Genomic DNA, 69,472 nt, shown 5'->3' with positions numbered 1-69,472 from the left:
CATGCCTCGTGGCCAAAAAAACAAAACAAAACAAAACATAAAAAAAGAAGCAATATTGTAACAACCTCAATAAGGACTTTAAAAATAGTCCACAGTAAAAAAAAAATTTTTTTTTTTAATAAATTTATTTTATTATTTATTTATTTATTTATTTTTGGCTGCGTTGGGTCTTTGTTGCTGTGCGTGGGCTTTCTCTAGTTGTGGCGAGCGGGGGCTACTCTTTGTTGTGGTGCGCGGGCTTCTCGATGCAGTGGTTTCACTTGTTGCAGAGCACGGGCTCTAGGCGCACGGGCTTCAGTAGTTGTGGCACGTGGGCTCAGTAGTTGTGGCTCGCGGGCTCTAGAGCGCAGGCTCAGTAATTGTGGCACACAGGCTTAGTTGCTCAGCCGCATGTGGGATCTTCCCGGACCAGGGCTCAAACCCGTGTCCCCTGCATTGGCAGGCGGATTCTTAACCACTGCGCCACCAGGGAAGTCCCCCCAAAAAAAATCTTAAAAAAAAAAGGCGGCCAGAATCTGTGTCATCGTGTGATCTGGTCCTGGCACTACCACTGACACGGCTAGCCAAACTGGATGAGCCTCTTACCCTTTCTGGCCTCCCTATTTCTCACTATAAAATGGGAGAAGAAAAGGAAACCATGTCAAGTCTCCTTCTAGCTTTAAATGTCTTGAATTTCTTTCCGTTCTCCTGTGCGTGTGTGTGTGTGTGCGTGTGTGTGGTGTACGTCTGAGGTGTGTGTGGCGTATGTATTGATATATGGTGTGTGTCGGGGGGAGACTGTATGTCTCTGCACAGCTCCCTGTCCCGCTCCCCACCCCACCACGTTGGTCCCTATGAGGTCAAGATGGGTGATTTTAATTTTAAAAAAATATATTATTTTTTTTTTTAGAGGGGATTGGGAAGTTAGCTTTTTTTTTTTTAATTTTATTTATTTTTATTTATTTATTTTTGGCTGTGTTGGGTCTTCGTTTCTGTGCGAGGGCTTTCTCTAATTGCGGCAAGTGGGGGCCACTCTTCATTGCGGTGCGCGGGCCTCTCACTATCGTGGCCTCTCTTGCTGCGGAGCACAGGCTCCAGACGCGCAGGCTCAGTAACTGCGGCTCACGGGCTTAGTTACTCCGCGGCATGTGGGATCTTCCCAGACCAGGGCTTGAACCCATGTCCCCTGCATTGGCAGGCACATTCTCAACCACTGCACCACCAGGGAAGCCCCCCAAAATTATTTTTTTTACCATAGAAAACAGCGAGCACACAAAAGTAAAGAAAATGCTATGACCGGGCCCATCTGCCCACTGCCCATGATTTATCAGCTCCTGTCCAATCTTGTTTTATCTCCACCCCTTCCCATGTCTCCTGACCCCGGGTTATTCTGAAGTAAAACCCATCAGTACATATTTCATTTAGTATCGATAAAAGACAAGGACGGAGCAGGTTTCTATGGTGATGCAACTGCTGGTCAGATGAAGCATCCTGCATCCCAAAGCTGTCTTTGAATTTGGGTCATCTCTTCCCTGTTTGGAAAAGTACCCTCATCAAAAACATGCTCCAGATGCCTCACAGACACGAAAACGCAAATAAGAACATCCACGGATGCACTCATTTTTTTTAGAAAGCAATTTTTAAAACTTCACGCGTGATTCTAGGGTGGTCCGAATACAAACGTGTTCAGAATCCTATGAACACGATGTGGAAAGTAGGCCATTGATTTTAATACCCACCCACGCGAGGCCTCAAACTCCTGCACCACCACCTACAGCTCCTCACCCTGTGTCCCGGGCTCAGTGTCGGTGGTGATGAGTGGACAACCAGGACCCCTGGGGGCTGAGGCTCTGGAGCTGGACGCTGCCTTGGCCCCTGGCTCTACCACTCAGAACTGTGTGGCCGGACAAGCCAGGCCTTCTCTGGGCCTCCATGACCCCATCTGCAGGATGGGAACAATGATCTCAAAGTCTCTCTCACAAGGCTGTTTGGGGATTAAATGAGATAATAGAACACTCTGCATGGTGCCTGATGCACAGGAAGTGCTCCATAAACACCGCTGTCCTGGGACCATAGTCCTGGTTTCCTAACTGAGATGAAGGCTCCCTGTGGCCGGTGTCGGTCTCCCTACACGTCAGCTGTTGAAACCAGTGCTAACCCGAGAGAACACACCAAAATATGATCCCGAAGGGAAAATGTTGTCTCCTTAGCCTAATCCTTCTGGATCTTCTGCTATCTCCTCCACCGCTTGAGCGAGCCTGACACAAGGCAGGCATTCAATCTCACTCTCACAGGGGAAGAAAGCATAGAAACACCCTTTTTGAACAGAAAGAACTTACTTTGTGCAAGAACTGCCATTTCAAAGGCCTGGAGAGCACAACTGGAGGATTGTATATTGTAGGTCGGGCTCCTCACCGGAGCAGCCAGCTCGCCGGACAGTAAACACGCTTCTAATGAAATAAAAGCTGTCGGGCAGCAGAGTCTCCGCTGTGAGTGGCAGGCAGGCGCTGTGCTTCCAAGAGCGTGTCAGGCTGAGTGCATTTGTCATCTCGGAGGGAGACCCTCCCAACAACACAACCTGAATGGCAGCACGGAGCCCAGCCCTGGTGAGCCTGTCTCCAAGGCAACCGCAGCCTGTCTAAGCCACTGCCTCAGGACCCACCTGAGGCCAATGACCATGGGCAGACACATCCGGGGATGCATTTATGCCCTTACCACCCGCATCATTCTTTGTCGTCTCTGCCCTGTGGAGTTCCTGGGTAATACAGTGTGCAGCCCAAAGACACTCAAGATTTTAATGCACATTTTCCCTTAGCAATAAACACATACATATGTATATTAATTGACCAACAAGAATTACATCTTGTGACGTCATTTAATCAGAACTCCGTGTGATTAAGTACTGAATTTCTCCCTGTGCCCCTTCCCAGCCACCGGGCCATCAGAACAGCCTGGATCCCCGTCACCTCGGGGTTAAATGCCCATGAAGTACCTGGTGTGTGCCTCCTGAAAGTGATGGGGTGATGCCTTAGAGAGAGAGAGTGCTCAAACTGAGAAGGAAGGTCTGACATCGAATGCCAGAGGTGGAAGGCCTGGCCTCCTGAGGCTCCTCATTGCCCAGAAGAAGGAACAGAGGCTCAGAGGCGGCTGGGACCTGGCCACGATCGCAGAGCTGAGGGACAGCACGGCACCAGCACTGCCATCCAGCACTTCCCTCTCAGAACTGCAAACACCTCTGGAATCGGCCAGGATTCGTAAAGACGGAGAGTGTTGGTGCCCCTCCCCTTTCCAGGACGGAAGTCCAGGAGGACCCCCAGGATTCCCTGCAGTCTCATGTCAGATGGGCCGCCTGGGAGAAGGCGGGTGGTTGAGCTGACAGGACAGCACCCAGGACGGTGAGGGTCTGCCCTAAGGAGGCAGAGTAGGGGATCTGGTTGTTGTATGTGTGTGTGTTCATCAGGAAGGTCTGGGGGATCTGCTCTTGCCCCAACACAACCCACATCTAATATCTGGCAGGTGCTCTCAGAATCTCTGGGCAGGACGTCCATGGGGAAGGGATGGGGATTTTGGTGTGCTGCCCAGCCTGGAGGCCAGGGAAGCTGGGCCTTGGCCAGCAGGGGTGAGGGGCCACGGCCACTTTCCTCTAGGCCACACCTGCCCGGCCTGGGAAGGGGGCCCAGCAGCCTCACAATTAATCTGCCTCCTTGGAAGCCTCGGGCAAACATTTAGACTGGGGACTCCCTTGTCTCATCTGTCCAAATATTTGTAGCCTGTGGGTCACTTGGTCATTTCCTGAGAGGCTAAATGTGGGGTGGTTTTGACCCACACAATCTCCATCTCCCTTGCACTGCAGGGGCCAACCTGAGCATCTCCAGCGTATACAGAAGCTTGTGGTTCCAACCAGGGCCACCCTGACATCCCAGATTGGGGGTGGGGGGGGCAGGAAGTGAGATAATGTTTGAGCATCTTCCCTCCTGTAAAGCTCTGCACTGGATACAGCAGCATCTCAGCTACTGTTGGCAACTCTGGTCAGGCAGTGTTCACAGATGAGGACCCCAGGGCCTGGACATGGAAAATAAGCTACTCAAGCCAGTGGGCACAGCTGGTGATGGTCTGGGCTTCATTCAAACTGGGCTCCGTCCAACCCTGGACTCCAAGTCTCCCCGAGCCTTACATAAGTGCTTTCATTCATAATTCATTCCAGCAGCCTATAAAGTTGCTTTTTATCAGCATCCTCATGATTTTTCTTTCGGCCATCACTTGCTAAACTTCCCCCTGGGTCAGACTTAATTCTCCTGAGCCGCTAGAGAGAAGGTATGACTTCTCCCCCATTTTACAGATGAGGCTACTGAGGCGCAGAGAAGTTACGTAAGCCACCTAAGGCTGCACAGGAGAAACAGAATCACTCTAGAAGCCAAATGTTCTGACCCCACCAAGCTCCAGACCATTCCATGGGCACTTTCGATGTTGCTACTCGGCAGTGCGGCTCAGTGCGCCCTGAGGCAGTGCCTTCTTGGCCCCAGGCCTGCAGCAGGGGCGCGCAGGTGAAGGCAGAAAGGGCCTGCAAGCACAGCTTGTCCTGCCTGGGGTCGCCTAGAAGCCGGAGCCTGTACTTAGTTCTCTCTGGTAAATAACAGCTCCGGTTTCTGCTAAAAGGATTCATTCCCAGAACACAATAATTTTCATCTCCCCCTCACTACAACCCGTAGTTTATGGCTAAACATACGCCATAATGAGCCACTGGCCTGATAGCGTCGTTAAGGAGATATTTGACCTCGGGTTTAATTGCAGGATGGAATAAATGGCCGGGACGTGCAGAAGGGGCCCCGCCAGCTCGCAGGCAAGTTCAGGGCTCTGCATCTGGCATCCGCCAGACCCGGAGAAATCGGTGTGTCGGAGAAAGGGGCTCCCGCGGCGCCTGGGACGCAAAGCAGGGTGAAGGGTGAAGGCTCAGGAGCCGAGTGCGCCGTGCGGTCCATGGCCAGGGCTGCCCTGGAACCCTTGGGTGTGGGTGGATTCCGGCGGCTGCTGACCCTGGACAGTGGCCCTCTTGCGACTAACTCCCTCTTTCTGCCTGCACCCTGCTTTCCAAAGTCCCCCAGAAAAAAGCCACTCCTACCCTCCCACCGCCCCCCGCCCCCTTGGCAGAATGCAAGGCTGGTTAGCTGGGCGTTAGTTAGGCTTGGGACAAGAGTCGCCACCAATCGCCACAGACTAAACACTGGTTTCAAGTGTTCCCGGCACATGCCTCTGTATCTGTCCTGGCTGGTGAGGGAGAGGGGAGAGAGGGGACCCGGGAACGAAGGCGCCCTGGCACCTGCTGAAGGCTATCGAGAGAAAGAAACTCGAGCAGGCAGATGACTTGGTGATGCGACCCGGAGCTGGGCTGCAAGTCGGGAGGGGCTCCGCGAAGCAACCTGCCTCTGGGCCGGCGACGCCGGCACTTCTGCATGAAAAACGTGGCCTGTGACCTCCGCGCCCCAGAGGAGAGGGGGTGGATTCCAGCCTGTGGCAGTGCAGGGTGCACCCAGTCGTGCCTCTTGGATTTTTCTCTCCGCTGCTCAATGTCAAGGCTACAAAAGCCATCAAGGGAGTGTCAGCTGAACGGAGGGCTTTGACAAATGACAACTGTTTGAAAGAAGGGAGTGTCAATAACTGTGACTTGGGCCCAATTTATTCGATCTTGGTGGTTCTTATTTGGGAGGGAGTGTGTAAGGGACACTGCACGGCGCTGAAAGCTATGGGCTGCTTTTCCCCAACATGCACTCACACACCTAGTTTTGCACCTCCCACCCCAAGATCCTTTGGTCTTGAGTTAAGAACCGCACCCCCACCAGCTCGACCTAAGACCCGAGAAGTACGCCAGGGTCTGCTCCTTCCCTTGTGGAAGGCTCTACCTGCACAACTCTAAGGGCCAAGTAATCATCTCCCTATTTTTCTCTTCCTGAAAGAGTTTTGTTTGTTTGGTTCCCACGACTTCTTTACTGCTGGGGTGCCAGGCGGATTGCTGAGTCGGGGTGAGCCTGGCCTCCAAAGCCTATTTGAGTATTGTCTGTGGACTTTGTAGTACCCGGGAAGCAGAGATTCAGAACCAGGGAATGTGGTTCCTGGATGCTGGAAGCCCAGGCGGGGTGTTCTCTAGGCCACTGCCTGCCATCTGCAGTGGCCCAGCACCCTGCACACAGGATTGGGAGCGGGCTGAACTGATCCCAAAAGGTGGGAGCACAGCATCTACACAAGCAGAGCGTGGTGAAGAGCTGCGGGGATCTATTGGGAAACCAGAATCTCCCAGCCCAATGTCCTCTAGGAGATTAGACAAGGCCCTGAGTTCTCCATTTGGCTACACAGCTGCCAGTCTCCCGGTGCACGGTGTTTGGAGAGGGACTGGGGGTGTGTTTCCAAGAGGAAGCGCTCGGCTGTGATCCCCAAGGGATGCAGAGCCCACATCAGCCCCGCTGCTCTGGTCCAACCCACCTGGCCTCGGCCACGGCCGCTGCTGCCCCTGAGCAGTGGAATCCCTCCCGATGGCTGTGGGTCGGGGGATCTCTCCAGCGGGGTCCTGCTTTTCCTACTCCAGTTTTCATTCAGCTAAAGAAAAGGAGGCGAGGGCTTCCCTGGTGGCGCAGTGGTTGAGAATCTGCCTGCCAGTGCAGGGGACACGGGTTCGAGCCCTGGTTGGGAAGATCCCACATGCCGCGGAGCAACTAGGCCTGTGAGCCACAACTACTGAGCCCGCGCGTCTGGAGCCTGTGCTCCGCAGCAAGAGAGGCCACGATAGTGAGAGGCCCGCGCACCGCAATGAAGAGTGGCCCCCACTTGCCGCAATTAGAGAAAGCCCTCGCACAGAAACGAAGACCCAACACAGCCAAAATAAATAAATAAATAAATAAAAATAAAGTACAGAATGTTAAAAAAAAAAAAAAAAAAGGAGGCGAAAGCCAGCACATGCCGTCCTCTGAGCCAGCGGAAGAGAAGAGGGCAGTGGGTGTTGAGAAAAAGAGAGGAGAAAAACTCTCTTGGGATGGGGGAACTGGGGTGGCCTTTGGAAAGCCAACTGCTTCTCCCCAGAAAAAAAAGTCATCCGGGCCAGGAAACAAACGTCAAAGCCTGGGGTAATTCTCTTATTTGAAAAGAAAAGAGACAAGGGAAAGGCTGGTGGCAGAGGGAGGCCGGAGGCTGCGTTTACCCCAGCTGACTGTCCCAGAGGAACCGTCCGGGTGCTCTTAGAAAGGGGCGCTGAAAAACCCTTAAATTAGGGTTTTTCTTACCCAGAAACCTGATTGTGCTACTGCGGACGGCGGCGGGGGGGGGGTGATAACAAACAGAGTCCCGATTTTGCACCGTGGGGGGAGGAGACATGACAATTTCACCCAGTTAGAAGAAGGAGGATGGGGTCCTGCTAAGAGTCCGAGCGGCGCAGGGCGCACGTCCTTTGATTGGACCTGGGATGCGAGCACCGCGAGGCCCCGGCGGCTGAAGCTCCATCGGCGGGCTGTTTGTAATTCCATCCTTTTTTTCATTAACATAAACACCACTTGAACAAAAATATACACGGCCACCTACTTTGCCGGGAAAGACGGCCCAGCGCCCACCGGCCCGCGCTCGCCCGCCGACCGGGACCCCTGCCCTCGCGGCGCGCCGGGGGCGCCCGGGTCCGCGCCATCCACGCGGCGCGCGGGGCCCAGGCGGCGGCCGCCTTTGGGTGGCTTTGAAGCTTGAGGCCTCCCGGATCTCGGGCCGGCCCCCCACAGTTCAGCCTGTCATCCCGGCCGGCCGCCACCAGAGTCCCGACGGAGGTGCTGAGTTGTCAAAGTAAATTCCTAGTTAAGCCACTTGTTGATAAAGCCTCGGGGCAAATTGGTTCCTCTTTACCTGCCCAGCCCCCGCCCTCGCCCTCGCCCTCGCCCTCGCCCTCGCCCTCGCCCTCGCCCTCGCCCTCACCGGCGCGGCCCTAGTTTCAGGAGGAGGTGGTCGCCGGCGGCGGCGGCCTCGCAGGGAGCTAATTGAATTGGAACTCGCATGGCCTCCGTTCAGCTGGACGCCTGGAGGGGTGGAGGAAGGAGCCGGGGGCAGGGGTGGAGGTGGGCCTGCCGCCTGGGACCTCTGGCCTGGGGTGGGCTCTTGGTGAAGGAAGAGCAATAACATGGGGTGGTCTCTGCCGTCGGCGTAAACGGGCGCGGTGACCATCTGGCGGCTCTCCTGGTGCGCCGGCCTCCCGCGTCCGCGTCCACGCAGTCCTGGCTCCTCCACCCCCCACGTCCACGTGTGCAAGCGGTCCTTGCGCCAGCGGGGATCTCCTCCCGCGCGCCCCGCCCCAAATCAGAGCTCACCGAGAGTCAGCCCGGAGTCGTGGGTCTGAGCTTCGCTCTCTTCCACCCCGCTCTGTACCCCCATTTCGGGCCCCGTACCCGCACAAATTAAAAATCGACAGGGTCTTGGAGACCGCAAGGGGAAATCACCCCGACTGGTCCAAGCCCCAGCTCCAGTCTCCGTCTCTGCGGGCACAGGCAGGTCAAGAACAGAGCCAGTTCCCCGTATAATTCAGGCCCCAAACAACGTAGCTGGAATTGTCCGAGGAGTAGACCTTTGATGTTCTGTTTTCCTCCTAACGTTACTACATAATTTTTGGTCTCCGCTATTTCCCATTACCCGTATAGACACGTCCCAAGCAATTATGCACTTTAAGTGCATTTCCCGGTTTTGCAAGAAAAAAAGAAAAAGAAAAAAAAAAAAAAACACTTCGAGGTACCCCAGTTTCATGAGCCTTAGAGTCTGACCTGGGCGTCTCACTCTGTAGCGGTACCCTAGGTTGCATCCGGAGTCCAGCGCGGAGACCCTTCTTATCCGCCCCTCTCCCTTCGTGCGCCCAGTGCCCGCGGTATCCGAAACTGGCCAGTCCCCACCACGGTCAAAGGGAAGCGACGGGGCCCGGAGACGCGCGCGTGCTTGGCTTCCAGAAGGCGCCTCTCCACCAGCGCGAGTCCCGGGCGCGCCCCGGTGCCCCAGCCCCCGGCCTCTCCGCTTAGACGCCCGCAGGAGAAGGCTGAATCCTCCCCCTCGGCTCCCACCCAGGCAGGGCCAAGCGAGCGAGAAAAGGGAGCTCACTGACCCCACCTCCCAAGACCCTACCCCAGCCCGAGAGTTTTCGGATTTGCAACTCCAGCGTCCCGCGCTCGGGCGCACGCCCCCTCCCCGGGGGTGGTCGAGGTAAAATAAACACCGCGTTCAAGCAAGCAAAACCCATCATTAGCCCAAACCACGGTTAAAATAATTGCTTCGTCGCAGGACGAGAGCGGCAGTAACCAGCCGGGACTGCCTGGGACCCTCCCGCCGCCGCCGCTGGGGCCTCGGTGGACGCGGAGCCACGTCGCAGCCGCGGCGGCCCCGACCCCGAGGGGTGGCGTGCGCGACGCGGAGCCCCGTGGGCCCGGGTCCGCGCGGAGAGAAACGCGTTCTCGGCTTCCTGCGCGAGTGAGAGCGCCGTCTCGGCCGAACGCCAGCCCTCCACAGTTATTTTCTGGGAGGCGACTAGACAGTGCTCGAATCAGACTCGCAAAGCCAGAGTGAGTCTCGGCTGCTTAAAAAGGAGAGAGAGAGAGAAAGAAGTTAGGGCAGGTAGGCGGCTGTGAAGGGCAGGCAGCCAGCCTGAAGCTACGTTCTTCAGAAAATGCTGCTTTGCAAGAAACGCGGAGAAAACGTGGAGGCGATGGCGAAGGGGGTGTTAGGATACTCATTACCGGTCTCTTAAAAAGGGCAAATCTGACTCCTAATTGAGTTAGTTTTCATGGCGAATTAAATGGGTCTTAGCCCAGCTTAGGGGTGGGGTGGGAATGACCTCGTGGAAGCTTTGCCTGCAGCTGCCACGTGAACCTAACTCATTCTCAAACTTTAACAGGAAAAAGGGAGGTGGGAGGAGAACGGAGATAAAAAGATCGATTTTGACCTTGGGAATATAACAAAATGTTTAAAATATTTTGAGGTTTACACTTTTTAAAATAGCGGGTCTTCCCATGTCAGGGCTATATAGATTTTTTGTATGTAATTGATTTCTAATTATTAAGAAAAGTACCCAGGATAAAAATTAACTGGTGCTGGAGTACAGAAATGAAGTACTTAAATGCAAACCAAGTGCCCCAAGGAAATTAGTTTTAAAAACGAACCCATGGTAGGACCTGTATGTGATCAAATTGTTCCCAGATTTGGTGTATATCAAGCATTGAGAAAACATGTTTCAAAATAAAAGAACCAGAAAGTGTGAGTGACTACTTTATCTTTGCACCTCTGTTTGATTTTTAAATTCTACGGGGTAGGAAGCTGCCGGTACGAAGGTGAGCATTGACTGAGATGCAAAAATAAGTACAGCCTAAAGGGACACAGCGCACTTTAAAAGGCAAGGAGCGGCGCTGGGGCAGCTCTGCAGTTGCCCCAGGTTGAGACCTACTGCCTGGGCTGGTCAGGACCGCCTCCGCCAAGGGATCCCACTGGAGGTCTCCTCCTGGGGGGACAGGGACCCCATCGGTCCCCAAGGAGCTCAGCCGGGGCTCTCCAATGTCTGCCTTTCCCCAAGTCCTCCTGCCCCAATTTAACTCCACAAAAAGAGTGGCCATGAAGACTTTCCCTGAACACCCTGCGGGAGGGCAGTCGAGGGTCTCAATGAGCCCCCACTCCCAGCAAGGCACATGCCCTGGAGGAGTGCAGATGTCCAGGCCAGGCCCCGCCGCTCTCCGTCCCTGGCGTTTCTCAGAAACCGGGCTGCTGGGGAGCAGTGCCAGGAAGCGGGTGGGGTCGGGTCGGGTCGGGTCGGGGCGGGTGGGATGGAAGTGATTCGGAGCCCCCTTACCCCACGCGGGGGTTACAGGGCAGGGTCCAGAAGGCTGGAGACTACTGTTTTGTTATTACGCAGGGTGGAAAGCTGGGGCAGGGGGATGTGAAGCGGAGCCTCCGAGTCAGGAGCTAACAGTCTCCCCTCTTCTTCCTGGAGTTGCCAATGGCAGCCCAGAGTTGGGACCCCACAGGTGCCCTCGGGAGGAGGAGAGAAGTGTCTTAAACCGAGCCACGTTTATGGAGCCGTCGCCGTTTGCCTCTTGCTCTCCCATCTGCGAAATGGGCTCAGCACAGCAGCTCCTTAGCCCAGTGCTGGTACACAGCAGGCGCTCAATGGTTCTCTAAAGATAATGCTGTTCTCATTTAGTCTTCACAGCAGCCCGAGGGTGGGGATATCTTTATTTTCACCATCATGCAAATGAGAAGAGGGGCTCAGAGAGGTCACTAAGCTGCGCAGAGGCCGCACAGCAGCCGGGGCAGAAAGGTGGGATTCTAACCCAGGCCTTTGGCTGCCGGGCCCCTGCTCCAGAGGCCACCCCAAGCGGGATGGGAGCCCTCAGTGGGCTCTGTTGTCTGCAGAGGGTGACCAGGGACCAAGCCTGGCGGGTGGGGGGGCGGGGTGCGCACCTGAGACTTCATCACCCTTTCGTGTGGCAGCAAGTTGGCTCTGAGTTGTCAGAGGGCCAGAGGAGGCTCCCCTCCAACCCAACCCGACGCTCTGCTCTGTGAAGTAGGTGCCAGGATTTTGAGCTACGTTCTCTTCCACGCTGCCTAGGGGTGAGGGCAAACCAGAGTGCCCAGGGGAGGGGACTTGCCCCAAGTCTCAGGTGAGCTGATTCCCCTATTTGAGTTCACTCCACCAAAGCTTGGTCCTGTCAAGCTGAGCCCCACAGGATCTCACCCCCAGCACCCCAAACACCAGGGATGAGGGAACACCCCCAATAATAACAACCAGGCTAAGAATTATTCACAATTTGCTAACTACCCAGAAGGAGCTACTGTCACTGTTCTGGTTCTGCAGATGAGGAGACCAAGGCACAGAGAGGTAAGGCCACCAGCCCTGGGTCACACAGCAATGGAAGCCAAGTCTCAATACAGTCTTATTTATTTGTTTAAGAAGTTTGCCCTGGTTCGCATTTATATCCCCCTGCCTTAGCCCCCTCCCAGACCGTGCTCAGAGCGCTTCTGCATTTCTCCTCTGGCTCTCAGACTGCTCCATGGATGGGTACTGACTTTATCCCCATTTTAAGATAAGGAAAAACAGAGGCACCCAGAGGTTAAATCATTTGCAAAGGCTCTCCTTGTTCCTTGCTGCGCCTGGCCTCCTCCTCTGGCTTTCCTCCCACATGGCCTCAGGGACACTGACAAGGGCCTCACAGAGACCCTTCCCAACTCTCTTGGGAAAGCCCCACCCCAGGGCTAAGTGGGCTGAGGTCTGGGACCTGCTCCTCAGAAAAATGGACACAGAGAAACTTCCATGTCAGAGTAGCCACTGCCCGCCCAACGCTGGAGCCCCGGAGAGAGGTGTCCAGTCACCTGGGGCTGTGCCTTCAGACACACACACACACACACACAGACCTCTGTCTTTCTCTGTCTCTCTCTGTCTCTCCTTCCCTCTTACACACACTCCTTTCCACTCTAGAGCTCCCTGCCCACCTCCTCCCCAAGCAAACTGAGGGGATCCCTCCCTGCGTCCCTCTGGGTGAGTTGTTTTTCTCTCTCTCACCCTAGGCTTTGTGGGAGTCCCTGCTTCTCTCACAATCCGAGTGAGTCTCCTGGGGCTTCGCCCTGTCTGTTTGACCCAGGCATCTCTGGGTTCTGGTGACCAGATACCTTGGGGTCTCTCTGGGGTGGAGGAGGGTCTCTGTGTCTCCTGGCCACCTGTGCCTCTGTTCTTTGTCCACAGGGCACTCTACTCAGCTCTGACTGCCCGGGAGCTGTATCGCCTTCCCCATGTCACACATACAGCTGGCTCTCCCATCGATCGTGCAGAAGACAGACCGGCGAGGCTGTGCAAGTCGGCACGCCCACGTGCAAATCCTCCCAGGGGGTCCCCGGGGCAGCCCGGACACGACCCGGCTGGGACAAAAGGACCCAAACCCAACCTGGGGTGGGGGGGGAGGCGTGGGAAGAGCGCGTCACCTCCGTTTCCTCAGCAAACCTGGGGCTGTGGGCCAGGCTCAGGCAGGTGAAGTCCCTTCTTCCCCCAGGCACGCTGGGCTGCGCAGATTATGTTTTCTCCCTAGAGATAACACTTGTTTTCATATTTTCCACACCCTCTAAGTGGAAATAGAGCATTACAAGCTATCAGTGGAGACCAATAGGCACATTTTGAGTGCGCACGCTGGCAGGTTTCTGGGAGCAAATTGCTGTTTTTGATTAAGAACCCGATCTGAGCACACCCCCGCCCCCGTCCCTGCTTGGCCTGGCCCTCATTTCCTCATCTCGCCCTCTTCTAAACCCCTGTTCCCCGAAGGTGGTGTGTGTTGTTTTATCTCCCCCTTGAACCTGAGAAATAGAAAATATCTGACGTTTGAAATTTAATTTATATTTTCCTTTTGGTTTTTTTTTTTTTGGAAACTCACTCATTTTCATCTTCTCTCTCTACACTGTCCGCTCCCTCTGCCCCCAGAGGACTTATTTCCACGGGGCGCCCCGCACCCCCCGAGTAAGTGTTGAGGACCAGTCGCTTTCTCTCAGCCGCACCTCTTGGGAGATGCCTCTCTTTCTCTCCCTCCATGTGGGTCCTTTGCTCAGAAACAAGACCTGGGAGACACTCCCTCCCTCACACCTCCCCATGATGGAGCGAACGTCTTCTCGCCATCTTTTTGAGAGCAGCTGTCCAGGTAGCAGGGATAAGGATACATCGGATGCTTTGGAGCGTGCCCCTGTGGGAAGGAGAGCTGCAGCCAGGCCAGGCACTGGGGTGGGAGCCCCAGGACACGCAGTGTCCCCGGAGTGTTCTCTGTTCCTTAGAGCAGTATGCACTGCTAATGCCAGAAAACTCCCAAAAATCTCGAGGGGAAGAGGGCTGTAAATTCCTGGGCTGCAATGTTGTCAAATATTTCATTGAAGAACGTCATGGAAAATGCGTGCTTTTGGGTAAAAGGCCAAGTGGAGGGGCAATCGCAGGGCTGCAGCAGCGCAAATACGAGCCTCTTTTTTTTTTTTTTTTGACCAAAATATGAACTGCTCTCTAATGTACAGCTGACAGGGGAGATGAACTGCCAGGACCTGGGTCAGGGATAACCCTTGCCTCAGCTGCTCCCCAAACATGGCCCTAGTGGTCCCCACAGGTGCCGTTTCTGAGCCCCATCTGTGCCGAGGTGGGTGTGGCCGGGCCAGTGAAGCCAGAAGGTATGGCTCTTTCTCCTGCTCACTTTGGGGTACCCCCAGGAACACTCTAAGGGGCCCCGGAATCTGACTTGCCATTGACGAGAGGAGAAAACGGGACTGTGTTGGTTTTGAGTTTGGCTGGCAGCAGCGGGCACAAGCAGGGACACCATCCCGAGGTGTGGGTGTGCAGCACAGAGCAGAAGCCTCCCCAGTGGCCTTCTGAGGGCACTGGGGCTCCCCAGGACTTGGGGTCCCTTCTAGTGCTCATTCTGCCCACGTTCCTTGTCTCTGCGTCTTTTCTGTGCTGGCAGCAGACAGAGGCTTACATGGTCCTGAGCTCACAGCCTCTCAAAGCCCCGCACAGAAGGTAAATCGTCCCCACATCTCCATGCCACGCCGAGGACAGCCCTCCCTTCCCGGCACGACAAAGGGCAGGAAAGTTGCTCTGTCACTACAAAAACAGAGCAGGGGAATCACTCACTTCCCCGGGACCTGAGATCAGAACAGAACCCTGAGATCAGAACAGAACCTGCCTGCCAGGGTTATGGTGGGGGTTACTGAGCGAGTGGTGGCCTTGAGGTGCCTCGCGAGGGCACAAAGTCAGGCCTCCATAACTGTCGGATGTGTGAGCTCTGTATTTGTATTACTGCATGCCTGGCTGCGTGCAGATCTCCTGACCGTCTTCTACTCACGCCACCATGCTCCACTGCAAACGCACTGCCTGACGCTTGGGTAGACACAGCGGCACAGCGCAGACCCCTCTCCTTGCGAAACGCTGCCCGGGGTGCTCCGTGCGCACAGGCACCGCGCGTACTTTATGATGTGCGTGTGAAACCACTGTATCATGTCCAGTACAACCCATTATATCACGCACACACCTTACAACAGTCCACGTACTTCTATATCATATGGTCCGCAGAGCCTACAATATTCTGTCCAGAATACGTGATGCTGTACACGCCCCAGACTATTCTGCGTGCGTAACCTGCTACGTACTATACACACTTTATAATATTTGGTGTACAGGACACCTCTTATTGCACTCAAATATTCTGCACACACAATGTGCCATATTATTCACATCTTAAAATATTCATTATGCATGAAGCCACTGTGCTGTACCCACATCCTAATAATGTTCAGCACACAGGAAATAGTTACATTTGCACACCTTGTGCTATTCTGTGCACACAGGCCTTACATTGTACACCCACCTGACACGATCACACTTACGGGGCACTACTCGATGCCTCTCTAGTTCTATAGTTCTTGCCCTCTGGACAATATTCTGCACATTGGCACACGTGATACGTGTGTACCTCTAGAGTTTGCAAAGAAATACCCCACTTATTTTGTGCACAGATCATCCTATAATTGGGGAGAGGGTGCCCTCTCCTCCTGACTCTGACGCTTCTCCCCACGGTCTCCTGTCCCCAGGGCCGCATTTTCACCACAAACCTCCCACCCCTAACCCCCCACCGAAGTCCGCAAGCCAAGGGGTTTCCTTTACTGCCAAACGCCCACCTTGGTCTGGGGCCCGGCCCGAGCTACCTTCTGTCGCCTTTGGACTTCGCCCGGGAAGGGGTTCGAGGGAGCGGGGACGAGGGAGGCGCGGGCCGGCGCTAATGCAGAGCAGGGCGGCTGCCCTCGCGGTGGGTGGTCGGCGGCCGCCCCTGCCCCCGCCCGAGCCCGCGCCCGCGCCCGCGCTGCCGGCCTGGGCACAATCCGAGCTGGATCTGGTTCCCTGCTCGGGTTACGGCGCGCTCTCGGCCCGGGCGGCTTCACTTAAGCAATTAGCCAGTAAAAATACCTTGGGCTTGGGGAGTGGGAGACATGGCAGGCGTGTCTGTTTTTACACCCCCCTCCCCATTTTGGGGTTCCTGGGGCCGGCGCTGGAGCACAGATTGGATTTGGGATGGGTGGGTGTTCTTGATAGATCTTTGCGCTAAGAGCAGAAAGCTGCCCCAATCCCTGTCTGCGTTTTCTCCGACAGTCCCTGGAGCTGGGCCCCTGGGGGTTTTGTTTGTTTCTGTTTGGATAGCCTGTCTTTCTCTGCACAGTCTTGTCCAAACCTCCCAACAGCCCTAACAAATAGACACCATTATTCGTCCCATTTTTTAGATGAAGACACTAAGTTACAGCATGGGGATTATAGCTAACAACACTGTATCATATACCTAAACGTTGCTAAGAGAGATCTTAAAACGTTCTCACCACAAAAAGAAAAGGAAAGAAAAGAAAGAAATGGTAACTATGTGATGGGATGGTGTCATTTTGCAACATATACATGTATCAAATCAACACTCTGCACACCTGAAAGTTACCCAGTGAGTTAATTGTATCTCAATAAAGCTGAGGAAAAATAAACCAATAAATCCCACCCTCCCACTCCCTGCCAAAAAAAGACAAGAAACAAATGCACAAATGGCTTATGCAACATCACTACATAGTGGAGGCTGGATTCAAATTCGGACCACGATTGTGAGTCTGCACGTAGACAGTCTCTGCCCTGTACTCCGGAGGCTTAACCCCTGGTCCTGCTCAGACCTGGATTTGTGTCCTGCCTCTGCACGGTGACCTAGGACATGAGGCAATGTCACTGAGCCCATCTGTAAAGGGAGGGATAATATTGACCTGGTAGGGTCATCTGTGAAGGTTAAACAAGTATCCTTGGGGGTGTTTAACCACAGTCCTGGGTTCGTGGATGGGAGGTTGTGGATTCATGGGTGGGTTCCAGGCATTTGGTGAAACCTTGAAAATCATTCTACAAATGTCGCAGGTATCTGTCCTCTGGAAGGGGTGGGTGTAGGGTTGTAGTTTTCAACAGTTTATCAAAGGGATTCACAGCCCAGAGAAACGTCAAGAACATCTGAGAGGTGTTTATAAGGCAAAGCTCAATACCGGGTGCATGGCCAGCAATCGATAAATCCTATTATCATCATGTGTTTGTGGCCATGGTTATTATTTTATCACCGTCAGTTCTCCAGTGGGTCTCAGTGCCCTTGAACCTGGAAAGCCAGGGGTGGGGGGCAACAGAAGCATTTCTAAACACCCCTCTCTCTCCACTCGTGGCCTGTAATGAGGCATCTGGGAGGGTAAAATTCGATGACAGTCAGCCCTTGGAGGTGGAGCAAACCACGGAGAGGTGCTCGCTTGGCAGCACGGGCTGACCCAGGCCAGGGCCTCAGTTTCTCCATCCGCCAAAGGCAAGATCAGGAGCGACCTCTCAGGGCATCTTAAGAGCCAAAAGCTTAGTCTCTGGGCACCTGGAAAAGCCCTCCTTGCCATGGCTGTGGCTCTTTCCAGAATTGCGGGGGGCGGGGAGAGACCTCCAAATCACACAGCTGGAATTCATTCCCCCTCCACTTTACCTCCTGCCCCAGTGGAGATGCGGGGTTGTGGGAGAGCCTCCATCTGCCGCGTTCGTGAGGCTCCGAGGCCGTTCAGCCCCTCCCTGGGCACAGCAAGTGCTGGCCTTCCCCAGCAAAGTCTATTCTACTGTTAGACCTCAGGGGTAAGTGGAGGCCAGGTGGGGCCCTGACTCCACACTTCCTCCCAGGAAGGCCGAAGCTTTCCCACCCCAAAACACACAGGAGCCCGCAAAGGGAGCCGCTGAGAAACGGCGATGTGCCGGAGTGAGGGAAACTGATCTGTGCGTTAGCTGAAGACGGAATCTGTAGCCCTCTCCCAACTAGAGAGGGCCTAAGAGGGAAGGGGGCTACTGGAAAAAGGGCCCCCAACTTCATGCTCTATAGAGCCCCCTCATTTTGGAGCGTCCTGTCAGTGGGGGAGGAGCGAGAGAAAGGGAGGGGTTGCTATCACTTTCTGGGAGCCTCGGGGCTTTGCGTTGCACCCTTCGCTGGCTTGGGAGTGGGGCAACCTCCCCCAATAGCCTCTCTTCTAAAGGCCAGATGTGCTCCCGGCAGCTGGTAGTAGCGACCCCTTCTCGGGAACTTCCCTCCCAGCACCGCGGGGCCTCCTACCCTGCAGCTGCCGTTTGGCGGCAAAAAAAAAAAAAAAAAAATGATGGAGAGAGAAATGTGGGAATGCGTGTGCGTGGACGTGTGCGCGCGCGAGTGGAGCGGCCGTGCGTGCGATTGCGTGTGCATGTGCGGCGGGCTGTGCGTGGGCGAACGCGCAGTGCAGGAGTGTGTGCACGTAACCGAAAGTGTGTCCTCGGCGGTGGGCAGGCCTGAGCGCTCGTGCAAGGGTTGGGGCGCCTGAGCTGTGTGAGAGGTGTTCTCTGACGTATGGAAGCCGAGGCCGTGCGCGGTGCTCGGGATGCCTGGGTCGGTGGATGCTGGCTGGGCTCTGTGAAGTGGGAGTGGGTCTGCCAGCGCGCGTCTACCTGCGCGAAGACAACCACACACGACGCGGTCACATCCCACACTCACCCTTCCCCAGCCGACCCCTGCCTGCGTGCGGAGCCGAGACCGGGAGAGCCGAGCGAAAGCGCAGCGCAGAGAAGCTGGCTTTGTAGTCTCCCGCGAGCGCGCTCCGCCAGGGCAGGCTACGCCGCCGAGACCCCTAGCTCCTCGCATGGACGTGCCAGGCGCCCCGAAGGCGACGAGGCGTCTACCGCCGATGCCGAAGGCATCGGAGCGGGCAGGGGCGTCAGCGGGTTGACAAGGAGGCCCGAGAAACCCGAGAGGCCGGTGGGCTTTGAAAAGTGCCGCGGGGCCGCACTCCGAGCCCGGCACACGCCTCTCGCCCCAGCTCGCGCCGGGGCACGGCGTCCTGGCTCCTCGCGACGACCCGCGAAAACACCCCTCGCCTCCCTCCTCCGAAGTCTGCGAGCGAACAGCACTCACCTGGGTCCCCGCGTGCGACGTTGCGCCCGGCTCCTGCGCCATCCTGCGCTCGGCGCCACCGTCCCCCCTATCCCGTCCTAGCCCGCACCCCAGCGCCGGGAGGTTGGCGGGGTAAGGCTGCGTGCGAGCCCCCCGCTGCGGGCAGCCCGGGGCGCCAGGGCCGCCCGGGCCCATGCTCCCCGCCCGCGCAGACTGCTTTCCGGAACCTGGCCTGGCGCGCAATGTCAGAGGCCCCCGCGGCGGCGGCAGGCCGAGCCCACAGGGGCATTAGGCCAACTCCCCCCGCGCACGCGGAATTCTCTATTATTATTATTAAAGAATCCCCCAGAACGTGTTTACGTTGAGCCGTATAAACTTCCTGCCAGGGCCTTTACCATCTGCGAGAAATCGGGACCTGCTCTTGGGAAGCGGGGACACAGGGACTGCGGGGCCAAATAGGCGGGTTTTCAGTGTGCATGCTGGGGGGGCGGGGGTCAACTGAGCTATGTGTGAGCTCAGATCAGCGTGGCTAGTGTGCACATGAGTGCGAGTAGGTGCGAATTGAAGCTCCTGTGGGCTTTGTGTGCGCGTGAGTGAGCGCAAGGGTGGGCACGCACATGCCTGAGCGCCGTGTGCGCGTGAGTGGGAACGAACGCGTGGGTGTGAGTTTGCACGTCTGAGTGCGAAATTTACCGGGTTTGCATGTGCATCAGTGTATGCATGTGTGTGCACGAGTGCACAAGTGAATGAGCGTGGCCGCTTGTTCGGGAAGCCCGTGAGGTGTTGGTCCCCGCAAGGCCAGAGGTTCTCATTCGCTCCCCGAACGGCCCGCGGCGCCGGAGACAAAGCGGCAGCGACCCGCCCTGCGGTTTCGTTTTCCGCCCGCGCTCGGCTCCATCGGCTGCCCGCCCGCTCGCGCGGGGCTGGGCGAGTCCGAAAAGTCCCGGGCGCGGCGCAGTCCTTCCCGGGGCGGGGAGAGTGGGTAGGCGGTCCCTCGCGGGAACACACGCCCGCCGGCCGCGGGGACCCGTAGCCGAACCGGCTGTGTCCGCGATGGTCACGATCCGGCGGCCACGGCCGCCACTGCAGTTGCGATTTGCCACCGAGCAGTACGCGTCGGGGAAGGCCCGGGACCCGGGGTGCGTTTTCCGCCGCGCGGCCCGGGCAGGGAAGGCGGGGGGCCTGCGCGCAGCTGGGCTGAACCACGGGCCGAGGGCGCTTTAACACTTGCTCGCCAGGTTGGTGGAGGCGGGGCGGGTTCTGCAGGCGGCCGCTGGGAGGCGAGGGTGGGGGCCCTTTAAGCGCCCACCACCGCGGGGGCCGGAGGGGGGCAGGGAGGGGAGGGAACTCCTGGAGGGTCTTACGCCGGCCCGCGAGACGCCGCCGAGAGACAAGGCAGAGGGCGGCCTCGGCTGGAGTCGTGGAGCCGAGCGCCGCGGGTGGTGGGGACCGAGCGCTGCTCCCCGCGGAGGCGCACGGCCACCGGCCCGAGAGGTGGTGCCTCCCCCAAAAAACCGGTGGGGGGCTTCCTAGCGGCCTCCGCCCAGGCTGCAGAGAGCCTGCTCTCAGCCTCCGCTCGGCTCCTTCCCTTGTGGGAGGGCGAGAGGGAAAGAGGGAGGAGAGTAGGTGGGGGGAGGAGGCAGCTGGAGAGAGAGGGGGCTCTGCGCCAACCGCCCGCGGATCCAGCAGCTCCTCGGGGAGGACGAGCGAGCGAGCGGGCGAGCGAGCGGGCGAGCGGGCGGGGGAGGGCGCGCCGAGGCTCGCTCGGGAGAAGTGGCCGCCGATGACGGCAGAGGTGCAGCCAGCCCCGCGCGCGCAGCCCCCTCCCCCTTGCCCTCCTCCCCCTCCCCCTCCTCTTCCTCCTCCTCCTCCTCCTCCCGGCTCGTCGGCGGCGCAGAGCAGCAGCGGCAGCGGCGGCGGCGGCAGCAGCCACCCGATGTCTTCGGCGCCCGAGAAACAGCAGCCACCGCACGGCGGCGGCGGGGGAGGCGGCGCGGCCATGGACCCCGCGTCGTCCGGCCCGTCCAAGGCCAAGAAGACCAACGCCGGCATCCGGCGCCCCGAGAAGCCGCCCTACTCGTACATCGCGCTCATCGTCATGGCCATCCAGAGTTCGCCCACCAAGCGCCTGACGCTCAGCGAGATCTACCAGTTCCTGCAGAGCCGCTTCCCCTTCTTCCGCGGCTCCTACCAGGGCTGGAAGAACTCCGTGCGCCACAACCTCTCGCTCAATGAGTGCTTCATCAAGCTGCCCAAGGGCCTCGGGCGGCCGGGCAAGGGCCACTACTGGACCATCGACCCGGCCAGTGAGTTCATGTTCGAGGAGGGCTCCTTTCGGCGGCGGCCGCGCGGCTTCCGAAGGAAATGCCAGGCGCTCAAGCCCATGTACAGCATGATGAACGGGCTCGGCTTCAACCACCTCCCGGACACCTACAGCTTCCAGGGCTCCGCCGGCGGCCTCTCGTGCCCGCCCAACAGCCTGGCGCTGGAGGGAGGTCTGGGTATGATGAACGGCCACTTGCCGGGCAACGTGGACGGCATGGCTTTGCCCAGCCACTCGGTGCCCCACCTGCCCGCCAACGGCGGCCACTCGTACATGGGCAGCTGCGGCGCCGCGGCGGCCGGCGAGTACCCGCACCACGACAGCTCGGTGCCTGCTTCCCCACTGCTGCCCGCGGCCGCCGGTGGGGTCATGGAGCCCCACGCCGTCTACTCAGGCTCCGCGGCCGCCTGGCCGCCCTCTGCCTCCGCGGCGCTCAACAGCAGCGCCTCCTACATCAAGCAGCAGCCCCTGTCCCCCTGCAACCCCGCGGCCAACCCCCTGTCCGGCAGCCTCTCCACGCATTCCCTGGACCAGCCGTATCTGCACCAGAACAGTCACAACGCCCCAGCTGAGCTGCAAGGTGAGTGGGGAGGCTGAGCTGCCCCAGTCCTGAGGGGAGGGCATCTGTGAGTGCACTGCAGACCCAGCCCCCAGAAGCTGCTGAACGCCCCGGGCCACAGCCTGCGGCCACTGCGGTGGGGTGCCAAGACCCATGCTGTGGGGAGGCATCAGCTCCCCAGGGTGCCTCTCAGCCCCACCCCCCATTTGAGGGGCGAGTGCAGCCTGGAGCCCCCAGTATAGGCTAAGATGTCGTCTTCTTTTCTGTTTCAACTCCCAGCTGCTGGCTGCCCCAGCCTGGCCAGGTAGGCCCCATCCTCAGCAAAGACTTATTAGACTCCAATATTCTAAGTCCCCTCAGGTCCCTTAGCCCCCTCACACCTCAGCAAGTTCCCAGGATGGAGCCAGGCCCAGCCCCGGACAGCTGGCTCACTCTCCCCAGTCGCCCCAGAAAAGCTGCGGGAGAGCCGCCTCTGCTCTGCGCCGGGCAGGACGGAAGAGTTAGGCCCAAAGCCGGCCGGGCTCCACGCTTGCTCAGAGGCTCAGAGGCCGGCCTTTCAGGAATCAGGCCTGGGGCACGCGAACATTGAGTCGGGGCATTTTATGGTGACAGAGGCAGAGAGGGGACCCGATCGAGGGTCAGAGTTGCAGGCCCCCCCGCACAGACTGTTTCTTAGGAGCCAGGTTTTCAGGTCTCCAGGTACCGCCGCACCCGCAATCCTCCGAGAAAGAAGGTGCACAGCAATCTTCCCCTCTGAACCTTCCATCTCGGCACCCACTAGCAGCCTTCTGGGCCTGGTTCTGAGAAGAGCTTGGAGTGATCCAAGCAGGGGCCTGTCAGGAGTCAGCTGTCAGCAGCCTGTGGGAGGGAGGAGCCGGGCCTGGAGGCTGGAGGGGCCCTCTGCACGGGGGTTGCCCAGCTTGGGCGGCTTCAAACTCCAGGCGGGCTCCAGCTGTCCCAGAGGCTCGGTTCTCCTAAGGGCCCTTCCTCTGGAGAAGCCACCCTTGGCCCCTGTGTTGGCCCTGCCGGCCTGGCTGGCTGCTCTGGGGCCGCCGCAGCCTTTGGGGTTGGAAGGTGGCTGCCCAGCGCCAGGCACAGGCCCCAGGCTGCCCTGAACGTGGAGGCCGCCGGACCTTCTCTGCTGGCGCGTCTCGGCCCCCCTCACCACTTCCGCATCAGCCTCTGGAAGCCCCCGGCCCAGGCTCGGTGTCCAAGGTGGGAGAGGCCCAGGCAGCGGGCACTCAGGGGAGCAGGGATCCTTGCCAGTGTCTGGGGATCTTCCCGTTGGGCGCCGGCCCTACGGAGACCGGGAACTCGGACATGGGGAGGCGCTGTAGAGGGGAGGCCTCCAGCCCTGCGCCCGAGCCGGGCAGGCCTGCCCCGTGCGCCCCTCGGGTAAAGGTGCTTCTCCACCTGGAACTCTGGCCTCCGGAGGCTAACCCTTTAACGTCCCCTTTCCTGTCGCCTTGCCCTGCAGGCATCCCGCGGTATCACTCGCAGTCGCCCAGCATGTGTGACCGAAAGGAGTTCGTCTTCTCTTTCAACACAATGGCATCCTCGTCCATGCACTCAGCCGGCGGTGGCTCTTACTACCACCAGCAGGTCACCTACCAAGACATCAAGCCATGCGTGATGTGAGGCCACAGCCCCCGGGGCCCTCCAGGCAGGGGCTGGCCGGGCACTGGGACTTCGGAACCCATCGCCAGAAACTGCTTTATTTTCGAGGTATAACCGTCGGCAGAAGAAAAGGGTTTGACCCCTCCTCGACCGGATTATTCGGGAAAGGAATCCCCAAGGCAAAGACGGAGCCCCGCTGTCGGCACCTCCCCGCCACTCCCTCAACAGTTTCTTTAAAATGGTGGTGGTGGGGCCGGATCTGACTGCAGCTGTTGAAAAATAAATATCTATTTTTGATCCTATTGAAACCGGCTGAGAAGGTGCTGTGTTGGGGAAAAACCCTCAACATCTAAACAGGCATTCTGCTGAGGTCTCTCCCCCTCTTTCCCTCCAATGGCAAAAGTCGGGGAAGGAGAAAGGCAAACATGTGAGACCGTCTTTATCAAATACTTTTATTTTTTGGTTGAGTATTTATCTTTTTAATTTTTTTTGAATGTCTTGGAATGCGCGTCTCCTTTCAGAGCCATCTTTTGCAGGGAAGGGGGGGCAAGAAATCGCCTTCTCCCTCCCCACCTCAGAAGTCCTCCGATCAACACAGGTGGATCCTTGTGCGAATAACTTGCATTTCTGAAGCCACTGCTCGTCTTAGGAAAGAAACCAGAAGGAGCCCAGAAGCGGCGGCTCTGGGGCCTCTGCTGCCGTCCCCCTCCACCTTCCTCTCCTTCCTTCTCTTCAGTGATTTTGGTTTGGTTTCTAACTTTATTTTGACTTTTTTGGTGGGTGTTTTTCTCCCGAGACCTGGCTGTCTCCTGATCTCTACTGTAAACCTTCTGGTGGGAGAGTGAGGAAAACACGGCGCCGCGGGGACCGGGAAGGCCCGCTGAGCGCTCGGATTCAGGATTGCGGTGACGCAGAAAGGTTAAGGCACTTTTAAAAAACGATAGCAAGGCTCATCCTGTTATTTATTCTACTTTCTTTCCCTAATAATCGAAACACCGCATAGGCTCCTCCGTTTATCAGTATTAATGGTGTAACTTTGTTGGCAATATTTGCCGCGTAGATTTTTTTTTTTTAGGTATCCATTGTAAATTTGAAACTAAGTCCGATCTGTGTAAAGACAAATTTCCATATGTTTTATATAAATAAATATATATATATATATATAAAATGAAGGACCCCCCCCCTTTTTTTTTAGTATTTTGGCTGCTGGGGTGCAGCGTCTGGGACACGTATTTTAAATTTCCTTCTGCACTGTATAAAAATGACAATTTGAGGATGTTTTTGCCTTTTGTGTATTTTTTCCTAAAAAAGAACAAAAATAAAAATGTATAACATTTGTACATGGCCTTTAATATTGTATCAACTAGAAATAAAATCGCATGAGTATTTCATTGGGATTGCAGAATATCTTCCAAATACAGACAGAAAAGAGCCTGGGATATCTAGCCTTTTTTTTTTTTTAATTTAAAGTATGGATGATTCTTAATACTTTTTTCTTCTTTTTTATTTCTTGGCTAATCCTTCTCTTTTCACTCTTCATTTCACGCTGAAGTGAAATCTGGACAAGAGTAACTCTTTTTCTTGGCTTCTGTTTTTTAAGAAGAGCCCTCTGCCCCTCTAAATGTCATTTCTTGTTTTAAAGAAATAAGCAAACATTTAAAGAAAAACTATAGTTGTCCCTCCCCCAGGGAAAAAACATATATATGTGTGTGTGTGTTTGTGTGTGTGTATATATATATGTATACATGTAAAATATTTTACACTTTTGTTTTGGTCACTCCAAGACCAATGAGAATTGTACTTTGAGTTTCAGACTTTACTGTTCCCATATTCCAGCTGTTATAAATCATGGAACATCTTTTAAGGTTTTTTTTTTTTTTGGTAGGATTTTTTTTTTTTTTTTTTTGTGCCCTGCACTTGGTTTTCCCCAATGGAGAAGCGAGTAAAATTTGAGCAGGAAAAAGGCTGTTGGTGGGAGAGCAAGGTGATAGGCATGTTTCCAATCTGCTTACATTTCCCCCTAAATCATTAGGGGAAAAATCCATTTTAAAAAGTCTGTCTCCCCTACTGACCCTCTTTCTATTCCAATTCCCAGCTACCTAGGAAAACAAACACAATAAAGTCACATTGTCGGTGCAGCCGTTCAAGACCCACCGCAGTTTCTCCGCATCGTGGGGTCGTGAGCCTCTGAACCTGGTTCTTCTCAAATTTGACATTCTGGACGTGAGGGCAATTTCTCCGGTGCTCTGTTACATCAAAATTATCAATAAACTCGCCCAGGCAATTAATGCCCCAAACTAACAGCTGTCTATAAAACCGAGATAAAGGGCACAGGAAAAAGCCAACGACTCTGTCCCTTGGGGTCTTGGGCGGCCGAAGCAGCGGGCCCAGGTCTCCTGGGCAGCGGGCAGGGAGCAGCTTCACGGAGGGCGGAGGAGGCACTGTCTTCCGGGGCAGAGGCCACCTCTCTGCACCCCCTGCCTCCCATCGGTGCCCAGAACGGGGCCAGAGAAAAGCCCCCAGGCCTCCAGTGCAGGAACGTCGCGGTGGGGCTCCAGACAACCTTGGCAGGCAGGCAGGCAGGAGTGGGGCCCCCTGCTTCCTCCATCGGAGCCTGCGCCCCAATTAGGATGGAGGCTCCGGGGAAGTGGGGCTGATTAGGAGAAACCCAATGCCAGCCCAGTCGGCGCGCTCCCTGACTTCTTGGGCAGCGCTCCCTGACTTCTCGGGCAGCGTCTCCAGTCCCCGCACCCACTCACTTGGCCCCTTGGTGCACGCTGGTAGCACGTGGTTTTGGCGCCGCTGGACCAGAGTGGGGGGTGAGGGGTGGCGGCGAACCCAGGTCTCCTGTTCATCTCCCCCAGAGCGCCTTCATTTCATCAGGATCTCCCGGCGCGCTCACGTCCCGGCCAGGCCAGGTGGGAGGCACCCAGAGGGGCCTGTGCAGGAAAACCAGCCCCGGGGAGCCCAGGGATCAGGGATGGGCCTGGCCTGCCTCGGGCCTGACCTGGAGCCTGCGGATGAGAGCAAAGTCCAGCCTTCCCCGCGGACAGAGTTTGGCTCCAGGCACACCCGAAAGGGCCAGATTCTACAGGCATAATTGCCTCCACGACCAAGATTTCACGAAGCCGCCTGCTGCCCCTGCGCAAGACCACGTTCGCTCGAGTCTTCCCCAAGGCCCATTTCGGCCTGGCTCACACAGGGACCACGGGGATGAAGCTCCCACCACCGTGCCAACACAAAAGCGTGCACAGCTTGTGCAAGTTACCAGCTTAAAATGCAAAGGCGCTTCTGAGTCCGGTGCAAAATCACACGCCCTGGGTGCATAAAGGGGTATCATTCTAGCTTAGGGACATTTTCGAGAGAATTAATTCAAAAGTTCTGCACAAATCTTTAGGGGGTTTGTCCTGGAACAACGCAGTCAAAATACCCCAAGGGTATGAATACTCCCCAAAACAATAGGCCAGGAGGTGGGGAAGCGGCAGGATGTTCACGATAGGGCTTCTGTTCGTGGATTACACCTCCCGTGGCAGTTCTCTGCGGGGGGCCGACGGCTCGGACACAGCTGAACCTCGGCTGCTGGCCATCGCAGCCCCAAGCGGCGGCAGCAGCAGCGGCGCCTTGGCGCAGTGTCCTGGCTCCCCAGCCCCTGGCAGACGGGAGCTACAGGCCTGGCGACCAGTCGGCACTCAGGCTGCGTGCTTCCGAAGGGAAAGTGCCTGCCTGGTCCTGCCGTTTTCTTTGCCCTTTGGGGCTGGAGGGCTAGGGACAGGGAGTGGGGGGGGGGGGCGTGTACTGAAGGCCTGGCTCCCCACCTGCAGCTCTCCTGGAAGCAGTGCAAAGATGGAGCTAGAGTCCCAGCTCCAGCGCCACTTGACCTGGGCAAGACATGTTACCTCGGAGCCTCGGTCCTCCTCACCTCAGTGGTCAGTGAGGCGACACCTGTCAGGAGCAAGAGGACAGCCTAGCTCCAGGATGCCCAGCCAGGAATGGCTATGAGAGGCAGGCATTTCTTATCCTCCTCCCCTAGAGAGTGGGGTGGGTGTCAAACAAGTTGCAAGAACCCATATTTACAAGGCCTCCTGCTCAGGGACTCGGGCATCCAGCTTGGGAACTACTGGACGCCCCATCTTCCAGTATGACGCACCTGGACTTTCCCTCCGTTCCCAAGGAGAAGGAAGACGTCCCAGTTGGCTCCAGAGATGGAATTCCAAAGTGGGGTTGAGTCAGGGTTCCGATGTGGACCCTCCCCAGGGTCTCCTAACCCTGTGCTCAAGGGCTTTACTTCTGAGGGTGGTTCTCAAGAATGCGGCCCAGGAACTGCCTTCATCAGAAATACTAGGGGTGTCTGCTCAAACTGCAGATGGGGGCAGAGGCAGGGGCAGGTGCTGAGAGTCACTGGATTAGAATCTCTGGAGGTGGGACCCGGGAACCCACAGGCTCACAGATTTCCAGGTGGTCCTGATGGGTGCTAAGTTTAGAGTCTCTCCTCCAGCATTCTCAGGGCTCCTGAGAAAACCCCGGTGAAGGAGTCTCATTGTGGCCTCTGCTGCCCCCTCCCGCCCAGTGGCCCAGCCAGCTTGTGACTCTAAGCAGCAGCTGATGGAGGGCACTTGGCACCCAGGCGAGCAGACACAGGGCTTGAGTTTGTGCAGGAGGCACCTTGTGCTGGCCACGTGGCCGTCCTCTTTACACACCACCTCTGTTCACCTTCTCAGCAGCCCTCTTAGACAGGTCCTACAACTTACTGCTCCCAATTCCAGATGCAGAAATGAGCTCAGAGAGGTTAGGGGACTTTATCAAGACACTGCTGGTAAGAGGTGGAATTTGGACTCAGACCCAGGACTTTCTGACCACAAAGCCCATGTCCCTAACCACTGTGCCCCATGGCTCCTGGACACCCGTTTTCCTCCAGCCATGAGGCCTAGTGAAAAAAGAGGGAAGTTGAAGTGTGGTCCGTGATCCAGCCTCTGCCAGCCTCCTGCCTCTGCTGGGGAGATGGCAATGGGCAGGGGCAGCACAAGGGACTGGGGTCCCTCTGAACCCCCTGCCTCCATTTGTATGGGGTGGGGAGGCTCTCCTAGCAGCCCCAGCTCAGACACCTGACTTTCACCTCCTCTCTGGGACAATGGACCTGGTTTTCGTAGGTTCCCACCATGGACCTCCATGAGAGATCCCTCCACTTCCTTGGGCCCCTTAGTCCAATGGAGAAAAACTCAAACAAAAGTTGAAGCTCAAGGCAAGAGAGGCCAGCTGGGGCACTATATGTGGCTGCGCCCTCCTGCTCTGCCTCTGTAATCTTCTGGGTACCAAGAGCTCAGAGTTCTGGGCTGTTTTAAGGAGGGAGGCCCTTGTTCAGCATCTCCCGCTGGCAAGCCACGTCCACTCACGATGGTGCATTGACTTATTGTGGGACGGAGACAAATCATGGGCCCTTAACAACTGTACTGATCTCTGTGCTTTGGGGATGGGCAGGGGAGGAGGGACAACTGACTCTGCAAGTGTAAAATGCCGCCGGCACGAAACACAGGACAGAGGAAGAAGCTGGCACAGATTCACTCATTCAGGGACACTGAGTACCCACTACCCTCTGCCATTGGATCAGACAAGATTCAGCAGCTGACACACCCCTGCTGACACAGGTCAACAGACCAGTGCACTGTTTCCAGCATCAGGATACTTGGGGTCGGTCGTGTCAACACCCTGAAGAGGCAACGTCACCAAGGCCAAGGCAACCCAAGCCTCCGGCGGAGGCAGAAAGCTGGTGCTGTTCAAAGACCCCCGTGTGGTCATTGTCACCAAGGTCCCCGCCAACTCTTACAGCGCGAGCTGTCTGAGGACGCCGAGAAGGGCAAGCCTGTCCAGAGTGGACAGAGGCGCTGGGGCCGGGTGTAGGCCGTGCCCTGCGGCTGATTTCCTGCAGTTCACTGTGTCAGTGGGGTGGCAGCCCAGGGAGAAACGCTGCAGCTGGATAGTGGTCTGAGGAGTAACGGTGGTGATAGGCCTCCCCAGGCTTATGTCATTAAAACCACGGCATCACACCAGGGAGGAGGCACGGGCTCCGTGAGCCCTGCTGTGTCAGGGTTCACGACCACAGGGCATGCCGGGCCCTCAGATGTCCCCTGGAAAAGGAGACGTTTCTGTATTTGGAAATTTCCACCAAAGCAAGCCCCATAGTTCAGCACACCGTGTTTCTGGGTCCTGCTGTAACACCTTTGCGTGGTCACAGCTTGGGGTGAAGCAGGGAGGGCTGGGCCATCTCTGTCCAAATGGTCAGAAGCCTTCCCTGGGCAGAGAGATCGGGGCAGGGGACCCTCCCTGGGAGAGGAGGCAGCCTAGCATCTGAACGGTCCCAGGGATCCCGCCCGTGGCTGTTTCTGAGGGGGCAGCGCCACCTGCTGTCCACCTCGCCGTTTTTGTTGGGACCACAGCAGGGACCCACTGAGGAAAATTGATTTTGACGTTTCAGGCCCTCTGACCTTTGCTAAAGGGCAGCTGGCGTTTTACAGGAGAGAGCCAAACTAAATGAATTTAGTCTTTTCCTAATTACACAAATGATAGGGCTTATTCAAAAGAAAATAAATAAACTGTAGAAAGGTGAAAGGAAGGAAGCAAACATGGCTTCAAACCCACCCCTCGAGACAGCGTGTCGGCTCCAGGAGACGTCTCCCTGCACACACGGAGACCTGCCGACCCTGGAGAAGCAGACGACGAACCCAGGATTGAGACCCTGGGAGTCAGAGGGCCCGAGTCTGAGTCCCAACTCCACTGCTTCCCAACTGTGAGCTCGGGCCGGTGCCTCCCCACTATGCCTCAGCTTCCCCATCTTTAAAATGGGGGTGATGGTAGGAGAACTCCTCTCAAAGGATTGATTAGAAAATCTATGAAGGGCTTACAGGTGAAGAAACCGAGAGGGCAAGCACTCCGCCTGAGGTTGCACAGCAAGGACCCGTCGGAACTGGATTCACTGCCAACCCTGGTGGGTGTGGCTTCAACACCATGTGCCTCCACCACTAAGTCAATTGTCTCTGGTGTCCCCATGGGCCACTGTGGCTCCCCGCTGCCTCGGAGGCCTGTTGGTAGTCAAGAGATGATGACGGACAGGCTTCCCCCTTGATGGTGGGGAGAGGCCCTGGGACTGAAGGCCAGCTCTGCCGTGCGACCTGAACAAGTCGGATAACCTCTGGGAGCCACATCTTTCTCACCTAGAAAATGGGAACGTAACAACACCTGCTTCATGGCATTCTTCTAAGGGTTAACTGAGTTAATCCACCCTCCGAGGCAGGCAGGGATGTTTAGTTTGCTCACAACTCAGCACTTCAGGGTCTGAGTTTATTGCTTCCAAAACATCCAAAGTGCAAAATGTCCACATTACATGGTCACATGTCAGCTCCCATTATAACTTTTGTGATTTATGGATGTCGGAAATAAAGAATTCCATTCACAAGAAGTCCTGCCCCACTGGAGGAACAGGAGTGTGGGTTCCACTATTTAGAAGCCTCTGCTTGTCTGAAAGATCGCCCAGGCAGTCTCCAGTGAAAACCTAGGATGACGACAAGGACCGGCAAAGCAAGTGGGACTCACAGGGGAGGGCGTGGTGGGGGAGAGGGACAAGAGGGGCTCTGCCACGCACCAGGGGACAAACCATCACAACTCGGTGCCTCAGGTGCCTCATCTACACAGGCAATAAAATACGGGGCTATTTCAAGCAACAGAGGGGAAGCTGGCCTGGTGACCCTCAGACTGAGGGCTTCCAACAGGGGCAGCTACCTAGTGACGTGCAGATCAGTACTGAAGGCAGCACGACAGATGCAACACAGAGAGTGGACAAAACCCACCGCCCCCTGCCTGGAGACTCTCCTGCAGGCTCCTGAACTAGGCAGACCCGGCCCCAGGGGTGTCTCTGCCACTAGCATGTGTGCGCCTGGGGGTATCACCCCACCCTGAATCTCTCTTCTAGAAAATGACCTGGTTTTGTGTGCCTCTTTATACCTTAGGTGGCAAGGTGAAGGCGACCCACAGTGAAAGAAGATACACAGATAACTCTGGCCTAGATTACAATCAGCTACAACCCGACTCCTGGCTTCACTACCAAAGCTGGGGGACTGTGGGCAAGTTACCCGTCTGTGAATAGGGACGTCTCTCAAAAGCGACCGTGAGGATGAGGTGAAATTATGCATTTGCGTATCTATAGAATTTGTATTTCTAAATTGTATCTTCAGTAATATATGTGTATTTATAAATACATCATATAATTCATATAGTAACGTTGTTTTAATATAAATGAAATTATGCAACTGATTATTAACGAAGAACAAATCACCCTCTAAACTTAAAGCGGCAAAAAGCATTCATTTCACTCCTGACTGAAATCTGGGCAGGGCTCCGTGGAAACAGCCCTTGTCTGCTCCAGGAGGCATCCGCTGAGACGGCTCACCTGGGCTTGGGGACCCACCTTCAAGGTGGCACACCCACGAGGACGGTGAGGTGGTGGTACTCGCTCCTCTGTCAGGCCTCGGCCCAGGCAGCTCGGGCTTCCTCACAGCGTGGGGACCAGGCTCTGCGGACAAGTGTCCCGAGACGAGGAGGAGGAAACTGCCGGGTCCTCGGTCTCCTCATGCAAGCCAGCAGTGTTCACCCAGCTGCCCCAGGGCCCAGATTCAAGGGCATCTGCACAGACCCCTTCTCTCAATGGGGCTGTTGAAGAACCTTAGGCTAACACTTTACAACTTCCACAGCATTTTAAACAGCTCAATAAATTTGAGCCATTATCATCAGGAGTGAAGACAGGAGACGGTATCACCAGAAGACAGAAGCCAACCCAGCTGAGGCTGGCACCCCACCCTCAGCTGCAGGACAGCTGGGGGCTCAGGTAGGCAGCGCCCGTTAAAGAATACTACGTGAGGCGACTGTAAATTCACCTACACACTAATCTCTTCTTCCTGCTTTTATGTATGGAGTTTTGTGTAAGATTTATTTTGAAGACAGACTTCCCCAGGATAGCCCTGCCCCACCCCACCCCCAAAAAAACCCATTTTGAAAATGACTATGGAGTCCACAGTATCTGTTGTATTTGGAACATTGGTTGGGTTAGATCCAGATACAGGGGAAGTGAGGTTAGCAATTCCCATTCGGCTCTTTCTGCTGAGTGCAGGGGCTGTGAGAAGCAGAACTGAAGTTTTGGAAGAGTCCTCTGCAAGCCAGGTGCTTCCTGGGAGCCTGTGGGGGGACGCAGGTAGTAATAGGTGGCAATGCTCCCCAGGGAAACAAGAGGTGAAGGGAAGGATCCTGTTTTGCTCCTTTGGCAAAAAGGCAGAAAGCTTCATCTCCTAACGATCATCTGGCCCCGGTTCCTTAAAATCCAGTGCAAAGGTTTCTCAGGCTTGGCCAGTAACAGTGCTGGGATGGACTGTTGATGTCTGCTGTGGGTGTGGGTGTGGGTGTGGGTATGGATGGACAGTTGGATTTGCCCCATGTTTACCATCCCTGGACCCGATTACTGTTTCTTTTTAAATGTTGCTCTCATCTGACATTTTAATCTTCTCTCCAATATTTCTCTTCACCAAACATAAACTCTTCTGTGGTTTTAGCTACACGGGCTCTCTTTTCTTGGATAGTTTTATTCTCAGCCTTTTCTATTTGCAGTCTTGTGTCATCGTGTTTCTTTCTCCTCATGCAGCATCTGGGGGAGGTCTGTGTGCGTCGCTGGATGGGAACCAGGAAGGGCCAAATGATGGCCGAAGGACAATGGGAGGGCAGACCTACAGAACCCCTCCCCTAAGAGTCTAGGAGGACTGGCTCCCACACGCCCTGGCAGCTTAGGGGCTGCCGGCTGGGTTGGGGAGGGTGGGGTGTGAACAGCGCTATCCCTGCTCCTCTGCTGGTAGAGAAAGTACAGTCATCCCTTGGTATCTGTGGGGGACTGTTTCCAGGAGCCTCCATAGATACCAAAATCCACCGATGCTCAAGTCCCTTATATAAAATTGTGTAATACAGTCAGCCCTCCATATCCATGGGTTCCACATCCAGGTCTCAAAATTTGCAGTTGGGTGAACCCACGGTTGGTGCAGAACCCGCAGGTGTTGAGGGCCAACCGTAATGCAGAGAAGCCGGCAGGGTTCCTGGGGCAGAGGCCAGGGTCCAAGTACCCGCTTTACCTCTGTCTGGGTCTGGAGCCCCGAACAAGGCCATTGCACCTTCTGAGAGCAGCTGTTTCCATTTGTAACAGTCACCCAGTCCAGAGGCCGATTTTAGAAGTAGGAGACACATGTTGTAAAGCTTATTTACCTTAACATTCAAAAAACGATTTAAGTAATACTAAATAAAATCGTTTATGCATAGTAACAAATTTTAGAAAAGAACACATAGAAATTTCGATGCATAATACACTGGTTAATGCCGTAGCTTGGAGAAGCATCCCGCAGACAGTTCATCCTGGAGGGCTCATTTGGATTCTGTACCCACCAAAACCTGACATTCCAAGAGAGGACAAGGAATAAGTTCCTCCTTAAATTCAGGGCCCTGCCCATCCTTTCCTAACTCAACATTAGAAAACATTCTCTCCTATTATCTCCAAATTCCTTCATTTATTTTTTAAAATTATTTATTTATTTATTTATTATTTATGGCTGTGTTGGGTCTTTGTTTCTGTGCGAGGGCTTTCTCTAGTTGCGGCAAGTGGGGGCCACTCTTCATCGCGGTGCACGGGCCTCTCACTATCGCGGCCTCTCTTGTTGCGGAGCACAGGCTCCAGACGCGCAGGCTCAGTAGTTGTGGCGCATGGGCTTAGTTGCTCCACGGCATGTGGGATCTTCCCAGACCAGGGCTCCAACCCGTGTCCCCTGCACTGGCAGGCAGATTCTCAACCACTGCGCCACCAGGGAAGCCCCTCCTTCATTTTTATGTTTAGATATTTAATTAGCCTGGAATTTATTTTTACGTGTGGTATGACCTAGAAATAAATCCAGGCTGCTTTATTCACCCTTCAAAACAACAAATCTAGAGGAGGTCCTATCACTATGTCCACTCACAGCTGAGCACGTGGAAGTTTCGACAGGAGGTGTCAGGCAGCAGCAACACTGATGCTCTCAGCCGAACCTGTGTGATTCTGAAGCTCACGCTGTGAATCCTAGCTATGTTTTAAAACTGCACAGAGAAAAGAATGGAAGTAAATAAGAGGCAGTGTCAAGGCTGCTTAAGTGGTGGGGTGAGGGGTGACACTCTTTGTACTTCTGATATCCCCAAATTTCCAGAATGGATAAGTTTACTTTTATAAACAGAAAAAAATCTAAGTGACGGTGAGCAGTGAGCCTTAAAAGAAACAGAACGTTACAACTGTTCAGGCCTTAGAAGCAAACATGCTCAACCCTCCCCTTGTAAAGATGAGGACGCTAATGCCCGGAGAGGCTCCATGACTTGCCGGCAACACAGGAACCGTCAGCAGACACAGCGAAGCCCCAGGGCCGGCGCTCGCCATGCAGAGTTGAGGGCGGCAGGAATCTCCTCGCACCTGCGAGCAAAACTGCAGCGCCACTCAGGAACACGCAAGATGCGACCCAGGAATCGTGACAAATCCACTTAAAAGGGGTTCATACAGTCTCAGCAACTTGTCAAGTGCTCATTTTCCATTATTTTCTATTATGCAAATTATACAATTATGATGCTGACAAATACTCAAGAACTTTGAGAACGAAAAGCAGGGTCCCTGAGTGCCCCTCCTGGTGGCGCTGAGAACAACTATGGCTCTGGGGCTGCCTGAGGCGAATGGAGGGGAGGCGCGCAGGTGATACATCTGGAGGGCTTATATTTCAGGCCCTTGGTCCTAGTTTCCCTCACACTAACCTACTGTCCACAAATATAAAAAATGATGAATGCATTCAGATTATCTGTATATCAATACATCTGGATTATTCTGGCTGAAAGTGACAGAAAACCCAGCACTCTGGCTCAACCCGGAGGGATCATCCCTGATGTGCACAACTCAACAGTCTAAGGTGCTGGCACCAGACTCACCGGACACCGGCCCCCAGGGCTGAGGCCCGGACCCAGCCCCCGCCTTGGCTCTGACGGAGCCCTTCACGTTTGCATTTCTCCTGAGTTGCTGTGTATCAGCAGGTGGTTCTCAGGGCTGGGGCTGGGGCACAGTGGGGAGTAAAGGCAGGGACAGGCTCACTTCCTGCCCTCCTGTATCACTACTGCAATGGTAGCAAGTCAACGATAGAAACATCAGCCAAAACTGAACAAGAACATGCCAAAGACAGGAGGCATTCTGGAAAAAACGGGAATGCCAACCGGAACGGAGCAAGGAGTTCAGGTATCAGGTCGCTACTCTGGACTGGGCAGTCAGTCAGCCTGGGATGGCCAAGCGGAACACAAGTGACAAAACGAAACCAGCCAAGGGACGGGGGGTTTGGTTCGGGCAGAGAAAGAGTGAGCCCAGAGGCCCTACGGCCTGGCCTGCCCTGTGTTAAGATATTCTACCCCCTGGTTTTGTTCATGACAATGTGGAAAGAGTCTGCATTTAACCGAGCAAATCTAAGGATCAATTCTCTTTCCAAAGTCTCCACTGCATTTTTGTTGTAAAACCAAGGAGAAAATGCTTTTTCAAAGGGAGACTGAGAGCCTTGAGAACATTATCTTCAAAGTGCAGGCAAGGCCTGCCCCTTGAGGCATAATAATGGGTTTAAAACATGCTCAGTAAGACTCTCTTGTGAAAAAATAAAAATATCCAGTGCATATACATTTGAAAAAAAAAAATGAAATCTCCACTTAAATGCTTATCTTGACTTTTCACCCAGGATCAACTGCAAAAGCACTTCTGTTTAGAAAGCACAGTTCAGCCAAAATCCACCTTGATTTGCAGGAACAGAGAAATGGAGGGAAAGAAAACATACGGAAAACATACGACAGTGGACAAATGAGTGTGTGAGCATCTGTCTGGCCTCGTCTGTGACGTAGGCTGGGACAACTCATTGAAAGCCAGGACTTCCTAGACACAGAGCTCCCTGCTGTTCAGGGGCAGCTGGCCGAGAGCAGAGGGTGTTCACCCCGAGGGAGGAGCCTGGCCGGAAAGGTAAGGAGGGGACAGAGGTGAGACCACACAGCCGAGGGTCCACGTCAGATTGGCCTCCATCTCCGACACCAGGACTGAGCTGTGACAAGCAGTCTGCACCCAGGGGACTGAACCACTTGGCTTCTGCAAGCTGAACGCATCTCTTCCCTTCTAGGGAAAAGGAGCCAGGCCAAGGAGCCAGGAACACAAGGATGTCTTCTGGATCTGAGCCGCCATGCCTCTGCATCTGGTCCTCTGTCCACCTTCTCTTAATCCCCCACGCCTCTCAAGTTCAAAACACAGACTCCCCCAAATTAAATTGCTGTCAGCATTTACTCCTACTTGTTTACTGCCCACTCAGTCCCCTAAACCAAGACACCAGCAGGGCTGTGACGTCCAGCAGGCTGAAGGACCAGGATAAGCCAAAGCCTGAACATGGACCTTTCCGCCTTCAGAAGATGGGAAGTATATTACGGCTGACTTCCCTGCCCCTCAGGAGATACCAGGCACCAACTGAAGCTCTGACTTCCCGGAAAGGACTGAACTCAAAGCAGCTCGTGCAGCAAAGCTCCACCACATCCCGCTGTGCTGGGCTCTGAAGTTCGCCGGGGGCCGGAGTGGGATGTTGTCACGGGTCAGGGTGCGGCTCTCCAGCGCGGCCGCCCGCCGGGCCACTGGCCCCCTGCTGCCTGGCCAGCGCCACCCTCGCTGTGTTGGCGCCCAGACAGAAGCCCTGCAAGCGAGAGATGGCCTGCCAGGCCTCGGCCGGGTCCCAGTAGTGGAGGAAGGCCCCGCGCTGCGGCCCCTGCCAAGTGAGCCGTGAGGGAGCCGCGCCCCGTGCGCTGAGGGCTCGCTTCAGCTCACTCACCCGGGCGTCCCGGGGGAGGTTCCCAACGTAAACAGTGCTGGAAGGCACATCCTCCCCCGGCACGGAGCCCGATTCCAGCGAGGGCAGCTCCCGCGGGCTTCTGACGGTGCTCAGGGCGGCCCGGGCACCCGGAAGGCTCCGGTGTTTATCCCGAAGGGTGACGTCCTTCCCGGCCTGCTCCTCTCGGCAGCGCAGGCTTCTGAGGACTGGTATTTTCCCCATCATCTCACAGCTGATCTGAAAAAGCAAGGCAGTTCCAGCTATTCTTGGGGTGTCCAAAAGGGACCATGACTTGGTCACAAGGGAGGAGAAATCAGTCACTCAGGGGCCTCTGCCCCACATGCTCGTGGAAGCCTGCATCCACTCAGGCCAGCCACCTCCATCCGCTGCTCTGCGTCTGCCCGACAGGCCGTGGCCGCTGGCAGGAACCGGACGGCTTTCTCCATTTTCCTGGGGGCCCAGAAGGCAACCAAGGCTTCCTACGTAGAAGGCGAAGAGCTAGGGGCTTCCCTGGCGGTCCAGTGGTTGGGCCTTTGCCTTCCAAGGCAGGGGGTACGGATGTGACATGCCTCACCGCCAAAAAACCAACACATAAAACAGAAGCAACACTGTAACAAATTCAATAAAGACTTTAAGTCCACATCAAAAAAAAAAAATCTTAAAAGAAAAACGAAGGGGAGGAGCTAAGATCACTGGTATGAGGGTTACAGGGTCACAAATGGCAACCGCCCTGGCGACCCCAGGATAACGGGGCGGTTTCTGCTTCCACACCCGTCTCCTCCCCGACCTACGCCTTTGGGTGGGATGAGGTCTTTAATGGGGCTGTGGGGATCTCCTTCTCAGCCTCCCCCCCCACCCCTGCACCCCTTAACTAAGGGCCAAACCCATCCAGACCTCTGGGAAAAAGCACAGACAAGGCGAATGTGAAACAGAATGCTACATGGAGAACACTTTCTAGCAAAGGGTGATCAGGCTACAAAATCCCACACATAATTTACATCTCAAAGAGAAGGACTTTTACACAAAGGACACTTCTGGCTTTCTGGTCAAATTGATCAGCAAGTATTTCCTGAGCACCCATAGCAATGGAGGTGACAGAAGAGCCCCACTACTCGATGTGAAGCCTGAACAGGACACCCACGGCTCCGTCCTGTGGGGCAGGGGCATTGGGGGCTGAGCCTGGGGCAGAAGTGGTTCATGTCTCTTAAGGAATCCCAAGGCAGAAATGAAACAGAAAGCCATGCTTAGTTCTTTTCGATAATTCATTCTTTAGAGATGCTTTTTGTCTTCTGTTTGGGGCACAAAGCATGTAAATGATCAGTCACCAAGGGAATTCCTTGGCAGTCCAGTGGTTAGGACTCCATGATCTCACTGCTGAGGGCATGGGTTCAATCCCTGGTTGGGGAACTAAGATCCCACAAAGCTGTGCAGCGTGGCCGGGGGGGGCGGGGGGAAATCAGTCACCAAGAGGCAAGCAATGGTCCAAACATGGGCTTCCCACAGATGTGGGTACATCAGAACACAGACCAGCACACAAGGTGGACAACTATAATTTTTCTACAAAAATAGTTCAACTGGTACCAGTGTTCTCAATATGTTCAGAATCCTATGTAGCTCAGGGCAATGGTTCTTATCCTTGTCAGGGTGTCAGGGACCCTGGAGAGAAGCTGGGGTTCCCTCCCAAGAAGGGCTCCCCCACAATTCTCTGTACAATTTCCCAGCATCTGTTCATGGACCTACAAACCGCAAGAGGCACACAGATCCCAGGTTGAGAATCAATGGATTAGAATAAGATTTAAAGAAACACAAACACCTAAGCACGGCAAGTACCTTCTCACAAACCTGCAGGCTCCTAATCCTCATCAATTTCGTCCCGGGTCTCTCTCCCAGTGCTATGCAAACGATGCTGTCCACCGCGGCAAAGCCTTGCCTGGTGGTCAGAGCCCTCCCCAGCCAGACGCTGCCCTTGCCCCCGGCACAGCCAAGTCAGGAGCCTTGCAGGGGGCACCCGACCACTCGGGTCTTCAGAACAGAGCACACTCTTAGCGCAAAGAAAAACTCCCTCCTTCTCACGTTTCCCATTGTTGAGATACAAAGAGAAAAACAAAAACCACGTGGCTGCCATGGAGATACCCACAAGATGGAGCCACTCTTCCCGATCAAAGGGAATCTTCCTCCACTTGACCCTCTGCCATCTCCTGAACTGACGCATCTGAAGGTGGGTAAACTCACAGACCAGTCCTCCAGAGGCTTCGGTTCCCAAAGAATCCCAAAGACCATGCGAGTCTGGCCAACCCAACTCCCTCCCACGTCCCCCTTCTGCCTTCTTAAGGAGTTCAGATTCCTGCATTCTTTCAAAGTATCTAGGAGCAAATTTAAACTGGTCATAATTAGGTTCTTGGGGATTTCTTAAGTTACTGGATCTAGCATTGAGAAAGAATGATCAAATCTAAAACTGTAATTACAATCAGAGAAGAAGTGCGACCATGTCCTTGCATGAGAGGACTAAACGTTACCCCCATCCCAGCAGCAGCAGCAGGAGCCGCCAGCCCACACCTCCTGGGAAGCGCCGTGCGTCCGCTGGGCCCACTGTGGCCAGATGAGCGCCCCTGAAGTGCCCAGTGGACCCACAGGGCTGCCTCAGGCAGAGGTGCGTGTCCTCAGGAAGCCAGACCCACGGGGTGAGGCTCCACGCTCAGGCAGCAGAAAGCCACCCTAGAACGTGTGTGAAGCAAACACGCATCCTTCTGTGCACGTCCCCGGGAGCTACCTGATCCCAAGCTGGCGCACATACAAACTGCAATCAGCTGCAGGATAAGGAAAGCCTTCCAGCACACGCTGCGAACTGAGTCCACGGCACCGCCACGCTGGCGCACACCAAGGGATCTTTGGGAACGGAAACACAGAAATGCGAGGCTTGTACGTAGAGCTGCTCGTCTTGAGAGCAGTACGTTCTTTGGAACAACAGAGCTCAGCGTCAGCTCCCTCTCCGTGCCGCTCCCACCCCGTGAGTTCTAAAGGACAGACCTCCCTGACCGTGAGGGGCCTTTGCCACCTTCCCAGCCATTTGCCACCTATGTGCTCCTCGTGGGATGGCGCAGGTTGACGGTGGCCCTACAGCCGACAGGCTTCTGCGAGCCAGGTGGACGGGCTGGACACCCACACAGGACCCACAGTGCTGCTCTCTATGTTTCCTGGCTGGCAATTAGGAACGTTTGTTAGGTTTTGTCTATTTGCCATGTGAAATGAAAGATTTTGCTTGTTAATCAAAGCAAAAAAATGTATGCCCTTCTGTAACTAATCATACCATTTAAAAAGCAAGTATAAAGCAAACTTGATTTTTTTTTTGTACACTACAATCACTTTTTGCTGAAGCATGCAGATGGCAGTCATTTATAAATATACGTTCCCTTTAGAGATTAAATTAAACCTGTCCCCTAGAAATGCTCGCTAAGTCCAAAACAATCAGAAATCTGACTCTCGAGGCATCTGCTGCCAACCCAAGAAGAAGACACTCGGCTCTAACCTCCCTCCACCACACGCTGGGGTTACACTCTGGGATAAATTGATTTTCTTTCTGGTTCTCACTTCACGTGACCAGAAGATAAGGTGCTTGGGAGGTAAGACCTCATTCTATAATGCCAGGATGTGCTGGAGCAGCTGCTGGCGAGGTTAAACAGAAACACCAGAAGTATTTCTAATGAGAACTACACCTTCCATAAAAATCACGTTAGTCTCTTGCAAGACTTAGAAGGTGGGTCGAGGAGACCCACTGTCCGAGGTGACTGGAGCTGGAAACAGAGTCCATATCAGATCGGTCTATCAGCTGGGGCAGTACTCACATTTCTTCAGAAGTTGGAGCAAAGCTGGAAAATCAAATGCTGTACAGTCTTTGTGTATTAAGAATGAGTTAAAAAAAAAAAAAAGCATCCCATTTTGTACCTATTTCAAAACATTTCATCTGGGAGGGCTACAGTGTTTAGAAGAAAAAGGGGGACTCCAGATATTCCAATGATATAGACAAGAGGCAAACTCCTAGAGTCTGGTCCTTGCATGACGAGTCTATGGGCGGAGCATCACAAAAGGGTTTTACCAGTATGTGCCAAACAAAGAGCCAACCTGAAACAGTACTATAACCCAGCACTGAACTGCCCCCCCACCTCCTCAAATCTTCAGTGGAATTAGGGACTTTGTCCCCAGAGTCAATCAAAACGCACTCTGGCTGCACACATAGCAAGGCCAAGACAGAAACCCCAGGGGCTAGAGAGAGTCCTTGCCTTCACAGGACCCATCCCTCTGCATGGCAGAACTGAGAACACAGGACCCAAAATAAGAAATGGCCTTTTATGAGCTAGGGATTCTTGCCAAAGCCTCACTAACCATTAGCATCCTCCAGGAAGAGGAGGAATAAGCCGACGTCCCGATGAGCAGGCTGAGATGTCTCAGGAAGCTGGGGTTGAATCTGGTTTCCTTTCATCTCAGAGGGATTATATTCAACTAACACAACTGATAACCTAATTTGCTGCTTTCTTTATATTTTTCTTGTTAAAATCTGCAGACTGTAACCACGGCTATTCTCCACGGCAACCATCTCTCTCTCCCTGGAGAGGCCCCCAGAATCCTCCCAGCCTGCGCTGCAGCTGGCCCTCAGCTATGAAGTGCTGGCCCCAGGGCACCTGCAGCCTCACTGTGGCCACCCCTGTGATGTATCCTCCCCAGACCGCGTGCTCACCTCTGAGCACAGCCACCTCGCTCCCACGGCCTGTATGTCAGTCGCCATTCAAAGGGAGGCTGTGGGCCTGAATTCTGGGGAACCCTGAGTTCTAAATGTCCCGAGGGACGTTTCAATAGTCATGAAGGATGCTGCGGCCTTCTCCCTGGTGCTCCGGGTGCACGTGCACGGTCCCACACCCCATCTCAGGGTCTCATGTGCTCCCCTCTGCTCTCCTCAGGGGCTATCCTGGCAGGAGCGCAGGCATCTGTGCGGAAGCCCTCAGGGTGCGGTGAGAGCACAGGGCTCATCCTCGGAGGTGGATGCTGCTGATTCCCACGCCCACAGGAAGGAGGCCTTCCAGCTCTGGATGACTCAGGTTTAAGGAATGGGAAACATGGACAAACATGCTAATTTGACCAAGAGTTTCAATCCAAACAGAGCACAACTTCTCCAGTTTTCTCAGTAATTCTGGCTATTTACCAGTAGATGGCATCATAACCTACAGGTTGGCTTCTGGGGTCAAACTCCAATTGCAGACCAGTCTGCGATACATGCCACTGCCTATTCTGGAGATAAAAGTCACCATGGCATCAGCTTACGAAGGCTTTGGGTACTGCCTCCTACGCAATTTGGTTCTGTATGGAGATGCAGACGGCATTAAGAAAATCTGGGTTTGCAAAAGGAAAGACTGATGATTAGGACCATGCATAGCAGGGACGGCAGAAGACAGCTCTTAGAAGTGAAAACCAGCTGGCAAACAGACTCAAGGCATCAGCTCTCCTAGTTGAGTTGGTCACTTCCCGCCGCCTATAGCTGGTGTTGTGTAGAGACCTTGAACCCTGCCTGTTCGTCAGAACCAGCAGGTTTGCAAAGTAGATTCTCCAGCCCATGCTTGGAGACCGTGATTCAGAAGCAGAAAGGTTCAGAAACTCATGGGTGACTCTAACGCACAGCCATGCAGGCCGGGGGCAGCTGCCATGCCAGACAGAGAACACAGGGAAAGCGGAGGTGCCTGTAAGCCACGGGCCAGCGCTGGCCTCACTGCACACCACGGGGACCCACCTTGGACCACACGATTCCTGCTGGCTTGGGGCGCGCACAGCCCGTGGTGACGACTCGAGTTGGAGTGAGAATATAGTCCACGGTGAGGTCGTGATCCTCAAGGAGTGTCTCAGGTATGTCGACAACCTGGTCAAACAGAGGTGCGTGAAGAAGCTGACAGGGACACGGCCCCAGCTGTGTTCACTGCACCGTTGGGTGGAAGCACGATGTCCCCCAAACCCATCGTGGGCAAGGCCGAGCTGCCGCACCAAGCGAATCCAGCCTGGCTGAGCGACGCCACGCCCGACACGGCAGGAAGTGAGGGCAGAGACCCTGCCCGGCCCCGCCCCGTGCTCTCGGTAAGCAGCAGTAGCTCTGCTGGCCTGTTCCCAGGAAGCACCTGGCAGTCGTGGACGATGGTGACCACCGGCGTCCCCTGGCTGACCGCTCCCATCGACACCATCATGGCGTATTCAAGGTCGGCATAGCCTTCTCCCTTCCCAATTCTCCAGCCTAAGAACAACGCAGAGAATCAGCGTCTCTGTGGGGTCTGGGGAACCACGCAGGATTACATTTCTCATCGTGGACTCAGAGGAGTTACAGAGGAAGAGCCACACTAAATGCGTACAGTGGTTAACACACAGTGAAGTGAGCGTGGAGCCTTTTAAACACAGAGACCTCTCCTTTACCAAGGAAACTGAGCTTGCATTTATGTGAGCTTTATGTTTACGTTTAAAAGTAGTGAAACAGTAGTTTTTAAAAACACTAAGAACAAATTCCTACTAAAGGCAAATCTTTTTCATCATGGAGGGAAAGCAGAAAGTTTAAATCAGGGACATGGCTGTGAGATGGCACAGCCTTGCCTTGTAAAAGCACTAAGGACTCACCCAGCGCAGCCCCACAGCTTGGAAGGAGGCGGTTTAAGCAGCACTAGTGCTATTTTGCAAATTCACAAATGCGGCACAAGAAAAGGATTCATCATCTGAAGCTGAAGGACAAGCTAAGCAGGAGAAAAGAACGCAGGACAGTGGACGGTGGACGTTAGCACGCCGCTAGCTCCCAGCCGAATCCAGTTACCCTTCTTGGTAGGATGCCCAGGCCTTCTACGTAACGTCAGCATCACCACCAAGCGTGTGAGCGCCATCATTCATGCGTCCTTGTAAGATTCAGACCTGACTGAGCTACTTTTACAATGAAAAGCCTTCAACCGTGCATGCAAAGAAGCAAGAGAAAGACAATTCAACAGCAGAACAGCAAAGGGTACAAAGAGTCCAGAGAGAGACAGGCGGATGGACACTGAACACGGGAGAAACGTTCAAGCTCACCCAAATCAGATGCAAGTGAAGAGGCAACTCAAATACCACTGTTCACTATCAGACACGAAAACTGAGGTGGGATAATTCTAGTTATTAACAGGAGAAGAGGGAGAGACGCAAGCAGATGGTGTGGGGATGTGAGGTGAGCACACTTTCTGGTGCGTAATCTGGCAACATCCATCAGGATTTAAAAACCCTTTGGTCCGGCAATTCCTCTCCTAGGAATCATCCCACGGATAGTCCTCAAAGGTACCCCTAGAGCACATGATAAGATTACATCTCATTCTGGCGCTATTTGCAAGGGAAAGATGGAAACCAACACTGGAGATAACTTAAATGTATGTCAGTCAGGGCTGATGAACAGGAGGCGGCTGAGCTCTGTGCTGACGGGCAGAGCCCTTGGAGACGCAGACGCAGTGGCAGCAGGGCACAGAGCACTGTCAGTGCGGAAACAGAACCAACATGAACACGCAGCCCGCACACAGAGCACTCGAGACGCCTGTATCTCACACCACAACAGCTGATACTTCTGTGGGCATCAGGGGACAGGCAGAGGGAAAGTGGCCAGGCAATGCTTTCTGTGCTATCCACATTTTTTAAACACATGCATGGTGATTTTGTTGTTTTAATTAGGGGATTATCGGAACAGTGACAGTTACAAAACATTGTTTTCTTTTTCATACATCCTGAACTAAAAAAGAAAACTCCTGGTGTCCTTTTAAAAGAAGAAATCTTTGCTAACTTCCCATTGCCAAAAGAGTACAGCCCAATTCCCGGCATCTGGCCTCAGGTCTCTGGAAGGACAGCCCCGGACACTAGAGGGTCATGCTACGTGACCACGGCACTCCCTCTCCCTGTCCTGCGCCGCCTGCCTCGAACACGCCTGGCGCACAGGAGCTAACCCTGAGGCCTCTTCTGAGGTCGCCCTGCTCCGAGCTGGCGAGCCCCTCCTCTGAGCCCCACTACGTCCACCCCGGCTTCTGTTTCCAGCACTGAGCACGTCGCATCGTGGTTCAGCTCCCATGTCCGCTCCTCCCACCCACTGAGGACCCACAGCAGAGTCCACTCAGCGCCGGCCTGGCATCCGGCACACAGTGGGCACACGTGTGCTCATGTGTGCCCGTCCCTGAGGACACAGGTAAAGCATCTGTAACTGGGAATACACGGAAGACAAAGAATAAAGACCTGTAACATCTCACTCCTAAGCATCTCACACAGTAGCTCAGAGCAGGAACTGAGAAAAGAGTAAGTTTAAGGTGATGGTATTAAAGGCCAACATTTAAAACACGACGTTCGGGGTTCAGAACAAATGATTTAGAGCACTGCTTGCCAACTGTTTATTCGGAACCTCTACTGAAGGAAGAACTTGGCTCTGGCCGATTAACTTCCAAAGGGAGATCTGAGGATGAGCATCTCAGGACATCCTCTTGGCGGGAAGGGAGGAGGGAGAAGGCTTTCCTAGCGAGGGTGGGGGTCCCAATCACACCACACAAGCACAGCTCTGCAATGTGCTCACCCTGCCGCAGAATCAGCAGCTCGTTTCCAACAGCACCCAGCTGGGCCTGGGGCAGAGCAGGGCAGAGAGGAAGAGGCCCTCGGGAACCCCAGAGACGAGTGCTGAGGGTGGCTCAGCCCAGGGCAGAGGCTGGCATAGCGACCTGCCCTGTCCCTGCTCACAGGCCTGGGGGGTGAAGCTCCAGGCCCCACAGGCAGGCTCAGGACACCCCGCCCCGTCCAGGAGGCTGCTGCTTCACAACAAAAAGGAGCTTCAGAACCCAACGTTTCTCCACTTACTGGAGGCTCTCCAAAACCAACTATTTACTGACGCACTGCAAATAAATTCAGCTCCAGTTCCAGTTAACTTAAGAACAGAGGGGAAATCTTTCACCACCTGAAGAGAGATTATCTCACTTTATTTTTCCTGTTATGAAGTGAAAATGCTGTAAAGGTGTTGAGTGGGGCTGAGAGTGGGAGGGACCGAGTTAATTCTTCAAAATGAGTGATAGATGCAGTGGTTATGCAGGCCAGGCACGCATCCAGAAAGCTGAAATTACTCACCATCAATGTCTGAAAGGCGACCGGAGCGCTGGGGGAACATCAGGCTGCAGGGTAAGTGGTCACATCCGAGAGTTTCTGTTCTTAATCTTACCTTTTTCAGAAACAGCCACGGACCCCACCACCACTAAGTCCACAAGGACCATGGAATCCAAGCCCACGGGAGTGCTGTAGTTCCTCACGCCCTGCGGACAGACACGTGGCCTGAGAGCTCCCTGGCAGAGAGACCACCCGTCTCATAACCCACGGGGAGATGCACTCAGGGTCTGAACAACCTCCCGAGGGAAGCAAGCATGTGCACCATCCCACAGCAAACACGCAGCATCACGGAAGCGGCAGCTCAGGAAAACCACGGATCCGAACCATTTTAAGACAATTCCCCACATTCTTCCCCAGCAAAGACATCAGGAGGAACTGATAGCACAACGACCAGGATATTCATTTCATAATATTCAACAAATCATTTCCCTCCAAGAGGCAGGAGAGCACAGTGATTAGAACACAGGCTCGGGAGTCACAAAGAACTGGGTCCAGATCCCTCTCCTCTGTGGCCTCAACAGGAGGAAACTCTCTGAGCTTCAGTCTCTTCCTCTGTAAGACAGGGACACCAGCCCTGCCTCGTCCGACATGTTGGAATGAAATGACAGAGCGCAGGTAAAGCGTCTAGCACGTAAGACATGGTCATTAAGTGTGTGTGACATATTAGTTCACTGTGAAACACTGGAGGCCTCTCTCTGCGTGAACAGCTGATCACTCCTAACATATTAATTATTCAACCAAAAAGCACCCAAAGCACACCCACTTATGCTAACTAATGGAAGCCTGTGTGCGAAGCACAGGGAGGCTCCTGTGGCCATGATTCTGATAATGGGCGCCAGGGAAATCTAGGAAACTAGAGTAGGATGCTGCACGGCCCAGTACCCGGCAGCAGTGGTCGCTGGATGTGGTACGGTGCCCTGTCGACAAGCACGGGACAAGTCCCTATAGGATCGGTACCACGATTGGGGCGTCCCAACCATCAAACCGCGGTCATCGGCCCGCGGTGCCCCCACTGCGGGAAAGCGTGTCTTTTGTTAAGCTCACAGCGGCCACGCAGGCAGGTCTCTTGCCCACGGCCCATGTCCTCAAGCCCGTTTCAGTAAGCTTGGTGCCTGGCAGCCTTGGGGAGCATGCACCTGCCTGGGGTTTTCTGTGTTGTAACCTGTCTGTCAGGTCCCCTCTTCTCTCGGGGGCTCAGCCTCACCTGCTCAGTCTGACCAGACACAGCGTGAGCAACCAGGAGTCACCCTGACTCTCCAAAATCCTGTTCTATTCAACCAAGAGTCACCGGATGAGCAGAGAGACTTATGAGGCAGTTAACAGACCTTTCTGTCTGCCCTCTGGGGTGGTTACCAGAACACTCCTGAGTCAAAGAGTAAATACAAAGACAACGATGGCAGACACAGGTGGCTGGGGTGTGACAGTAGCAGGGGGCTGAGGGACAAACTCAGAGTCTTATCTACCAAGAAGTAAGGCTACATCACAGTCTCCTACAGTGATATGCACGGTGGCAGCATTTCACCACTAAGCTTTGGCAACCTAAATAATAATCGTACTAAATTTGCATCTGCATTAGATGTGGCTTTAAGAGTCTCTCTCTACTTTGCCATTTTTCCTCTGCCACAAAGAAAACAAAAATCTTTGGTTTCCTCTACCTGCACTCTGTCATTCAGAGGTTCATGGCCCTGGATCTCTGATTTCCATCCGGTATCTCATGATACAACAGAGCCCAAACACAGTTCAATCTGTAGGCAAGTTCCGTTGTGAGAGCTGGTCTGGCTTTACCCAGGCCGGGACCAGCCAGTGCTGGCACTTCACAGGGCCTCCTGGCAACGAGCCCCATGTCGGTCACCCTTCAGAGGGGAGTGGGATGCTGTTAAGGGTGACACAGACCACTACACCAGCACCACGGCCACGTCTGACCTGGACCTCAGTGCGTGGAAAGGGGCTGCTCTTACTGTCCGGAACCTACGCCTTATAACAGATCACATTCCCTGCCAGCTCTCGGAAGTGTGGGCTCAGATCTGTGGCCACGACCGCCCACTGCAGGGGATCACGGGGTGGGCACTTTGAACACTGACCAGAACCAGGGTCATCGCTTATTTTTCTACATTTATTTTCCCTTTGTTCTTTTTCCTACGTGTACTTTATTATCTTATTTTATTATATGTATTTTTGTATGCCACATCAAATTCTATTTTTGCAATAAGACAGGCTATCAATAAATAGCGATAAAGCATTCACTTTTTATACACTAGACTTAAGTAGAAAATCCCTTTTTAAAAGGAATATTTTGATGCCCTATTTCTTCTTCCCACTGGATTAGGAATCAAATGACCTGGGGTCAACTCTAGAACTCTGAAAAGTCACCAAATTCTATTTCTTCATCTATAAAATACTAGACAAATTCCATTATAAGGCACTCTAATGTAATATTTACACACTGGTTTTATGGCATTGTGAGGCAGTGAAGAAAATCATATTGCTAAATCACTAAAGCCATTATTACTTTAGCACTTGGTAAGGCAATTTCCAATTGAACATATTTTGGAAATTCTACCCTGTGTCCCCATTTGCTCTGGTGGCATCTGAGAAAATGCTATAGGACACTGAACAGCATCAAAAGTTAACACCAGAGGGCGTCAGAGTACTGGAAAATTGGCTTTCCCTTTTCTTTTTTAACGGGGGAATTTACTATTTCTCAGCTTAGTGCAAGAGAAAAACCGAGTTACAGGCAGTTTTTCTGCTTGGCTCCTGTAATGACAAGATTGCTGAATACTTAACATCACTCTTCATTTGGCTTTGTTAAACACAGATTTCACCTTGGCGGATTTACACTGTTCTAACTCACCAGAAGTCACAGATGAGAACGGTTCTTCCCTGTGGCCGGTGTTGCTTCTCAAACTTACCTGAGAGGTGGCACATTTTCTCAAGATGTCTTTAGTTGCCCCGGGGGGTGGTGTGATCTTATTAAACAACCCCGTTCTCAGTCGTGGTGTTGGAACCAACAATGTTTTTTTGCTCTTTTAAAAGAAAAGACAATGAATAAATTACAAAATTTAAGATGGGAACTTTCCTGTGTATATTTTTAACATTGCAGGAACAGAAGCAAGTTACTATTACCTGCATTTTGGGGTGTGCGCTAAGGAGATGAGTTGCTTTGCAAACCCAAGTGAATAACACAGGGGCCAATTCTACCTAGAGCAGCTGCACTAGCCGCCTCAGAATAAAGGGGCAGGGGGGTTGTGAAGCTTGCTGACTCAACTCTACTTGCCATTCAAAATGCGTACAGGTGCAAAGGACAATGCAAATCCAGATGCAGTCTGTTCTCACGGAAACTCCAGCCATAACCTGCCTGTGCCCTCTGCTCCCAGCGTTAAGCACTACCCAGGTACAGGGATGTTTTACCTCGAAGCTGGCATTACACAGCCACATTAAAAACATTACCCCATCAAGCACTTATATCTAGTTTACTGCTCAATAAATCACAGTCTGAGAGATCAGTGCTCATTACAATCAGCATTTTATATTGACCTGGGTTGATAACCGTCTTCTTCTATTTAGTTCTCAAATACCTACTGCGAGCCCCAGGGCAGGGGTTTTCAAAGTGGGGGCCCCCGGCCAGCAGCATCAGCAGCCCCTGGATGCCTGTCAGAAGTGATCAGAAGCCCCGTGGGGCCCAGCAACCTGCTTTAACAAGCCCACCCGGTAATCCTGATGCGCAAGAAAGTTGGAGAAACAAGGCCCAAGGACACCGCTGCAGATTATACAGGGGTGGGCCATGAGGCAATCATAAAATTTATAAACTCTTTCATGTAAAAACTCACATATTCTACTTTTTGTGCAGGAGATGACAGCCTGAGACCAATAAAAGACCTATAAAATCACAGTTTGGCTTATTTAAATAAAGGTTTTCAACCCCAAGAAGAGTATTTCAGCAAAAGTAACGAGTACGTGCTACTCTCCTTTTCAGTGTGACAGAGGTGGGTGATTTTGTTTGCAGTCTCCAGATCCTGGTATACTGTACACTACTCTGATCACCCCTTGGCTGTATACCAGAGTGCCCTGGGGAGCTCTGAGACTCACCAATGTCCAGCTCCACTCGAGCCTGACTCAGAACCGGACACTGGCAAGAGTCTTCAAAGCTCCTCAGGGGTGCTGACTTACAGCCAGTGTGCTCAGGCCCAGGGATCTCAAAGCTCCATCAGGGCGTTTACTATGAAAAGGTTCTAGAACCGAATGAAGGTCTGGGGTCAAGCCTGGGAAGCTGTGCCCCCAGGTGTGATCTGCGGCCGTATGCATCACTATCCCTGCCTGCCGAGGTATGCACTTTCCCACACAGGATGAAAGGCGCCCGCAGATCAAGAATTCTTAGGAGTTGTAGGGAAACTGAGTCGCCACCCAAGGCCTGGTGGCATACAGCAGAATCCCACAGACCCCACACTGCCACACGCAGCACTACACTCATTGTAAAGGGTGTTTTGTTTCAGCAAAACAACATCAGCCATTACATTAAATGAGTGCTGTTATCTGAATTTTACTGCTTTTATAGTTTTCTTTATATGTAATTTACATGTTTACTTTGGTTTTACAGTCACATAAGATCCTGAGCATTATAATTTATGCCAAGTTTTATGTTTATACTTATTAAATTATAATAAATTGGGCTTCCCTGGTGGCGCAGTGGTTGAGAATCTGCCTGCCAATGCAGGGGACACGGGTTCGAGCCCTGGTCTGGGAAGATCCCACATACCGCAGAGCAACTGGGCCCGTGAGCCACAATTGCTGAGCCTGCGCATCTGGAGCCTGTGCTCCGCAACAAGAGAGGCCGCGATAATGAGAGGCCCGCGCACCGCGATGAAGAGTGGCCCCCGCTTGCCACAACTAGAGAAAGCCCTCGCACAGAAATGAAGACCAACACAGACATAAAAAAAAAAAAAAAAAAAAAAAATTATAATAAATTGAAGCAACTCTGGGGGAATTTTTCTTCTTGAAAAGGGGCCTATTATATCTAAGTTAAGAAACACTGTTCTAATTCATATATTTTGGGGACTCATTTATCAGATCTCTTACTCATGGGTTATCAAGTTTCAAAGAATTACAGTATTACAAATGTAGCAGATGAAATATATTGCAATCATTCGCTTCTGGAGAGGTACACTATAATTGGGATGCCTCAAAGTCACGGTTTCACAGTCTTTTCTCTTTGAATTCAGACATGTTCAGGACTTCTGACCGACAGACAACGAAAGAGTTCTGGACGGTCCTGGAAAAAACAACTCCAAGGACGCATTCTGCACCGGAGGGAGTCAGAAGCACCATCTTTCCACATGTGGGACTGTGCACGCCTGCCAGCCACCTGGGGAACGTGGGCCGCTCAGCAGCCAGGGCTCAGGCTCAGGGAATGGGATTACCTGCAGTGCCAGCAGCCGGACGCCTTCCAGCGGTTTATCAGGGTCCACTTTAACTTCCTGCGTTCTGGCAAAAACCTCGAGGTCTTTGATGTTTTGGCAAGCCAGATAAGAGCCCTGGTTAGGCAGATAGACAAAGGTGCACTTACGTCGAGGACGAAGAAGCGGGCATTTTTCTGGGGTGCGTCAGGGTTGACTTTAATGGTTCTGGCCATTTTGAACGCCTGCAAACGTGGGAAATGCTCAGCGGCCCGAGAAGCACCCTGTTTTTAAATGCAAGTGCACGTTACTAAGAGGCCACCACCCTGGGCCACCCTCAGCCTGATGCTCCAGCATCTCCCCCAGGCAGGCGCGGGGGCCAACTGTGAGACCAGGTCTGGGGTCACCCGAGAAATGTCTAAGGAAGCAGCCAGGTAGAAAGGGCTGAGAAGCCAGCCTCGCTGGCTGGGGCTCCCTCTCAGAGCCCATCACTCCTCAGGAGCCAACTGTGTGAAAAGGCACCACAACAATCGAATGCTTCCAGCCAGGAGACATATTTCACTCTGTACCAAACGGGGTACAGTAGCCTTAGCACCTCCTCATGGCAAGGTGCAACCCACCCACCAACCCTGCACAGAGAGGCAAGAGGTGCTCGAGAGCGAAGGTTAAGTAACAAGATGAAGGATGTCTCAAAGCATAAAAGCACCCCGGCCAGCTGGCTCGGATTTCACACCACTCGCTCACTGTTCACCGCGTTCAAATCCACCGTGAAGCAGGATGGTAACTGTCTTAATACTGTTACTCATTTAGGGGTGTCCTGCTTTCACTGCGAGCGCTCCAGGAATGCTTCAGTACCTTGAAGTTGGGAATCCTGTGATGGACAGGCCGGGGAAAATCAGCTAAATTTCGTGACTCCATGTAGTCCCAAATCTGCTCACGAATGTCCTGTTTGGAAACACCTATGGCAATAAAGGGTGTAACTGATGAACTCACAGACAGGAAGCCCATGGTGCAGCAGGCCCGGGGCCCGGGGCCCGCCTGCTCCCGCTGCACCCCCAGCTCTGCCCCGCCACACAGAACCTAGGGCTTCTGATCCCTACGTCGAAAAACTAGGGTCAGTGATAAGTTTTTACACCTCAGTAAACTGCTATAGTCCAAACACAGTGTAAATTCAATGTAACCCAAATGTTAATTAAGCTAGTTCTATGAACCTGCAGCGGCGGGAGAACAAACGCAACCCAAGCCATGGACCCAAGCATTCCTAACTCCTCACGTGGAGATACGAGTTCTGCTCAGTTAAGGCTCTGTGATCTCACTCTCAGTCTATCGGTCTCGAGACAGCTGTGATTACTGCACTCCTGCTGTAAGTCCTGTTCGCTTCTCTTAGACCTAAGTGATTCGTAACCCAGCTACTATTTTGGATTACCAACTACAATCCCCTTTATTACGGGAATCTTTATTCTAGACCTCACTTTGGTAATGGATTTTTAGGCAACAAATATTCCTTAATGACTTGATTGGGAGAGTCCTAAGAAAATCCGCATCAACCATGTGCCCCTCTTGGAATGGAGAACTATGAAAAGCAGCTTCCAGTTACGCAGGAAAAAATAAAATCAGCACATTCATATAAACAATTTAAAAATATTCACTGAATTTTTGTTTTTCTTAGTCCACAAAGATATCCCTGCACTCGTACAGAAGTTCGTTTCAAATCACTTTGGTGTGATGGGGCACCTCTCATCACCCAGGCAGGAGAGAGGGGCAGGTTCAAACTCTCAAGTCCTCCGTCTCCCCTACGTGAGTGGAGGCTGCTCAAAAGTGACACACGGGAGCAGCCCCACAGCCAGAGAGCTGGGGGCACCAACCTGGCTGGTGGGACGTGGCTGGCAGCTGGCTTCTCACCATAAACCTTTACGAATTGTGTGGTTTTGAATCTTGTGAATAAATTACATTTTAAAAGCTTAATTCTTTTGTAAATGGAGTTTTAAAACATACAAAGGCATCTATAATGAAGAGCCTCTCTCCTCACTGTCTGCCGAGTACCAGGTCCCTTCCCCCAAGGCAATCAGTGCACCCATTTGTTCTAGTGAATTCTTCCCCAGGCATCTCAGGCTTCTCACTGGAGACACTCCAGTCTTGCCCTCATCTTCTTTCCCTAAGAGGGTGTGCTATACATGCAGCTACATACACTGCTTTGAACCCTGCTGCTACTTACTTACTATCTTGCAGATTGGTCCATATGGTATACAAAAGGACCCCCATTCTTTTCTGCAGGTGCACAGTTTCCCACGATGCGGGCAGGTCAAATTTTACTCAAGACTGATGGGCAACAGGTGGTTTCCAACCTTGTTACCGATGTGTGCCTTTACAGCCCTTGCCCATTTTACAGCGATTTGTTAAACCTCTACATGTAGTTTTAAGGCGTTAAGGGCCAGAGCCAAAGGTTTCCACTGCTTATGCCCACAGGCTAGACACAGATTCCCTTGGAAAAGCACCCATACCAGGCCCTTCACAGCCAGACCCCAGAGCTTCCTGGACTTCCTGCAAACACTGCTGGTGCCTCTTGACCCTAGCTGTGCTTCTGAACCACTGCAGAAATCAAGAATGCAGATTCGAGTGTACTTAGGGAACGCGCATCTCCAAAGATGCCGGCTAAGACTATACTACTGTTGGCCTGGCTAGGGCCATGCAGGCAGTTTCCAGCACTTGGCTTGTTCTTTCCTGCTGGGAGCTCTGCATTTGCTGGTCTCTGCTGGAAAGTCTGTTCTACTCCCTGTCCCTCAGGCAAACCCTCACTCTTCAAGGCCCAGCTTCGGCACCACCTCCAGGAAGCCTCCCCTCCATGCTGTTCCAGTGCCCCGAGGATCCCTGGCACAGGGTGTGGAATGAGCTGCAAAGCTCTCCTGGCTGCTTCAGCCTCATCTCCTGTACCCTCACGTCGAATTCAAAAAGTGGCCCAACCACGCCAGTACCTAGCCCCACACACCTGTCCCCCTGTCTTTTTCAGGCCTTTGTACCTCCTCTCCTCCCCTCCCCTCCCAGGTTCTCCCCCTCCTCTCCCTTCAGGCCTAGCTGAGACGCCACCTCCCCCAGAAAGCATTCTGAGTGCTTGGTCACAGACAGACGTCCCTCCTTTAGGACCCTCCCCCCTTGAGGAACCCAGAGCATGCTCACTGCTTGCTTTTTCAAACAGAAACCATTACATCGACACAACTATTAAAAAGCTACTACATTTATCACTGTCACTAACAACCCAGACGTCCAATAATATCCCCAACACTGTGCACGGTGCTGTGTGGGACACAGAGATGTAGGCATTGGGGCCCTTGCTCCAGAGTCAGTAAATCACAAACATCTGGGTGACTCCCGTTTAGAAAACAATGGGCTAATTGCAAGGCGAGGGAGAGAATAAAAGGGCAGGTTCTTGCCCTTGGAAAGTTACCAAAACATGGGAAATAATTACAATAATAAAACGCGACATATATTAATGTGAGAAATGCATGAACCCTGTTCCGTAACTGCCCAACAGGTCAGCCGGGGTCTCGTTCCTTCTACCTCTAGCCCTGAGGTCACTCCTGGCATCTCCAAAGGTCTTTGTCACCATCCCACTGAACTATCGGCACCTGTTTACTGTGCTGTTTCCATGCTACCCAGACAGTAAGGGAGGAGTGGATTTATTCAGGGTTGTCGAACCGAGCTTTAACAGACCCTGGGGCACCAACAGCCTTCGTAACACCTTTGCCAGGCAATTCTGCAATCAATAACCAAAGCTCAGGGGCTCTGGGGCGAGCCTCCCCAAGGCCTAGGGAAGGGCCTGGGACAGCCGAGGTCTCGGAAACCACCCGTTAAGAGGTCTGTGACGCAGCACCCCAGCGTTTAGGTTAAATTGGCTTCCGGTCGTGCCCCTGCCAGCAGCTGTGAGCCTCCGTTTCCCCTGCTGTAAAGAGGGCGTGATACGGGAGACACATCTCACGGGGGCGCACGGACAGAACCACGTACCCAGAAGACGGTCTCCCTTCCTCTTCCCACCTGCTTCACCGACAGTGTCGGGTATCCAGGTCGCAACCGGCCGCAGGTTCGACCCCGCACCCGCCTCCGACCCCTCTGAGACCCCGCCCGCCCCCCCACGTCCCGTCTGCCCAATCCCCGGGGACCCCTCCGCCTCCCCGGCCCGTCTCTCAGGTGGTCCCTCCACCTCCCCGCCCGTCTCTCAGCGGCCCCTCCGCCTCCCCGCCCGTCTCTCAGGTGGTTCCTCCGCGTCCCCGCCCGTCTCTCAGCGGCCCCTCCGCCTCCCCGCCCGTCTCTCAGTTGGTTCCTCCGCGTCCCCGCCCGTCTCTCAGTGGCCCCTCCGCGTCCCCGGCCCGTCTCTCAGGTGGTTCCTCCGCGTCCCCGCCCGTCTCTCAGGTGGCCCCTCCGCGTCCCCGCCCGTCTCTCAGTGGCCCCTCCGCGTCCCCGGCCCGTCTCTCAGCGGCCCCTCCGCCTCCCGGCCCGTCTCTCAGGTGGTTCCTCCGCGTCCCCGCCCGTCTCTCAGTGGCCCCTCCGCGTCCGCGGCCCGTCTCTCAAGTGGTTCCTCCGCCTCCCCGCCCGTCTCTCAGCGGCCCCTCCGCCTCCCCCCGTCCCCGGCCCGTCTCTCAGGTGGTCCGTCCGGCGGCTCCTCACCCGCCCTTGGCTCCATGGCGACGCCGTCAGTGCGCGACAGCTCCCCCAGCGGAGTCCGGCACAAAATGACGACACCTGCGCGCGCCCTCCAGGCGCCTGCGCACTGGCCTGGGGGGGGGTGGGGGCGGTGGCGTAGCCGCGGAGGCCGGGTGGGAACGTTCTGCGGCGCGCATGCGCGTGCGGCTCCGCGGGCCTTGCGAAAGGAGGTGGGCGTGGGGCCTGAGGGTTTGTTCTCTGAGCAGGCCAGCATAGAGCCCCTGCTCCGACGTGCGTTTGCCGGGCGCTGGGGCGCTACCGAGTGAACAACCCCTGGACTGTCGGAGCCCACTGCCAATTCAAACACAGCTACCTCCTCTTCTATTCCCCAGAGCCCCCCTACTCCGGGAAGCCGGCCTGGATTGTTCCTCCATGCCGCGATCCCTCTCCTGTGAGACCCTACAAACGTTAAATGCCACAGTTTATTTTCTGTTCCCTGACTTCCCCCTGCATCATCTACACACACACACCCCTCCTAAAGTGCTAAACAAATAAATAAATTCTAATAACAAAGGCTGGCTCCCAAGAAGCTAGAAGATTCCCTTCCCCCTGGGGAGCCGCTCTGCTTCATTCGGTCCTTTACAGGCCCCCTAGGGCCTCCCTTGCTTATCGTCACCGTGAGACCCGGTGGTCACTTTAAGGCAGGATGGTGATTCCAAGTCTGGTGTATTCCCTGGGGCTCAGAACACCCATCCCACAGTCTGCAAATTCGGTGAAAAACATATAGCCTCCTCACCTCTTTCTCTCCCTGCCCTGTCCAACAATCAAAGCCTTGTCTGCACCTCCCAGAGAGCAGTCGCTTCTTGCAGGCTTCGATAATGAATCCTTTTACCCCACCCGGTTAATTACAGGCTTGCAAGTTGGTGGTATAAGAAGCTAAAATTTCATAGACATTGAGTCATGTGTTCAGAAGTCATGCCTTCGTGCATACGCTATTGACTGTGTATATATAGTTATGAAATTACATAAATGTATGTTTCCATATAGACTATTTTTATTTATATAGAAGTTTGTATTTTAACTTTTTAAGTTGACTCTAATTTCTAAGACGCTAACCCTAATCTCAAAGAGGCAGCAAATTAATGGGTTAAGAGATCCCGATTCTCTCACTTGTAGCTGAAAATTTGTGGTTACTTAAGATCTCTAAACCTAAGTTTCCTCACCTGTAAAATGGTGATATTAACAGGACCTACCCCAAAAGAGGATTAAATGAGATGTCACAGGCAGAACATCTTGGCACACAGTATGCATGCGTTATATTTTCCCTTATTTATTAGGGAGGAAAGTCTTGGAAAAGTCATACATTCATTCAATAAACACTTCTTGTGTACTATTATGCCCCAAGGTACCCTGCAAGGCACTGGGGCTGCAGAGAGAAACAAGACAGAGTCACCAGCTGCCTGGAGAGGTAGGACATGTGTGGCAGACGTGAGACTGCTAAACAAAAGTCAGCTCACCCATCTGCCTGGGCACAGGGAAGACTGAACTTCCTGTCCCTGGGGTGTGTTGGGGCCACATGATCTGTTCAGGCCAATGAGTTGTGAATGGAAGTGACATGTGTCACTTGGACACTTAATTCCCAGGGCAGAATCTGCCTCTCTTGCCCCTGCCAAGGTGACAGGAGAGGCAGCCTTTGAAAATCCAGGCTCCTGAGTGACACCCAGCTGGGGTTGGCTCAAGACGAAGTCAATGAGACTTGGGCTGTTTGTTACTGCAGCATACACCAGCCTCAACTGACTGATACACTGTGTAAGCCAACCAATTGCATAGCAACATGCATAAGGGTAACTGTATAGAACTGGCATGAAACGGGCAGCAGAGAGAGGTATGCAATTGACTCTCTTTAAGAAGAAACATATGTATATCTTTAATATTCTATTTTGGAAACATCTACAGTACTCTATTGGATTTCTTGCAATTTTGATGGTATTAATTGTGGCGATGCTTGAATTATAAAGATAGATAAGCTCCTTAGACAATCAGCTTTTGGTTGTTGTTGTTTTTTTAAAACAACCACAAGTTAATGTGATAAACTCCATGGTTGTTCACGATTGTTTTCCAGAAACTTCCAGAACACAAGGAGAGGGGACATTGGGGGCCAAATTAGGCCCCCACATTAGTGTTTGCAATATGGAAACCCTAATTTCCTTCCATGGAAAGATGTTTGCTCTGTGTCACATCCCTTTTTAAATTTCCAGAGTAACAAAGGTGGTTTTCTCCCAAGTTTTTTTTTAATTTTGAAAAATTTCAAACTTAGAAATTGCAAGACCAATAAACAATGAATACCTACATACCATAGGTTCAGCAATTGTCCTCATTTTAGTACATTTTAGATAACTTTCTCTTTCCTTCTCCTCTCTGTCCACACCCTCCTCCTTGGTTGAATCTTTTAAAAGTTGCAGAGATGATGAATATCAGCTCTAAATATTTTGACATGCATCTTTTAAAAACAAGACATGTTCTTACTTGACCACATACAATTATCACACTCAAGAATTTTAACCTTGATAAAAGATTATTACCTAATACACACGTGAGATTCAAACTTCCCCAGGTATTCTCCTCTATTAGTGTTTTTAAAAAATTTCCTCCATCTAGGATTAAGTATTGCATTTAGTTGTTCAGTTTCTTTAATCTTTTAACCAAGAATAGTCCTTACCCCTGTTATTTTGTTGTTTATGGTGCTACCATTTGTGAACGGTGGTTTGGACAGTTTTCATCAGGGACACACTTTTTGTCCTGGAAAAAATTTCTAGGAGCTGGATTGCAATGGATTTCTAAGAAGCAGCATTGGCTCTGATGAACTCAAGGGTTCATAAGATCCCAAGTAGCTTTTGGAAGCCTGAGGCTGCTCTCATTGCTGGTGCCTTTCCCTAAAACCTCATGAGCCCAGGAGAGAAATGTATTGAAAATAGTGAGGAGGGACACAAAAATCCTTTCACTTGTCTAATCTGTTGTTCCTCAAAAGCAGAAGCGGCTGCAGAGGTGTTTTAAGTCTCCCTTAACTTTGGTTAAAGTTAAGGGTTGTTAAAGCCAATGTCAGGCACACACATGCAGCCCAAACATTTTTGATGAGTTCCCTGAAACTCACGCCACATATCGGGCAGAAAGACAGCTGTCCTGGGAAGACACGGAGGAGAGCAATTTGTTAACAGCTCTGGCAAAAATATAGCCAGACTTGTAGACACCTAAGAGGCGCAGGTTTTATTTGCTTAAAACCTCAGCGAGTCTCCCTAGAGGGGATTTCTTGCTCCCCAAGCAGTTTCAAAGACATTTCTGTTTTCCAACACATCATGTTCTTGACACATCGCAAAGCTATGGAAAATGGTTTTTTTCTTGATCGACGCACCGCGCACAGTTTATTTACCTTCTCTCTCAGACATTTTGAACTTTATTCCTGCCATGCAATGCTAAGGTGCATCCATAAGGTGTCAGCACCTCCATTGTAACCAGAATGGTTGAGCTTCCCCCCACCCCGCCCCACTATTTCAAGAGTAGTTCCCTGATGGGCCTCAAGGTGGCGCCAACACCACAGGTCCGCCCGAGCCGCCTCCAGGTGCAGGAGCCCGCGGCGCCCAGGCAAGGAGTCGGTGCCGTGGGGCGCGGGGCCGGGAGTGGGGCAGTGACTTGAATATCTTCTGCCTTTATCGTCGCTTATTATTCTACTAATGCACAGGGCTCTCTGGGGCCCGATTTGGCTTTCGGCTCACTGACAGCAAGGTCAAGAAAGGAAGAAATCAGCAGCCCCCAATCCAAAATACCTTGGCAGGAAAAAGAAAAGATCGGAAACATGGTTTTTGCAAAGTCCAGGTGTGTGGAAGGTGTTGTTTTAATAACCTGAACAAACATCTCTCCCGGAGTCCTACCGAGCGGAGAAGAAACCTAATTCCAGGGGCAAAGGAAAATGTCTCTCTCACCTTTTCTGTCTTGATTATAAGGATTTTTCCCCTCCCATCCCACTTTTTTTTTTGGCGGGGGGAATAATTTAGGCCATTCAGCCTAGTTCTTTTCAGATGTCATTGGTTTAAACCTGGACACCCTTGGAAATATAAACTCAGGCAGAAACTGACATTTTGGGATTTATTTTCCGTGGTCCTTAGCTATTTTGGTTTTTGCCCTGTGCTGTGATAAGGCTTTTTTTTTTTTTTAAAGTACCTCGTAAAAGCAGAGTAAATAATATTCCTCCAGGAAGTCTACAGACTGAGGAGTGTTTCTTGATCAATAGTTTGCATTTCCAGTAAAATTGTGAGAACTCGGGCTGCCTGTCACGTACTCCAGGAGAAAGACACTTTTTGCTAGAGTATTTTTTTTTTATGGATGTGAAAATACTAGAGGTATGAAAAAATAAAGTTGTAGTGGGAGTTGGAGGGTTGTGGAGAACGCTCAAACCATTCACCTGTGAGCTGAGGACTGGGCAGTTTATTTTACTTCGTTGCCCCCCAAAAAATCAAGTTAGAGAAAGAACCCAGAGCACCCATAAAAAATTATAGCGAATGTTTCAGAAGCAGAATATTCGAGGTAATAGGAAACTATTTTGTACTTTCCCTTTGACTTTGAATTTATCAGGAGATAATACCATTCAAAGATAATGCATATAAATGTTTTTCTTTTGTTCTGTTATTGAAAATGAATGAAGTATCCCCAATGCGTTCTATTCACCTCCCCCAAAACTAAGACTGACCGTAGATTCTCTCAAACCCTTTTCCTGGGAATCTAATAAACAACTGATGGGAGAGTGAGGAGGGGAAAAGGAATCCTGAAATACAAAAGTTTTATCCGAAGTCTTCTTCCCTACCCAACCGGACCGACAACTTCCAGAAGAATTCTGACCAGCATTTAGCCCGTCTTATAGATGTCCTGCCCCTTCAGGGAAGCGAGCGGAGGGGGACCTGATTATTCGAGGTGTTGAAGAAATAAATACTCAGTCCACAAATAAACAAACTTTCTGGGACTCCTAGAGAGAAGGAGAAAGCTTTGAAGGGCGAGGATCTCCGAGTCGCTCCAGGTCGATATCCCGAATAATACCATCTCCGGAGGTCTCTTTAACCATTTGCAATCGCTTACCCCATCCTCTCGCGGAGCCCCAGTGCCCAAATCACCTTATCAAACAGCAGTCAAACAGAAAAGACTGAAATACAGAAAGTTAACTTGGAGAATCCGAAGGGGCTTCTCCAGGAACTGGAGGCAAGGGCTGCGCCCAGGGTTGTGGGTTCCAGCCGGTGGGGTGGCGGTCGGGGGCCCGCTCTACGGACGCGCGTCCAGCGCGAAGCCCCAGCGGAGCGCAGAGCGCGGAGTGCAGGGCTCGGAGTGCGGGGCGCGGGGTGCGGCTCGGGTTTCTCCTCGCGCGCAGAGGAACCCGGCTTTCCCGGGGCCGGGTGGCTGGTGCATTGTTCCCATCTTTGGGGAGCGCGGGAGTCAGCCTGTCAAAGGGAATTTATCTCTGGGAAAAGGGAGACACGCTGCGAAGCTGGAGTTGGTGGGCTGCAAGCGTCTACGCGGGAGGGGAAAGGGGGAAATGAACAGAATTATTTCACTCTCTTCCCCAAACCCCACAAAACGGCTCCCGATGTCGTGGATGATTTACTGAATCCACGGCGAATTTAGAGGATTATATTGTCAAGATGTCGCTACTTTCCCCACTTCGCCTTTCCTCTATAGACGCCTTGGCCTGCCTCCTCAGGTTGGGGTGAGGGGCACTCGGTTTCTATAATTTGCCTCTAAAACCTTTATAGGTTATTCTTGACTGCCCTGAACCTGGTAACTTCCCGTTGATTATTAATTATTTGCTTAAATAATGACAACATACAGCGGAGGCTCCTCCATTCCAGTCCAGCACGTTTACTTGGAAGCCATTACACCTGGGCCCCGATAATTAGGAAATCTAATTATTTGCCTCATCACTCATTAATAAGAAAAATAGTCCCAGGTTCTTTGCTACTTACAAGGTCTTTGGGGAGATACTGGACTACATTAATCAATTCGATTTTTTTATCTCAAACTGACTTTTATCTGCGAAGGAGCGTCGGGGTTTTTTTGTGTTTTTTTTTTTGCTCTGGGCACGTGGGACCATTAACCAAAATGTGATAATAAAATAAATTTTAATAAGATATAACTTTTTAAAAAATCTTTTCAAGTTAAGACTGAGCTGCATAAGTCTGGTTTTGCGCGGCTGGGTCTTAGAGCCGACGGATTCCGGCGCTCCTCGTCCTGATTGGTGCCAAGTCCCCACAGCGGCCGGGTTATTGGTCCAAAGTTCCCGGAGGGGGCGTGGCCGGAGGAAAGTAAAAACTCGCTTTCAGCAAGAAGACTTTTGAAACTTTTCCCATTCCCTAAAAGGGACTTCGCCTCTTTTTCCGGGCTCGGCAGGGTAGCACTCTGGACCCCGGCTCTCCGACCCTCACGGCTGCCGATTTGCTGGGGGGACTTGGAGAGCCGCCTTCCCCTTCCTGACGCGGACAGAGGGGCCAGCCTTGGTCCACCGCGCGCGCTGCATCTCCGCTCCGTCCCCGGCCGCCCGCCCGGGCTGCCACCCGCCGAGTCCCGAGAGCAAGCGGGCGAGCGAGCGGGGGCCGGCGCTGTGTTCGCCCGGGCGCGCCCTCCAGGATGCTGCTCCGCCCGGTCCGCTGAAAACGGGCGCCCCTTCCCGGCCCAAAGGCGGGCGCCCCTTCCCGGCGCCTCCTCCAGCTCACCCCTGAGGCTTCTAGGCGCCCGGGGCTCCCCCCGCCTGCTCCCTTCCTCCCTCTCTCGCTCGCGCTCGCTCTGGTAGGGCCTTCCTCGCGGTCCGTGCGCGCAGGCGGTGGCTAGCTGTCTCGGACGCAGCATGCAGGCGCGCTACTCTGTGTCCGACCCCAACGCCCTGGGAGTGGTGCCCTACTTGAGCGAGCAGAATTACTACCGGGCGGCGGGCAGCTACGGAGGCATGACCAGCCCCATGGGTGTCTACTCGGGGCACCCGGAGCAGTACGGCGCGGGCATGGGCCGCTCCTACGCGCCCTACCACCACCACCAGCCCACGGCGCCCAAGGACCTCGTGAAGCCGCCCTACAGCTACATCGCGCTCATAACCATGGCGATCCAGAACGCGCCCGAGAAGAAGATCACCCTGAACGGCATCTACCAGTTCATCATGGATCGCTTTCCCTTCTACCGGGAGAACAAGCAGGGCTGGCAGAACAGCATCCGCCACAACCTCTCGCTCAACGAGTGCTTCGTCAAGGTCCCCCGCGACGACAAGAAACCTGGCAAGGGCAGCTACTGGACCCTGGACCCGGACTCCTACAACATGTTCGAGAACGGCAGCTTCCTGCGGCGCCGGCGGCGCTTCAAGAAGAAGGACGTGCCCAAGGAGAAGGAGGAGCGGGCCCACCTCAAGGAGCCGCCCCCGGCGGCGTCCAAGGGCGCCCCGGCCGCCCCCCCACTAGCGGACGCCCCCAAGGAGGCCGAGAAGAAGGTGGTGATCAAGAGCGAGGCGGCGTCGCCGGCGCTGCCGGTCATCACCAAGGTGGAGACGCTGAGCCCCGAGAGTGCGCTGCAGGGCAGCCCACGCAGCGCGGCCTCCACGCCCGCCGGCTCCCCCGACGGCTCGCTGCCGGAGCACCACGCAGGCGCGCCCAACGGGCTGCCCGGCTTCAGCGTGGAGAATATCATGACGCTGCGAACGTCGCCGCCGGGAGGCGAGCTGAGCCCCGCGGCCGGGCGCGCGGGCCTGGTGGTGCCGCCGCTGGCTCTGCCCTACGCCGCCGCGCCGCCCGCTGCCTACGGCCAGCCGTGCGCGCAGGGCCTGGAGGCTGCGGCCGCCGGGGGCTACCAGTGCAGCATGCGCGCCATGAGCCTGTACACCGGGGCCGAGCGGCCGGCGCACATGTGCGTCCCGCCCGCGCTGGACGAGACCCTCTCGGACCACCCGAGCGGCCCCACATCGCCCCTGAGCGCCCTCAACCTCGCCGCCGGCCAGGAGGGCGCGCTCGCCGCCGCCGGCCATCACCACCAGCATCACGGCCACCACCACCCGCAGGCGCCGCCGCCCCCGCCGGCTCCCCAGCCCCAGCCGGCGCCGCAGCCCGGGGCCGCCGCGGCCCAGGCGGCGTCCTGGTATCTGAACCACAGCGGGGACCTGAACCACCTCTCCGGCCACACGTTCGCAGCCCAGCAGCAAACTTTCCCTAACGTCAGGGAGATGTTCAACTCCCACCGGCTGGGGATTGAGAACTCAACCCTCGGGGAACCCCAGGTGAGCAGCAACGCGAGCTGTCAGCTGCCCTACAGATCTACGCCTTCTCTCTACCGCCACGCAGCTCCATATTCCTATGACTGCACGAAATACTGACGTGCCCCGGCCCGCCTCTGCCCTGGCCCGCTCTGGCTTCGCCTCCCAGACGCGACCCTCTCAAACAGTTCAGGCTGTAGAGACGCAAAAAGAACCCAAACTTGCCCACCGCTTTTTCCGCAGACCCGGGAGCAGAGAGAGCGCGCGCGCCAGCCTCAGCCCTCTGCGAAGCTGCAGGTAACTTTAATTCGCCGCCCCGTTTCTGAGACCCCAAGAGGCCCCAGTACAGGGACGCGGCCCAACGAAATGAATAATGATTTTAAAATCCCCCACCCCTTCCAGGATGGCTGTGCTCACTGCTCCACTCGGGGTTTCAAAAATTATAACTTATGGACCAAATCCCATAGCGACCCAGTAATGACTCTCTGTAGAGACCCCCATAGGTCTATGGGGGTCTCTATAGATTACGTATGTGCTGTGTGTAATTTTAAATTTCTCTAACCGTGCTGTACAAATGTGTGGATTTGTAATCAGGCTATTTTTTTTTGTTGTTTTTCAGAGCCATTAATATAATATTTAAAGTTGAGTTCACTGGATAATTTCTCATCTTGCCCGACCATTTCTAACTGCCAAAGTGAAAATTCAAGAAACCTATGCGGGGTTTCCCCCCTGTACAATTATGAGATATAATTCTTTTCCCAGTTGTAGGTCTTTTACAAAACAAGAAAATAATTTATTTTTTGTTGTTGTTGGCGGATAAAGAAGTCAAGTATCTGATACTTTTTATTTACAAAGTGTGATGGTGTTGTATAGTAGATTCCTCCCCCAGCATTCCTAAAAGAAAAAAAACACTAAAAATTTAACTTGACCTGTGTTTGTCTTATGTGGTCTTAATTGTTGTACTTGCCTTAAAATAAACCCATGTTGTTTTTCTGCCCAAAGTCCGGACAGTGTGTTTGTATTCTCGAATTTTTAAAAACCAGGTGTGTTCACAAATCCACCTGTTTTGATTATTTTTGTTACACAGGTGGGTAAATGTGTAGACATCTACAGATGATCACAGAAGACTGGGGGAACTCCCCTGTTGTCCTGCTAGTGTCAGAAAAGGCTTTCGATTAATTCAGAATCCCACCCTGACTGAGGCAATCAAGAAACAGTCCTGCTTGGACGTAGCTGCCTGAAGGGCTGTGAGCCGTAATGACATTTGCTGTAATGCATTTTGTTAAATGCAGAAAAACATGCCAATAGTCAAAACAAACAGTGCCATTCCATCCCAGTGTCCAGCCATCTCCAATTTAGGAGGTGAGGGAGGGGAGGATAAACATTTTCCATTAGCTAACAACAAACCAGGGGGAGTCCTGCTTTTCCTCAGTTTCCTAAAATACGGACTTCCTTCCCCACTTTAATAGCTCTCCAGAAAAGAATTTGAACCCGGATGGCGAAAATCCAAAGGGGATTGATTCTGTACCGTTTAATGACCATCCCTGGCGGTGACCAGATCAGAGGTGAATCTCTGACCTCTTTACTTCTGGATTTGATTTCTAAATCTTTACCCTACTGCAGTGAAAAATTTTAAAGCCTCGTCGCACTTCAAAAATAATTTACAATGCTTTTAGAGTTTTAAATTTGTCAACTTTTCCAGGACTTTAAATAATAGATTATTTTTCTTTTCAATTTTGATACCTCGTCCTTAAAATTTTAAATAGCAATGCAGCCTTTGTGAGGTGTGGCTGCGCGGGGGAGGGGGGGATGGCTTTACTATCTGTTTCACTGGCCAAAACACGCAACTCCCCTCTTGGTCTCTGTGTGTGACTTTGGGGTCCAGAGCTCCAAATTGGGAATTAGTTTCCCAGCCCAGCAGGTGAGAAGGCATTCTGTACCTTGCCTAGAGTGCAGCTCCTGTGAACTTAACACTTCAGGAGATGATGATTTTCCAGAAGGTGATCTTGCTGGATGCAGTAGCCTTGAATGTAACCTGGGCATTATGTTGTTTTTAACATGGCATTTTGTCTCTATGTTATGCTGAAGTCGAATTGGGGGAAGTTTGAGCATAATAATTTCCCCCATATGTGCAACACAGATTCTTTCAATCTGTGGCCCCAGAGGTGGCACCTGGCTAAGACTTAAAGATTGCATTTTATTCCTTTTCATGACCACAGGAGTGGTGAGCCCCCGGGTCCCTGGTGCTCAGTTGAGTGGGATGGACCAGAGAGAGGGAGGGAGAGACCCCTGAGACCATTCTCTGAGCTGCAGAATGAGGCCGCAGATCGCTCACTGCGGACTCGGGCACTGGGGTTTCACTTTGCTCCCCCCAGATATTTCAGAGTCCTCCCTGAAAGCCTGCCCTCACCTTAAGATTTAGAACTCAGAGGAGGTCTCAGAGACACATGGAAAACAGTGGAGAGAGAAATGGAACCACGGGGTCAGAGATCTGATCTGCCCTTGACACCGCGCTGGGGTCTCCTACCTTTGAGAAAGCCTTTTAAAGAAGTCCCCGCTGTGCGTGGGCCGCTCACCTGAGCGGGTAGCTCAAGAAGGCCACGGAGGCCACGGCGAGGGGGCCCTTCCATCCCCCTGGGAATGGGGCCACCTGGGGACTGTTGGAGGAGTTATCCAGGCCTCTGGAGGCGGCAGAATGGAGGCGAGTCAGGCCCTGGGGCGCGGAGGCCGGGAGTGCGGTAAGCGCCTGGAGGCCGGCCGCGTGCGGGGGGAGGCCCTGCGCTCGGAGCCAGGCTCAGCCCTGGCCTGAGGCAGCCCGAGCGGCTTCGGGGCTCAGTGGCCTGGGGCGTCGGTTGCTCCGCGGAGTGGGAAAGACCGGACGCCGGGACTGAGCGCGGAGCCCAGGCGCCGCCGGCTGCCTTGCTGGTCTTCGCGCCACCCTACGCGTCTGCCCCCGTCGCGCAAAGACTGCGCGGCCGTCCTGGCTCCACGTCTCCATCCGCTCGCCGCCCCTTCCTCCGCCGCTCTCCTCGGGAGGCCCAGGGCCTTTCAGGAAAAGGGGAAAGGAGGTCGGGGCTGGAAGGGCCGGATTGCAGGTCTGCCGGGACTCCTTGCTGAGGCGGCTCTGTGGTCCACCGAACGCAGTTTGCGTGGAGCTGCGTCTGATAACCACGTTTCTTCCTGACCCAGTAAGATACAGCTGGGCAGGTCTCAAAGACACAGCAAATAAAATGGAAGTGACCCGAACACCACAACGAGACCATTTCCCACAGAGATAAGCCTGCGTCCCCGACTGGCCTTGGCTGGGTAGACTGTGGCCCTAACCAGGGTCCAGTTTTGACAGATAAAGGCCGCCAGAGAGACCCAGTGGCCTCTGAGCATCCTGCACGCTGTCCTTAGCCCCGGAGAGGCCGCAACTGGAGTAGCCTCGCTTCTTGTAAGACTCGGAGAGACACCCAGGCTCACTGCTTTCAGGGAGAGAGGCTGAAAGTTGGGCTTCTCCCACAGCCAGTCTTGGGTCTGTGGCCCGGCGGCCCTCACTGCTCTGGTTCAAGTGGCTTGTCCCCGAGGACGCCAAAATCGGTAGCGACATGCATCCTCGAGTTGCTGGAGCAGTGGGCTAGGGGTTAGAGGAGCACATCTCGCTGTGTGAACAATCTCCTTCCCTCCCTCGCCTTGGTCTTCTCATCTAAAATGAGCAGGTGAGTGCAAGGGCATTTCAGGGCAGAGGGCATATTTTTTCCTGCATCCCCGGCTCCTGCGATGGGCCCTCGCTTATGCCCACTCCCCTTCTCTGCTCGCAAGAAGTGAATATCAGAAGTTAGTGGTAGAAGAAAATGCAGGGTCCTGGGAACTTCAGCATTTGGCTCATAAATCTTTCCAGGTCCATCTCCTCCCCTTTACCCCAAGACTGCCTGGGGGGGTGGTGGGATCACCTCTGGGCCTGGGAGAGGCTTGTGAGCTTCACTCAAAGCACAGAGCAGAGCTCCCAGGTCCCCGGTGGCCAAGTGCTCGCCTCCTCCATCCTCAGCCCCAGCCCAAATCCAGAAATCTGGACGGGGGTGTTGGGCCAGGTTGGCCAATGGAAATTTATTGGTAACCATAAACCTGAGGTGAGTGGAGAGAGTGACACCGAGAAGAGACTCCTGTGACGAATAAGCAGAATGCACTGGGGTCTTGGAGCCCGTACTGGGCGTCTCAGGGGATGTGTGCCTGCGTCCTCAGGACCACGTGCTCCTGCCACTCAGGGTGTGGTGGGAGTGGATAAGTAGAGAGTAGAGACGCCTTTGGGTGCAGCCAGGCCAGGGATGGCTGGGGAGTGGGGGGCAGACTCGAGGCCAGCGGGACCCCCTGGTCAGAGCCACCCCCGAGTGCCTGCTGGCATCACATACTTGAAATGCTTTCCCAAACTTTGAGAAGCATTGCCTGCCTGCCTCTTTCTTGCCTGGCCTCAGCTCACCAAGGCATTTGAAATGTTTGCTTTTTGACATAGGCATGTAAGGAAGGGGGTGGAAAGTTTCAGGGAGTTGGGAAGGCTGGGCAGCCGCTGCTGCACCTGGGAAGACGCCACCGCCTCCACTTATGCAAGCCTTACCGTCTCTGGCTTCTGCAACATTTCTGTTCTGCAGCAGAAGCAGACGGACATCGCTTGTGTAGAGTTTGATTCTTG

At 53.7% G+C, this 69,472-nt stretch overlaps 3 protein-coding genes across 7 annotated transcripts; 2 read left to right on the top strand and 1 right to left on the bottom strand.

The window, feature by feature from the left end:
• Positions 1 to 20,298: 20,298 nt before the first annotated feature.
• Positions 20,299 to 24,798, top strand: FOXF1 (forkhead box F1). The gene is made up of 2 exons (XM_007172583.2): positions 20,299 to 21,832; positions 23,289 to 24,798. Exons 1-2 carry the CDS (start codon positions 20,713 to 20,715, stop codon positions 23,447 to 23,449), a joined length of 1,281 nt encoding a protein of 426 aa, XP_007172645.2. The 5' UTR covers positions 20,299 to 20,712; the 3' UTR covers positions 23,450 to 24,798.
• Positions 24,799 to 36,959: 12,161 nt separating this feature from the next.
• Positions 36,960 to 56,638, bottom strand: MTHFSD (methenyltetrahydrofolate synthetase domain containing). 5 transcript variants are annotated; one of them, XM_007172579.3, is made up of 8 exons: positions 56,562 to 56,638; positions 52,758 to 52,861; positions 52,073 to 52,186; positions 49,422 to 49,535; positions 46,568 to 46,658; positions 43,503 to 43,615; positions 43,124 to 43,249; positions 36,960 to 37,584 (listed from the first exon to the last, which is right to left on the bottom strand). In XM_007172579.3, exons 1-8 carry the CDS (start codon positions 56,575 to 56,577, stop codon positions 37,108 to 37,110), a joined length of 1,155 nt encoding a protein of 384 aa, XP_007172641.2. In that variant the 5' UTR covers positions 56,578 to 56,638; the 3' UTR covers positions 36,960 to 37,107. The 5 variants fall into 5 exon arrangements, with proteins under 5 accessions (XP_007172641.2, XP_007172642.2, XP_007172640.2 ...); XM_007172580.3 differs by having other exon boundaries at positions 52,073 to 52,147; XM_007172578.3 differs by lacking the exon at positions 52,073 to 52,186 and adding an exon at positions 51,927 to 52,040.
• Positions 56,639 to 62,932: 6,294 nt separating this feature from the next.
• FOXC2 (forkhead box C2) lies at positions 62,933 to 65,792 on the top strand. The gene is made up of 2 exons (XM_057533916.1): positions 62,933 to 65,100; positions 65,423 to 65,792. Exon 1 carries the CDS (start codon positions 63,418 to 63,420, stop codon positions 64,921 to 64,923), a length of 1,506 nt encoding a protein of 501 aa, XP_057389899.1. The 5' UTR covers positions 62,933 to 63,417; the 3' UTR covers positions 64,924 to 65,100; positions 65,423 to 65,792.
• The last annotated feature ends 3,680 nt before the right edge of the window (positions 65,793 to 69,472 follow it).

This window comes from Balaenoptera acutorostrata, chromosome 19, assembly GCF_949987535.1.
Source record: "Balaenoptera acutorostrata chromosome 19, mBalAcu1.1, whole genome shotgun sequence".
In the NCBI taxonomy this organism is placed as follows: domain Eukaryota; kingdom Metazoa; phylum Chordata; class Mammalia; order Artiodactyla; family Balaenopteridae; genus Balaenoptera; species Balaenoptera acutorostrata.
Note: the sequence above shows the minus strand (reverse complement) of the source record. Positions and strands in the feature narration are given on the sequence as shown.

What these genes read in the sequence shown, in the direction of transcription:
- FOXC2 (XM_057533916.1), top strand. Translation starts at nt 63,418, where the DNA reads ATGCAGGCGCGCTACTCTGTGTCCGACCCCAACGCCCTGGGAGTGGTG.
- FOXF1 (XM_007172583.2), top strand. Translation starts at nt 20,713, where the DNA reads ATGACGGCAGAGGTGCAGCCAGCCCCGCGCGCGCAGCCCCCTCCCCCT. An exon ending in CGCCCCAGCTGAGCTGCAAG is followed by an intron (nt 21,833 to 23,288) that starts GTGAGTGGGGAG and finishes CTTGCCCTGCAG; the next exon opens with GCATCCCGCGGTATCACTCG.
- MTHFSD (XM_007172579.3), bottom strand. An exon ending in ACAGGATTCCCAACTTCAAG is followed by an intron (nt 52,187 to 52,757) that starts GTACTGAAGCAT and finishes ATTTAAAAACAG; the next exon opens with GGTGCTTCTCGGGCCGCTGA. An exon ending in CAGGAATCGTGTGGTCCAAG is followed by an intron (nt 37,585 to 43,123) that starts GTGGGTCCCCGT and finishes TTGCTTTTTCAG; the next exon opens with ATCAGCTGTGAGATGATGGG.